Genomic DNA, 72,089 nt, shown 5'->3' with positions numbered 1-72,089 from the left:
TTTGCTAAGTTAGAAAGAAAGAAAAATTACTCTGTAGGTTGGTAAGCAATACATGTATTCAAAAACCCTGCATAAGCCCCAGGAAACCAAACAAAGCCAGGGCTGAGAAGAAACACTGTTCAGAGTTGTCTTAATTCTTCTGCTGCAGCTTCCACTCACAGCTCAAGCAACTTCTACAAATATCTCCCAGTGCAGAATTGGACAGGTAAAAACCACCAAGTTCTAGGCCAAACCCTCAGCACACTGTGAAGAGCCTGGACTGAGGAAAAAGCACCACCCCACACGTAAAGCCACAGAAGTTTCCACTCATCCATGGATAAACCCCCCAGTGGTGTGGTGGCAGCTCTTTGTGCATCACCCTAAATGCTCCCAGCAGGAAGGCTGGTCCCTTTTCTCTTTTCCCAAGTTTGCCAGTGTACCCTTTGCCATATCAGTTGCATTATTTACAGTCATCCTTCCTGCCTTCAGAGGAGCCAAGGCCACCCATTCACCCGCCCAAAGAAGAAAGGTGCTCTTAGAGCACATGATAATGTTAATAATAAATCACAGGATCATATAGGCTGAAAAAGACCTCAAAGAACATTGAGTCCAACAGCAACCCAGCACTGCTAAGTTCACCACTAAACCATGTCCCCAGATGCCTCATTTAAATCTCCAGGCAGCTCCTGCTTTTTGCGCTTATTGACAATTCATATAAGCAGTGAACTGCTTTGTCTTCTCAGTTTAAAAGTACCTGTCTTCATGGGAAAAATAAAGCCTAAGGAAATTTACTGTGAGGTCTGGATGAGAAAGATGCAGTCTGAAAAGCGGCTCACAGGAATCATGCAAATGAAAATAGGGGCTGACATCAATTGTGCAGTGGAAATCTGCTCTAAAAAAAGGCTGTAATATACAGGCATCATTGGGGCACAGGTTCAGGACATATGCTGTAGTTTATAGGATACATCACCGATCTGAAAACAGCTTTGGCCATAGGATTTAAACCTTTTTTACACTGTTGATCTTAGCATACTGAGGTTTTTTTAAATAAATACTTTACTTTTGCTATTAAAATTTTTAAAAGCAGGAAATGGACTGGAAGGACACTCCTGTCATGGCATTACTGTCAATGAGACATCAGAGAGCATGTTTCAATTTATAACAGGACTTTAACATGGGAGTGATCAGCATCAAAATGCTGTGTTGCAGGTCTGAAACTTCACCTTCTTCCTAGGTAAGACTCCTCCTCACAACTCAAAAACCCTATCCTAGGCTTCAGATGCCTGAGTTATCTTGTTGGATGTAGATTAGTGGTTCACTTTTCCTTGAAAGTAAGCCCAGTGAAAACAACATACTTCATCCAAGAGTAATCAGGTTGCCCAAAACACAAGAAACCCAAGAATAAAAACTCCTCAGTGAAAAAGAATTCAAAATATCTTTCACTTTCCATAAAAATGCCTTAACCTCTGGGCTGCAGGCAGCGGGATGATGAAGGAATCTGCCACCTCTCCTAGGAGAGCACACCACTGCACACACCACAGGTCCTGATCACCTGAAACAAAAACTAATATTTTCTCCTCCCTCTTATTTACATTAGCAAGTAGTTCATTATGTCTGTTTGTCCTTAGGATGAAAACATAACTGGAAAATTAAATGGTTCTCCAGCTCAGGTAAAAATAATGAGCAGCAGTTCCATCATGTCCAAAGTTGAGGACAAAAAGTGAGCAAGTTCAGAGAAAGAGGACAGGAAATAGGAAGGAATAAACACATGAAAGAACAGACTGCTTCTTCCTAATAAGTTGTCAGTCATGGTGTATAATTTTAAGTACAATGAAACAAATCTCAAAAATTCCAGCCCAAGACAATATGAGGCACATCTGTTTGCTTTTGCTAACTTCAATTGCATGATATAAATTCGTCACAGAAGCAGAATTAAATTTTAACTCTTTTCAGAAATAACAGTTCCAAAAAGCAGTAACAGGCTTCAAAAGAAAGCAAAGATCACTTCTGTCGGCATTAGTTTCTGGCTCCATTCTCTGAAATGCTATATGTTATCGTGCACATGTTTGTTTTTATCTGTCACTGTGGTTTATTGTTCAGGAAGTGTAGTATCAGCTGTCTCTTCCCTGCCATCAAAGCTACTTCGTTAAAGTTAATAGTGTTTGACTTCCAGAGGGTCTTTTACCAAGGTAACACAAAAAAACTTCTTCTTGTCACTATCTTTAAAGCAGTAAAGACACCAAATGGATGCAGGGTCCCTTTTACCTTTTAAGAAAGAAATCCACTGCATGAATTTGTTGAAAGCATTTAAGAATTCTGTTTGTCAATTGCCAAATTACTTGAGCTGAGAGGAATCAAAATGCTAACCACACACCATCAGATTTCAGAACATGCTTTTTTAATGAGTGCCTGCTTTAGCTGGTGAAAAAGTACTGTACAAAGGACCCCCTGCACCTGTGTGCACTGCATCTGCCCAGCACCACTCCTCAATGGCTTTAACTACTTGTGTTACTGTCATGTAACATTCAGCACGGTCCTTCCTCCAGCCCAGAGGAACACAATATGATAATCTTAACCAAAGAATATAGAGGGAATATCAATTTTGGCTTGATTTTAATGATTAGTTTAGAAGTGTGTGATATGTTGTATAACTTTCAATACTTTTCCTACACTTCCAAAAACATGTTCCTTTTATGATACCATCATTAGCTTTTTAGTCTCTTTGCATTTATCTCTCCCCTCATGTCTGTTTTCTGGATGGTACTGTAACCACACCTGATTTCAAGAATAAGGGTCACTCCAAACAACTGACATTATCTGGGGAGGAGGGGCAGACAGGAACTGGCAATACATTTCATGACTTTTAATCAGAAAGCTACTAATATTTAAAAGCTACTTATGTAAATTAAAATATTATTGCTTTAAATAAAAGCTTATTAATTTTCATGAAAGTACTTAAGGATTAAGTGTATAGATCTTAGCATAATACACCTGTTTACTATCATCAGTAAAATGCAAAGGCATGACACAGTAACAAGAAAATTGTTCCTGTACAAAAATAAATAACCCAAGTAATGTCTAAAAAGAAAATGTAGTTTCAGATACGGTCTCTCATGTTCACGAATATTTCTTAAGTCTAGCAAATGTTCATCAGCTCAAATATAAGTGGGCCCAAGCTCAAATCAACTTTACACCAAGTATGTAAAATATGCTCTAAAAATCTTGCATACCTCAATAACCTGTAGTAAAAGAAAAATTAAAAGTAAGATCTTATGCAGTATTAAGATATTTCTAATCTCCTAAAAGGTATTACAATAAAATATAATAAAAAGAGAAGGGATTCATCTAATGCTTGCAATAGTAGAATAAGTGTATTATAACCATTAGTTATCCCACACACACCCCCCTCAAACATGAGGAGGAATTTCTTGTTAGCCATTTTTACCTGAATAATCTCACTATCATCTTTTCAAGATGCATCAAGACTGTTCCTGATATCTGGGAATACATGAGGTCATTTGACTGAGGAACATGACACTAGGGTAGGTATGCACACCTTCAGAGCATTTTACCCTGCTTTTAAAAACACGGGTTTTTCTCAGTATGCTTTTCATTTTAATAAGTATGTTCATATATATGTGTGTATCACACTGCCTCATCTCTCAGAGAATCATGGCAGCTGAAGCGTACAGCACCCAAGTGCAGCAAAACAACATTTTGCTTCTGATTATCTGAGGCGCATTGACTCGATGATCCCCTCCATGTAAAATTATTCATGGCAACCAGGTTGAGAATAAACCAACCATGTATAAAGACGTGCCAAAGCAGGTACAAAGCAGCACCCTCCGGAGCATGGCCCGAGAGGGGCGGTGTGAGCAGAGCCGGAGGCAGCCAGCGCAAGAGGGAGCAGTCGGGTAACGCTACCGAGGCTGGTGACCCTCCTTGCCATGGCTCGGGAGAGCTTTTCAGAATCTCAGAGGTTCTGAAAAACCGGGACAGCTTCTCAGAGCCCTCCGACACGCCCTCAAAGGAGCACCCACCAGAAAATGGGAGCTCCCCACGCTCAGCCTCCACAGCATAGCCCTGGCCACTTCACCCAGCTGTCCCAAGCAAGGTTTGCAGCTCTTTGCCAAAAGCAAAATGAGTAGTTGCAGCTGCAGTCTGATTGCTGTTTCCCCCTTCCATCGCAATATCCAAATGTTTGTGGGAATGAGAGGACTTCTGTAGAGTTTTTTAATTTGGTAATACGGCAACACTGCAAATCAAGTGAATTACAAGACATCAGAGGGTATCATAAAGTCTCTATCTGCTCCTGCATTTTGATTCACTTCTAATGCTCTAAGTAAATACTGAGAGTCAGCTTTCTTTTACAGATTTTATTCAGTTCTGAGGAAACTGGTAGGTTGCAATGCATACTGAAATACACTGAGAGGAATGTATAAGTCATGTGAACTTAGTTGTTTTACTGACAAAAGTGATCCTTCTGCAGAATCTGGAAGATCCTCAGCCCCGGTTCGTTGCCACAGTTTGCTGTGATGTTCTTCCAGATTAGCACAGCTGTAGCACTTCCTGTGTCTGCAGTCTGGAAACCACCTTCTCCAATACCCAGGACTGTTCCCTCTCTAAGGACTCTGAAAACTTTCGTTTTCATGAAACTTTCGTTTCATATTTGCAAAACTTCAAGTTAGATACAACCACCTTCTCTCTGTGGTTAGCAATCTTTGCCACTACAGCTAAACACTGTTTCAAAAAAAGAGCTTGAAATGTAATAATCACTGTAAATAAGTAATATTTTACAAGGCACCTGAAGCAAACTGATTTAAAAACCCTAGAAACCAAAGACCAAGCAAGCAAATAGATAAGAAAGAGACAAGAAGCAGAAAAGCAAACAGAGTTCACTTCCAATCCAGAGCTTCAATCAATAACTATTTTTATATAACACATATATTTCATAAATTATCTATCCTATTATATTTAAATCTCCATAACAACTCTGAGAAAGAAAACTGCAAATTACCAGAGAGAAAAATCCTCCAGCCAGTGATTATTCCTACAAATACTTATTCCACTTCTCAGATAACTTTATAAAATAATCCACAAGCACAAAACCCCACCCAAATTCCACAGAAGCCAGTGTGACTCCCTCCAGAGAAACAATGAGAGCTTCCCTGACTTCACATGTCTCACTGCACCACAGACTACAATCTGTCCATTAGCATTTTGAAAGCCATTAAAATAGTAAATGTAGAATACACTAATTTTTTTTTAAAGGCCACACCTTTTCGATTCTTGCAATCAGTTTTACATAAGCTTTTTCGTAAATTGAAAGTATTATCACCCCAGACAAACCTTAAAACTACTACTCTGCAACACCTGCAAGCAATTTTTATCTCCAAAGGTTTGCCGAAGTTAAATTTTGCCAGCTGAAAAGACCATGATCATTATTAAAAGAAATGCAAGAAAATCCCCAAAGTGCAGCAGCATCCCATAAATCAGCCGGTTAGTTTAATTATAAAGAGTGTATTTATAGTGGAATCACTCCAAAAACATTACAGATAGGCCAATTAGTTACAGGCTTCCCTCAGAATACAGTGAACGTAAGCTGTATTCTTACTTCTGTAGGTTACATGAAGACTTTCATCTGGAAGAAAAAGTTCAGTTATTTAAATTCACGTTCTCCTATTTGTTTTTTACTTACTGCATGCTGTTGTTAACCAAAGGGAAGATTTAAGGGTTTTTAACTAAAGTATCTGCTGGAAGTTCCAAGTAAAGGCTTGACAGGGCCGAGCTTGCCAAGAACTGTGCTTCTACCATTAAGCAAGGAAATCCATCCAGCTGGTTTTTTGGTGGTTTTGATTTTTTTTTTTTTTTTTTTCAATTTTATTTTTCTGAGGGGGAAAAAAAAAAAAAAAAGACATTTTCCCCCAGAATTCATTTTCTCTTGTAAGGATTCTGTGTGCACACTGCCAGCCCTCTCCCGAGAGAGGGAGATCCCTGAGCAGCGGGGCCTGTGGTGGCAGCCATGCCTCAGCCAGGGCAGGGCCCTGGTAGCCGCGCTCCCCCTCAGGACACAGCCCAGCCCAGGCAGCGCTCCCCGCGTCACCGCCGCTTGTTCCATGGCGGTTTTGGAGAGGAAACCCAAGGTTTTGGCGAGGAAGACCCAACAAGGTTTTGTTCAGAAATACCGTGGCCTCCCACGGGTATGGGCCTGTGCCGCAGGCGGGAGGGGGAGCGCAGGCCGCACTGCCAGAGAGGCTGAGAAATGGCTGCGGGTAAGGAAAAGGTCCTGACCTGTGAATGTGTGTTTTAAGGAAAGGGGCAGGCTCTTCAGGCCTTGCATTTGACCTCCTTACCTCGGGGAAATGTTACGGCCTGAAGGACTGCCCTAGTATTTCCAGGATGATTTGTTATAAGTACGTGCATCATTAATATGATGGAGAAATAAAATGGGCGTGTTCCAAACCGTCCATGACACACCCTGTGCAGCACCGACCGCTCGATGAATCCAAATCACACAACATCCCTGATGTGCCCATGAAGAAAAAAGACACTTGTTTTATCCAGATTAGGCGGCATGAAGGTGGATACCGGGCTGTCACCTCATCCATGACTAGTTTCAGTACAAAGCAGATCTGTGGTGCATAGTTACCTGGTGTTTTCTTCCCTGTGGACTCTCTTGTATCCCACTGAAGGATTTGTACCATCTAACGAGAAAGTGGTGGGTGTATCAGAGCAAGACTGGCTCTCATGGAAGTATTATTAGCCCTGGGCAGGCTATTAAAAGGGCCTTTGGAACGTAGTCATACAAAGAGGGCTGAATTTCAAAGGTAACTCAGCACAACAGAGCTGAGCAGGAACAACTTCACATAACTGCCAAGGAGAATATGGCTGACACTCAACAATTCAAAAAAAAAAGCAGAAACATGATAAGAATAGAAAGGATGTTCATTTTCAAGCAGAAGATAAGATACGGAATAAAGTTCATTCTCAGAATAGTGCAGAGAAAGATTTTATGTCTGCATTATCCTCAAGCCAGAAGATTCCTTACCGAGTTATTTAAGTAATAGGGTGAACTGAGCCCCAGTGCTTACTGTACACAACGTGTGTTGCTGTGGGGTGTAAGTCCTGGCACGCTTACACCACTGGGGATTCTGACAGCCTTTATTCTGGAGCTCTGGTCGAATTCATTTTGTATATTCTTTACATGTCCATCTGATTTCATGTACATGGACATTACATTTATTTATGTTCTTTACCTCAGACATTCTGGTTTTAGCTCTCCTTCAAGAAGAAGCAATAGCCACAGAGAGGGTGACAACTCTGTAACCTCTTACATGCCATTGATGCTAACTTTCCTTCCCTTATTTCATTCTGTGTACATGATTTCTACCCATGCACATCTTGGCCTAGTTACTATATTAGTTAATACATGGGAGAACGAGAGCTGGGGAAGGGAGAGATGCTGGGTCAGCTCAGAGAAAGGATTCCTCATGTCTGTTAAGCATGGCACACCCTGAAAAATTAAAATTTACTGGAGAAGCAGAAAACAAATGGATTGGCAAGGCTTGTGACATAGGCAAGACAAGTCAGGGAAAAATTAATTAGGAAGGTAAAGGCAAAACTGCACATGGCTTTTAAGCCAAGAAAAAGAAAGTTAAAATAGAATAAAAGTGTACTAAGAAATTATAAAATTACATTAAGTTTCTTGTAGACCTCTCTGCAAGTAAACATTTAAACTTCCAGAGTGATCTAGGACACTCCTAATATGTAGCGTATGAGTATATGGAGTCTGTTATCAAACCAGGACAGGTATGAGTGATTTTTTTTGCTGTTAGGAAGCTAGCACTGCAATTGTAACCTGATGGAAGCATCGCAGGTTCGCATGCTGGGTCTCAGTTTCATCATCATTTCAGTTTCCTTCATGTCCCTGAGCAAATCACCTGATTCTGGAAGGTTTCTTTCTTCTTCTGTAATAGAAACCTGTTGGTAATATTTCCCATCACCCACTATTTGTCCAAGCACACAATAAACTCTTCCAAACAAGAACAGGCTCTTGCATAAAAGTGCTACAGTAATGAAAACACTGATTCCTGAGATTTTTCAGATTTCAGTAGATTCTTGGTTAATTAAGGAGGAATATCCTGGTTTGAAAGATCTGATGACATTTGAGAATGATATTAATTATTGTCTAAGGGGATACACCAGAATTTACCAGAAGTTCATTAGTAGGTATTAATATGTATGTTCATTAGGTGTGTTTTGATTAGTTATATGTGGAAAGGAACAGCAGACTTTTCCAGTGCCCTTCTGTCCTACTGTTCCTTTCATATTTTTCTCCCACTCTCAGCTTCACTTCTTTTTCCATGTTGCCTCTTAAAGTTTGAATAACTTCCCATCTGCCACATGCCAAATCTCCTTTAGATCCTTCCTTAAAACCACTTCCTTCTCATAGCCTACTTATGCTGATATTTTCACCAAGACATCTCCATTCATTCCTCATCTGAACTATTGTCCCATAAATCATATTTGTCTTGCTTAGTTTGTCAGCACTAAACATAAAGCATGTCCCGGACATTCTAGCAGTCATTCCTAGTCTGCTGCCACATGAATGATAGCGGGGTCTTCTATCAATTTCTGTACATTTCCCAGCAGGACAGAAGAGAAAAAATAATTCAAAGAACTTCCCAACAGCCCTCAAGGCTTGTCTGTATTACACAGCTGGGAACAAACATCTCTTCCTCCTGTGAACTACAACTCACAGCATTATTAGTTAACCAAAGGTTAAATGTAAGTAACAAATGTTGGTTCCTATTACATCTGACAGTTCCTTACACATGTACAAACATCTCGGCAGATACTTAAACATGTCTTTCTTCTTGGTTCTGGAAGCCAAGGTTCCAAATGACATGGCAACTGAAACTGAAGGGAAAAAAAGTAGTTGTTAGTCCTTAAAAGCCAATAGCAAATAAGAACCAGTTAAATTTTGATGAGAAAGATCTGTTAATGGTTTTCAAAATTAATTTTTCAGGTCATATTTAGTCAACCAGCTCTCTATTTCAATGGTGAAGATTAATGCTTTTTCCATGAAAGTAATGCCAAAACTTTGACTCACTGGAAATAAAACATTAGTTTAAAGAGCTACTCACTATCATTTGTTTTACAGTAAAAAATAAATTTCTTGCATTAAGATATAAACCATTTTGTCACATAACAGTATGCTGGAGAAGACATGGAAGGTGACCTGTGTACAAACAGCTCATCCACTGGGGCCAAGTTCCCAACTACTGTAACATTTGCACAGTTCACATGGAAAGAAAAGTTTCATTTGCTCAGACTGTTGACTTCGGTTAACTTCCCTTTGTAAAACAGAAATTCTAATGCATAACTTGCAGGAGCTGGGGATGACTGGCTGTCATTTTCCTTATCCACAGGATGTGGGATGCTCCCTTAATATCAGCAAATAAAATCCTGGCAAATAGCTTGAACAGGTTGTAACTACAAAGTAACAAGCACCTCTGGAAAATACCTTTACACCTTCAGTATGTATTGCTGCTATGTGAAAGACACTAACAATAGATCCTGAGATCATCTTCAGGTCTGCAAAGGCTTCATTCCCATAAGAAAGCAGCAAAATTTGGCAAATGGTGAATGGAAATGAATGGTGTCCAGCATCTTGCAGGATAAATTAATGTTTGATTAAATCAAAATTAAAATCTTGCTTGAGCCCTGAAAATCTGTAGCTAATATCTAAATGAGACAAGAAAAAATAAATATAGCAATGATTATTTGTTTAACATATAACTATATTAACTGTCAAGGTTGCGGTGTGGTAAAATCATACCAGAAATTCCTGCAAATTTTGCAAATACTTACCTTCAAATTCTCTCATATTTCCCAGAAAGTAGAGTGGACAGCAGTTGTTATTCTGACATGTTTAGATGGATGTATTTCATTTTATAGTGTATTCAACGTTTCATTTTTTGCTGTTGTTGTTTATTTGGTCGGTTTTTTTCTTTGGGGAATATATATTTGTGAATTTTGCTCTCAAAATGAATTATTTTTTCTGATGTTTACCCTCTACAAAATATTTAGACTCAACTTACTGAGACCTGAAACTAGTATTTTTGGCTATAAGAATACTCTAAAATGACAAAGTTGAGAAAGCACTGACAGATAATGCCTTTGGAAGTGGGGACAGATGTATTGCAAAGGCTGAGAAGCTGAGGAATACGCAGAATTCCCTAGTCCAAATGGGTTTAATACTCCTTGCTTTCTCTGAAATATCAATGCTTTGATGCGTGCCACATTTCATGGAATTACCATCACTGTGAATCTTGGATTTTTTAAGGCTGTTTTAGTTTTTGCTTCTGAATATGCATACTAAATATTTGGAAACACTGAATTATCTGAAGAAACTACTGGTGAAACTGTTGTTGAAGTAAAGGCAATTCAGAGCACATACAAACAGTATGAACTGTATTCCGTGATGCTGATGTTGCCAAAGTTCCTAATGCTGGTCATGATTTTGGTTCTACAACATGAAATGAAGGTTGGGATCTTTCAGAGAACAGATGAGTAGTTTCAGATAACTTTCTTTTAGAAAACGATATATCTTTAGCGTGTCTCCATTTGGCTGTTTAAAAATGGAAACATCCAAAGTTTCTAGCTACCACTAATAAGCTGTGCATGTCCAAAACCACTGTGGATTCTTATGCTAACTGCTTCTTATTCCACATCCAGGAGTGCTCAGTCTGGAAATAAGAAGTGATCTTTCTCTACTGACAGCTTTCCAAGTTCATTTGGATCTTCATATTTGAAAAAGAGACTTTTCATGCTTTTCACATTATTGCAGACAGTAGTTGTTCAGGTACATTTGTGAGAGCTCACCACCTTCATTTCAACCTCTCTGCTTCTAATTCAGGAATGTATTTCAGCAAATCCATCATTCCAAACCGTGGGCAGACTACAGACTTATTCAGCAATTTTGTGAATGGAAATATTTTCTTACAAACCATACAGCTGGAACCTACTAAATACTAACTGCCACACAGCACAAGAGAGAATTACATCTAATCTTCCCAGGGTTAGCTGTTCTAGGAAGAGCACACACATACAAAACAAAAACAAAAACAAAAACAAAAACAAAAACAAAAACAAAAACAAAAACAAAAACAAAAACAAAAAACCAAAAACAAAATATAAACAAAACCCCAGAGGAAAGATATTGTTTAGAAATAAAGATTCTAGATACAGCTGAAGGAACTATTTCCTTGAATGAGAAATTTTCCATTGCCATTTTGAAAGTCAGAGGGGACTTGAACAATTGAGTGAAAAACAGCAATTACCTAAATGCAGACTTAACAAAACTGGGAGCTAAGAAGGAATCTTAGACTGCTTCAAGGAGACAGTGAGATTCTGCAAAATCACATTTGATGTTCTAATAGCCTGAGTAGCAGTAGTGAGTGACACCGTTGTTAGGAAGCCAGCACTGCTGGACACAAGGCAGAGTTAAATCCCATCTCTGCTGTGTGTAAGGGAGAGATTTAGTCCCTGGCTCAGAGACAGGATGGTTACAATCTAGGATGATACCACTTACATTTCAGAAGCCTTTATGTTTTTACAAAAATAACTATCATCACCATCATCTGATGCCAACTCTGTAGCACATGCAGTGATTTCATTCACCTCCTGATTACAGCAAAATTTTTGAGGATCCACACTGCCATCCCTACATCCCTACTCAGAGTTTAGGAAAGCCTAAGTATTTTGTATCCACAGGATATTGTACCGAGCACATTGTTCATTCCTTGATTCAACCAAATGTCTGTTGCAATTACTCAGCATTGCCACAGGATTTCCAGTCTGCTAGTGAAGTTCAGATCTGTTACACCAGCAGCCTGTTCTGGCTTGCTACATGACACAGAAAATATTTCTTGTAACTGATTAGCAATAGATTGTTTTTATAACAGTGTGTTTCTGTACACATGCCCTCCTCCAATATCCCTTCCCTATTCCCAGGACAGAGATACCAACTCAGTAGTCACAGACTACTATATTACATCAGAGAGCCTCATTAAATCACAGCAGACACAATTATCTTTTGTATCCATCAAACCATGAAAGGTTACCTGAGTTACTAAAAAATTCCAGGCGTGTCTTCCTAATAAACAACAGTATAGTGATTAATTGCTGAAAGAATCTGGTGCTCTAAGAGTAGCTTTTATTTGGAAAGTTTAACATACTCATTCACCAGACAACTGAACTCTCCACTTCTCACTTTCTCAGGTCACCTGCAAGCACTAAAGATTTATGTGAGCAAGAAATATTGTTACTTTTTAACATGGTGATGTTTTTTTAAGCAACATATTTCAGATAGAGATTTAGGCCCACGATGCATACAAAGAAAGAGACTTTGCCTTGAGAGGATTTGGTATGAACTGGGTCACAAAGGCAATTAAAAGTCGTAAACCAGATGTATTATGTCTGCTCTATCCTTTTCCTTTGTGTCAACGGGTGAAATCGTAGCATGGTACGCCCTGGTTCATTTTGTCATTCTAAAGCTAGAAATGATGCAAATAAAAAAAAGTGGCTTTTTTTCTCCTCCTTTAGTATTGTGAAAGACAGTAATTTTATTCCACTTAATGATAAACTCTAAAGTGAAAATGCATGTGTATTTTTAAGGCTTCTGATTTTATAAAGTAGATGCCATTGTCTGTATTCATTTTGTGATTGATTTGTTTTCTTCTACATCCCCTAGTATCTATGTATAGGATGAAACATATGTAAATAAGCCACACCATTAAAACTGTTTTTCCATTCACCTGTGGAATCCCTCATAGGAATTGCTGGCTCATTTAAAGGACACACTTTAACTTTCACGAGACTGAGCTGCACTTCCAATGTGCTTTCTGCTTCCATGGAGGATCAGTTAAACACAGGGCAATAAGTAAATGATGTATGTTGTTGCTCAGCACAGAGTTACTCAAGTTAATTACACTTCTGTTGGTTTTGGCTAAAAACTAATGCTACAATGTTTACTTTAATAATTTGAAGTAAGCACTAAGCCTCTTTAAAATCACACTCCGTAGAGTGCAAAAACTGTAAACACTGCAGAACCAGGATTCCACTTGAAAACAGATTCATTATTTATTTGCCAAACTTCCAGCAGCTGGGGGAGGACAGCTCTTCTCAGTCAGGTATCTTTATATGTCACTGCTGGGAAAACTGCTTCGAAATCTTGGTGGCACTGTGCAGCTGTGCTGTGGCATCATTCCTAAATAAATGCTATCATTGAGAGCCCTTGGCGTCTTTGCTACCTAACAGAGTGGAGATCAGTACCTAGTAAGTTCATAAATCTACCTTAAATGTCCCCTTCTCTGCTCTAGTCCCAAAGAGCCACTGTGCCTGGCTGCTCGGGAGATCTCCAAAAGCTTAGGATGGTGTGGCATAGAGGTATTGCCTTTAATACTTCATTTTTCCTGTATTTTCTGTGACATAAACCCCTGCGATGGGACTGATCAAAATGGGTAAAGATTTCCATGGCTGCACCTCAAAAAGTTCACCTTCACAAACCATCTGGTTCTTCCTTCAGCTTGCTTTGCTTGGGTCATAGCTGTGCTCTGATCTTCACCTGAGGGACTTTCAGACTCAGGCTTGACACTGTTATCTGCATTTGGTGGTGGATAGGGAGGAAATGCCATATGTTGTCCCTAAATGCCTGACTTTCCACAGCCAGATAGAAATGTGCCTGTAATTTGCTTTATACTGCCAATACTTCTTTGTAAGAGGAAATTGTTGGGGCACTGGAAGTTATTTATTTTCCACTATATTTTATTAGGTTATTTCCTGTTTTTCTTCCTGTTCCTTTGCTCTGTCTAATTTGGCAGATTGATTTTCTTCTTGCACTTTCCTTCCTTTTAGCTTGTTCTCTGAGTCCTACTAACCATCCAAATTTTCTGGTCATCAGTTAAATCTTAAAAAGCAGAGCTGGCCAAGGATTTCAACATTTAAAACGTGGATAAAACTTTTCAGCTAGTGCAAACCTTTAGGCTTCCCATTAGTCTAATGTGCAAATCTATAAAGCAGCAACTTCCTCCGTGATTTTCTTCTCTTTTTTTGCATATTAATTTTTTCCTTTTAATTTATTTCCCCAAAAGTAGTGGTAGCCCCTGTTTTATCTTGTTCCCGTTCCCATTAAAGTCAGTTTGACCAAATTCTCCTAATTTCTATTTAAAGTATAAGCATGTTCCCAAAGACTCAAGCACCTCAGTAGCTTTTTTACATTTACACTGGGGCTGGTAGAGGGCAAAAGAACTGGAAAATGACAAAACATTACCCACCTGAAGAGTACTGGGTCAAAAAGGACATTTTTGGGCTCAGGTAAGCAAGCTTACCTGGCCTAAGACTTTCATTGCTGAACACATTCACCTTCCTTCTCCGTTAATACTCAGTTTTGGCCTCCAGCTCCACCTCTGCATATTTTATTGTTATGTTAAGAAGTGAAAACTGCTCATTGCATGATGAAAATTAAGCATATTTCTGTGAAGGTGAGTATTCCAGTCCACCAGCTCACAAATTTCTAATGAAATGCTTCAGGAAATGATCCCCTCTAAACTTATGTGTCCCTCTAGAGTGAGATAAGTTGAACAATGTTAGATGCATCTATACCTCGGGAATAGAGATCACTAAGTTCAACTCACAGAGAAATAGCCCCAAAGGACCTTGGGCTTATTCAGGCTAGCCAAAGGCCACAGCCAGCACTGCAAAAATTCCAATATTTGACATATTTAAGCCATTTATTTGAATTGCCAAATAGTCTTTAGGCATAATGTTACAGAGCCCTGAAGTGGAATTGCTCATCAGTTAATTTGACTCATCAGATGCATTGACACATGTTCAAGGATGGCAGAAATGTTGCACTCTTCCTGCAAATAATTTTAGTATTTCTTCCTCAGGAAAAAAAAAAAAAGGGTATTTGTATTTATTTTAACAAAAGCATTACTTTTGTCATAGGTCTTGAAACTAAACAGAGCTATTACAGCACTATTGATTCAAATGTCAATGGCTCATAAAACGGTTGAGGGGCTTACCAAAATGTTATCATTGCAAAACTCAAATGATGGAAACTCATCTATTTTAATTACATATTTAATAGTAACTCTGCACAAGCCATTGAAACCAGAGAGGGAAACTCCTAACATTGCTTTTCTAATCCATTTCTGAAATGTTATCCAAGTTTCAGCATTTGTTAACTAAGCACAAATTTGATAGTGAGGGTAAGCAATACATGCAAAAGAGATTACAGAGACAAGAATATGCTGATACTAAAGGCAGTGAAAAAATATTTTTTATGCCAAGAAAGAAAAAACTTGGGGTATGACCTGGAAATTTGAACACTTGAAGAACAAGGGTTCAGCATATTTTGTTTTTCACTTTTGGCACAATCCATTCACTCCAATTTACTGCTCATGTGTTTGGACACAGATTCAACTGTCTCCTGTATCCAAGGATAATGACCTAGGACTCCAGTGATTTAGCAAACCTCAACTCTGTGCAGCCACTCAGTCAGTGATGGGCTAATCCCTTAATGGCCATTTGTGTCTTTCCAGTGCATCCTAAGGAGTTCTGCAACACTCCGATTCTGCTGCACAGAATTATGTGCACTTCTTCCACCCTCGTTATCTTATCAGGTAGCTAATTCCCACAAATGATCATGCAGTTTCAAGTTTAAGATGAAATTGCAATTGAATCATAAATTTGTCACTCTCCTGACAGCTGCTAAGTCAGTAAAATCTTGATCAAGTGGGGATTAGTCACTGGATTGAACAATTAAGACCTGTGAGTGCATTTGGCCCTCTGTCAGAGACATGTTTATTGATAAAAAAATAGTTTATGTAGAGGTTTAAAATGTTATTAATTCTTAAGTGGGGTATAATCCTTTATCTAGTATATTGTGACACATAGCTAACTATCCCACTAACATCTTGTTCTGCTCAATTGATTATTTAAACAGAATTAATCTTTTGAAATAATAATGACTGTGAGCCTTAAATTACCAGAGCAGAGTGCAATGAGAGATGTCATTTACAAAAAAATTGTTTGCTTCCATGACTTATTTTTTAATTGTAACAGGAAATAGCCTTTCAGAGCATTTCCTAGTTTTTATTAAAATGTTGAGATACACTAGCAATATATTACCTAAACAAGAAAAATCTGTTTTCTGCAGAGAGCTGTTGTAGATGTGCATCTCTGAGCCTTGTTTTGGGAAAAAAAATTGAGGCACAATGGGATACTGGAGTGTTATTTTACACTGCTAATTACATAATGGAAACAAATAAAAGAGATAAGCACTTCCCTCAAGTTAGTGACCCCTGTCCAAAGTTTTCTGTTGTAGATACTTTTCCCATTGTGCCACGTATCCATGTTTTACCAGGATCTATTTTTGTTAGTTTATTGTAGGAAACAGTGGGTCTCTGAAGCATGACATGCAACTGTTCCATGGTGTAAATTTTTAACCTCTTATAATTTCAACTTCAAGACAGTTTCTTAACTACAGGTATCTGTGGACTGAGATTCTGGTGGCTTCTATAGCTCAGTTACGGAGTTTTCACTGTGTTGTCATCCAGAACTCAACTTGCAGAGCAGAGCACAGACTAAGAGCCTCATTTCAGGCATCCTACAAAGAGCAGCAGTTTTTGTTCATCTTTGTGCTGACTGAGACCTCTACTAGTAAATCAAAAGGAAGTGATTTAAGGTATGATTCACTAATGATACCATGAGTGTCTGCAGTCTTGCTACCTGACAGATTCAGTGCCTGCTAGGTCTGTAGTAGGTGGCCATTGACCAAGCTCTCCCAGCACCAGCAGTATCAGTTTTTCTGATTTATCTGGTGTAATGAAAAAAAAAAGCCAGCATTCCAGTATCTGTAGATAAAAATGTGATTTGCTTGCCTAGTGGAAATCTCCATGCTGTACTTGTTTCATAAGAAAATGATTCACTGGAATTGCACCAGAGAAAGGGGAAAACTGAACTTGCAGTTTCTGCAGCCCAAATGCTCTCATTCCATATTTCTGAATACAAAACTTCTTTGTTAAACAGATCTGTACCCTTCAATCTCTTTGCCTTTTTTTTTTTCCCTCAAGATACTGAAACAAAACATTCACTTTGGGGTTTGAAAGAAACATTTTGTTCAACTTGGCATAACTGTTTTCAGCATTTTATTTCTAAAAAATTTTAAAAAAGTCCCCAAAAGATTAAGTGTAAATTTTGCTTAATTCACTTGAAATTTGGGATAGATACCAGGGATTGGATGCCCATCTGAAAAATTATTTCATAACCCTAGTTAACTTAGAAATGTGCAATGTTTCAGAGTTCATAGCCATTCAACACAACAGCTATGCATTTATTCCACACCAGAAGCCAAGAGGAATTAATGTTATGGAGGAAATTAGTACTTCCTTATAGAAATAGAGTGGTAGTATTTTTCCTCACACATTTGCACTGAACAGCACCAAATGCAGTATCACATGCAAAAAGCAATCACCATAAAGTTTAGCTATATGAAGTGTTCACAGAGCTGGAAACAAAGCTTAGTTTAAAAAAACCCCAATCTTTTGTCAGTGCACAGTTACATTCTGTGACTTTAAAACACTATCCACCACTTGTTACTTCATGACTGGTGCAGACCCTAAGTAAGGTGCAGAAATTAAGCCAAGAATGGTTGAAAAAGTTCTCAAGGAACAGCTTAGTCAGGCAGGTACTTACACCTGCAGTGTAAATATCAGGTGGATTTAGTAGTGGGATTTGGTGGGAAATTTCATGTCTAAATCAACTCAAGGGTCCTAGCCATCTCTCAGACAGCACTTCTGCAGCCCATCTCACTGTAAAATCCTACACTTACAGGTCACAGTCATTTTATTTTGCCCTTGCCTGTGGCTAATAAATGCAAATTAAATTTTGCACCAGTCAGCTCAAGCAATCTGCGCAGTGTACAGAAGAGTCTCCAGTAGAAGGCAAAATTGTTTTCACTAGTTACTAGCATTTTCAGAAAAGGTCAGAATTCCAAATGCTCTGATATAAAAGGCATTAAACAATTCAATCACAATAATCGTTGATTTTAATGTATAATTGAAAAATACTTTTGGATTACTTGAATTTTTGCTATTTTTTTAGTTTTGTATATGTCTTAATCAAAACATTTAAAAGCTAAAACAACAACCCTGCATCTAAAGATGGCTCTCCACAAATAGAGCCAGGAATGCACTAAGTTATTTCCAGCAAATGGCCAAGCTAAACAATACAAATTGACAAAATACCCTCTGACTAAGAACAATGTTATATTTTTCATTATTATTCACTGCATTGCTTCTAAATTGACTTCATGGTTTGGGACAGTGTGGGTCTGAGGATTAGCTCATCCCTATCTTCTAAAATTTAATACTCCTTCCAGGCTGAGAGGGGAGGTTAAAGAAAAACAACAAACCAACAACAAAAGCAGCAAAAAACCTGTTCTAGCTTTCTCTGTCACCTTAAATTTTATTCTACTTATATATAATTTACAAATGTTACCATGTTAAAGGCAGAAACACATACCAGAGGTACTGGAATACAGCTGAACTATAAAATATATAGAATATAATCCCAGTACACAGAACTTCCTACAGTCTTGCTGTCCATGTGACAGAACACAACAGACAGCTGTCTACTCATGTGGAGTAACAAGGACACTAAATTTGGAACAAACACTGAGTTTTGAATCTAACCCAGGCATTTTTTTCCTAGGGTAAAAGTCTTATGTGTATTAATTAATGGACATGGGGCATTTCTAAGTAGGAGTCTTAACGCTGCAATTTCAGCAGAGGCTCATACTATTACAAGTGCATTACATTATACTACATTTATTAACAAGGGAGATTAATGTTTTCACTGGCTGGTCTCAAAATCAGGGTCTTTAGCATGTTTTTGTGCCCTGTAGGACCCAGTTTCAATAAATGCTCCAGTGATATTAGTAATTACACTGCGAAGTGTCTATTAAGTAAAACGTTTCAAGATGTAAACCCTTTAAAAAAAGCAGTATATGCTTTACTGAGGTTATCCCTCCAAAACTGATTGCAGTGGAACAATTTTTTATATCAATTTGGATATCTCGTCCACATAAAGCTTTTCATAATCTAAGTAGATAGAACGAAATAGTACACTGAAGGAAGGAAGGTGAAGTCTAGAGGCTCTTCACTAAGAAAAATTCACTTTCTTTATTTCTTTGATATTATTTCATGAAGCATTTTAGTTCTCTCTTAATGCACAATAAAATTTTGTTCCCTAGGCTAAATTCACCTGTGTATCTGTGGGGTTTTGTTATGGCTCCACAGCAATCATCACTGAATAGCTGAACAATATTGCAAAGGTATCTGCTGCTTCATGTTTGTCATTGTGGGTCTGGAATCTTCCCCTGTTAGCTGACTGCCTTTAATTTAGACCAAGCTCATGATAAAATATTTGGCTGGAGGACCAGTGGCTGATGTGAAGTGAGCCTGGGACTATGTTTCAGCTTCTAGTGGCTGTTTTCTCCACACATGCAGCCATGAAGCACAAAAGCCAAAGACTGGGAGGGCAGGAAAAGCAATCTGTTACCTCCCCACAGGGTGCAAGTCTGGGACTCTCCAATGTGGATCTGAAATACAGTGGTAAATGCCTGAAGTGAAAAATACCTGGCTATTGCCTAAGCTCTGTGCTGTATAGCTAAAAGCAAGGCTCTATCACTTGGGGCAGGAGTATTTCCTCATCAGTGCACTCATTCATTTCTTGCTTTTAATAGTTAATGATTTGTTAAGGAGACAATGGGAATCTCTTCAGTGTTTGATTCCGCTCTAGGGAAAACAGGGAATTTCTGAAAGACTAGAATAATATACCTGTGTGTGGCAGATGAGAACTAAAGGGTTAAAAAGCAGCCATCAGGCAGCAGAGAGTAGCAAACACACTGGACACAAACAGGTGATAAAAGGCGATAAGAGAGATGAAAAAATTAAGAAAATAAAGAACACTGTTACAAAGATTTATAGATCAGCTAAAGAAGAGCAAAATAAATGATAACAAACAGAGATAAAAAATAAATGGGGCATCAGCCATATAAACACGCAGGGAACTTCAATGCTTCTGTATAGTACTATGACACTGCTTTGTTTACACCAGCATTGACCTTTTGCTCCCAAAGAAGTTTATTAACCATCTTGGTCTTTCCTTGTGTTGCTTTACTCATCAAGAGAAAGTTGTACGGGGTTGATTCTGATGAATGACTTTTTCAGAAAGTCAAGTTATCCTTGACTAGATGCAGATGGCCTAGTAAAAAATGAATGCTGCCAGCAGACATTGTCTTTATCAGTAGTAAAAGTTCAGCAGGGACTAGACTTCCTCATCTCTGGCCAGGGAAACCCGGCCTTCTGTTTCAGCACCATATCACATATTGTCCTAATGAATTCTTGTAACACACTGCAGCCCAGATAAATATGCTTATATTAATGTTTTTTGGCAGTCTGGGGCATGGTACAGAATTGACACAAGTGTTTGGATTCTGCCTGCGGCAGACACTAGGAATTTATACAGCTCAGAAATACTGGACTGTTGTTAGGTTGTTCGTCCCGCGCGATGACCTTCAGTGTTGCAAACTGCAGCTCGCCCTTCCCAGACTGGCTGCACAGAAGGGGAGCCTGGAGCAAGGCATGCTGGAGTCCTGCAGCTCAGAGATGGGGAGGGAGCAGCTCACCCAGGGCTTCATCCACTCCACAACCATGCCAGAGCCATGTGACCTCTCCTTTCCTTGATTCTCAGTAATTTTTCCTTCTAATAACGGAAGCACTCATCCCCACAGTTCTGAGGTGATGAGCAGTGTTTAGATCACACACCCTCCAGAGCATGAAGCACCACCCTACGTCACTTCAAAGACAGCAGAGGATTTGGCCTTTGAAGAAGACCCTAGGCAACCAGATTTTTGAAATATTTTAATTGCCAATAGTTTACCCAGAGTCACAGGGATAGAATCTGTGTCTGTAACAGCAGCACAACAGCACACATGGGCTCTGAACTACATTTGGAGTCGTATCACATGAGAGCTCTCACTACTGCTTTCTGAGGGCTGTACCTTGCAGTTGCAAGTTTGGAAACTCCTCCAGCAGCCGCAGGGTCTTGGTGGCCCCACATTCCCGGGAAGACAGCTTTCCCAAGAGCCAGCAATCCCACAGGGCCAGCCCATCTTGTGTGGCTGGGAGCAACACTACCCTTCTGCTCTGGACAGGGCTCTGCTGGGCTGTGGTGGTGGCCATACAGCTGAGGAAAAATTTGCCTTTACAATGCACCTTTGCAGTGCTGTCACACCATAGCTTAACCTCAAAACCTCACTGATAGAGTTAAAAGTGTCAGAGACCTTCTGGGGAGGAAACATTAGGCAGATGTGATTACTGAACCAACAGAGCACATGAATGAAGACACACCATTTCCCAAGAAATTATGGGACAGGATTTTTCTGGGCAGTAAGGCTACTTTTTTCAGGTTTGTTTTTTTTTTTTTTTTTAATATATTTTTTTAATTTTATTTTTTATTTTGTGGTTATGTTTTTCAACATTTCATTCAAATGAATGGGAGTATTGGGGCATTACTCAGATGAGAATGAGCCATAAAAAAAACCAGTCTGAGAACAAATACAGTTGTATTTCTTCCTTGTACCTCTATACAAAGGTGTCTCAGTGCCCTGTGTTTTCTTACAATCCTTTTGCATTAGAAGGGCTTTTTTTTGATGCTGGGGTAGAACAGTTAGTTTTATATTAGATTTATCCAGCCATTCAAGTCAGGATGGCCAGCCAGGTTTTTCTGTTATTCTTCAGCCTTTTTTTGCAGATTAGGTCTTGGTTCTGCCAGAGTTCATCAGAACATACCAAGTCTATTTATCATTGAAATAAAACAGTGATGCAATTAAATTATATTTATACCTATGGGATAGATATTTAATTATCAGGAACAGGAAAGTCCGGACTGCAACAAGATTTTCTCATTCAAGATTTTCCATGCCTTTAAACATTTGTCTTTTAAAACATTATCTGTGTCATGCAACCTCTTTCCTGCTACTCCATTGCTACAGCACTTAGCAAAGCTCTGTCCATGTTACATATGTCTTCTAGGAGAATACCATCTTTAAGACCATCCTCACTACTCAAAGCCCTTTGGCGTACAAGAGCTAACTTTTTTTAGCTGCAGAAGCTGGCATTTGTGTTTGGATTACAATCCATATAGAAAACTGCACTTCGTTTATTTGATCCTCTGGCTTACTTCCACTGGCTATGCTGGTCTTGGTTCTGCCCCCACTTCATTTAACCACTTTGCTGTGCTGGTGGAACCAACACCTGCTTGTCAGCACAGAGATGGCCAAGCCAAGCACTTCAAACCAGGCTTCATCATACTGCTATGGGAAGCCACGGAAGTTCTGCCAACTTTTTTCTATGGGAATTGACCTAAGCTGTGCTGACAACATGAAAGTATGCAAAGTTCTGTACAAGCAGAGAATATAACCTCTGCATATTTTGTCTTTGCCTCATTTGAATCATATTCCAGCCAACCCTTTTCTTTCCTATGTTGCAAGCAGACTTTCATGAAAAACAAAAATAAATAAAAGGGGGGATTTTCTTCCTGGGATTTTCTTTTCTTTTTTTATCTCTTTCTGAGCTTTGCATTGGCAACTTGCAACAAGACAAGCTACTTGGGTAGGATTTCTTTAGAAAACTGCTTTTCAGCAAGTTTGTCAGGGAATCTCACTCGTGAAACCAAGGGCAGCACTTAGGATCAGTGCATTGAAAGCACACCCACTGAGATCACACCCTCTGCTGTCTGCCAGGCTCACCTTCCTCTCAAACTGCTCTGGCAGTTTCCCTGCACCCCTCACAGGATGCTGCCAGAGCCCTGGTAAGTCTCCCTTGAACACCAAGAGCTGCTCCACATCTCTGCTGAGCAGCTGGGGCTCTGAGCACTCTCTGAGGCTATTGGCCCACCACTGTCCTCTGGGTTTATCTCAACTCTACCCCCAGTTTTGTCACTGTATCCTTCAATCCCCTCTCTCCCCATAAAAGTGTCTAGCTGTCTCTTAAACTCACTTTACCATTTGCTTCTTTGACCTCGCTTGGCAACTTATCCTTGTGTTTATTATTTGAGGTGGAATAGTTCTGGCTACATTCCTGGTTTTACTCTTAATTGTCTAATTTTTAGAATGGTGTCAGTGGGGTTGGGGTTTGGGTTTGGGCTTTTTTTAGCTCATCACTCTTGTGACCAGGTCTTCTGTTTCATTAGGTTCCCTTGCGTCATCAGGACTTCCAATAACTCAAAGAATCCTAATGAATTTTTTATTGGGTCTTCCCAAATATTGCAGCTGGACTTTCTTGTCCATTAGTGCCATTTTGAACTGCATGAACTGCCTTTAATTACTTTTCTGCTAATTGGAGGGCAAGGAGGGAAATGAGAGTCTTCCCCTAAGGAAGGAAAATCTCCGGGATTTTCCCTACTTGTCCTAGGGGGAAGCTAAAACAAACAGGGCTCAAGCAGGACTGAGCAGTCGAACCTTTCCATGTCCTCTGGCAACTGATGGCCTTTTGGTGCCCACCTCATTCTGAGAGTAGGACCTGGGGCCTTCCTGGAGCCTCTCAACCTGCTCCAGAGGTTTCTCTTGGGCTTTTAGGCAAAGTGCAGGGAGCAGCTTGATTACCATACTGGATTTTCTGTCAGGTCCTATGGATGACAAAAAACAGGCTGTGCACCATAGGCTTTTCTCAGGGCCTGTCTGGGGAGTGGAAAGGAGGAAGAAACATTGGTTTAAAGAACCTACCTGCATCTGCAGGAACTGTTCCCAGCTGCTTGCAAGGTGATTTGTTGGAGCAGTGAAATGAATCCTACTGACATCCTGAAACAGATAGGCCTGGTTGGAGTGGCTTCTGAAATGAACAACTTGCTTAACCCACCATGGAAAGAGAAGGAAAGAGCTACTTCTTTACACATCCCCCTTCCCTTACAGGAATGGGTAACCAACCCAACCCTGAGGGATGGGTTTCTTCCAGTCTGAGGGATGGGTTTGGTCAGCCCGTGAAGACATGTACCACAAGCAGATCATGTGGCTACAGCCCAGGCAGATTAACTCTCATGCTTTCCTAAAGCACACACACATTTTGCTGGATCCACCTACCTGAAAAATATTTGTCCAAGTCAACTCTTGAATTGCAGCTGACACAATCAGAGAAGGAAGAGACCACATTCCCTTACCTACTCAATGTATTGTACTTCATGAAGTGGCAAGGAAAAGAAGTGTTATCTATATAATTCACATTCTCCATTCAGGGGGCTATAAATGCCATGGGACAGGAAGAGTGCACCAATCCCATTAAAACATTAACCATCAGCCAAAATAACATCAGTCACCATTTTCAGTTTAAGGACAGAGGGCAGAGGCATAAAAGATTTGTTCAATTAATTGTGGGATTGAAAATTTTCAAGAGAACTGGGGATATTTATAAGATATAATAGAGTGCAGCCCCCTCATCTCTCATATGGAGGTCAAGCTCACAGAAACTCAGCCTGCTGATCAATCTCTGCTTGTCCAGAAAAGAGGAATTGCATGCTGCAAGACCCAGCATCTGGGGGTTGCTTCTGAGAAATTCATGCAGCAAAGCACTTATATAAAAGTCGATTACTTTGCTGATAGAATCCCAAAAACAGGGAAATGAAAGGCAGAAACATGAAATGCCCCTCATAACAAACACTGCAAAATAACTGGGAATAAAAATTTTTAACATATTGTAAACATTTACCATTGTCCTCTCTGTGCTTGACAGGTTGGGGGGGGTGTAACGATCATCAAACAGCAGAGTAGCAGTAAGTCTTTCACTGAAAAAGTGGTGACAGCAAAAGCAAAAGGACATGCTCTGTCACTCATCAACCCACGCTTCATTTTTTGTAGCCATCTACTATTATTATTCGGCATGCGATTCCCCAGGCAGCAAACCATGGCTGCAGCTATTTACAGGTCACTGGAAGTCTGGCCTGTGCTGCAGTGGAGTTTTGGTTGGATTTCACAAAAGATAGTTTTATTTATGTTTGACTGATGCAGGCAAAACTGGAGGCTGATTTTTCTTTTTTTGGCTTTTAGTATAAACACTCCTGGCAGCTCTCTATTTTGGGTGCAGACTGAAAAACAGATTGTTTTGTAGTCGCTGAGAACTGCTGGGTAAAATCAGAGGACATTGTTATTACAGCTGAACTTTTCTTTCAAGAAAGCAGGAGGAGTTGCTTTGTTTTTTAATTCTGTGCAGTTTTATGTACACCATTCGCTCCAAATATTTGATGTTTGCCACACTTGTTATGAGTTTCTCCAGAGAGATGCTGTCTTTTGGCAGCAAAAGATAAAGTTGACTGATACAAATGAGTCACAGTACCCCAACAGTAATTAACAGTGATGCAATACCCAGGCGAAAAAGAGGACTTGAAGAATTAACTGTTGAGTTTTCTTGACGATGCAGCTGCACTTTAAGAGAGAAAGCTCAACCCATCATAGAACTCCATTGTGTACATTAGAGAAAAAAGCTTGGCAAGATACATTAAAGATTTTTGCTAAAGAGATACAAATATTTTGCAAGGGCAAAGGGCGCTGAGGCAGGCTGTACTTACTTCCAAAGAAAAGTAGGCAGTATGACAAAGAAACAGTAATATTTCTTTATCTTCGTTTTCACACTTCATCATCTATGAAAGACTGTCTTTTTCAACCTGCTGAACTGATTTAAGCCACCCCAACTCTAAATTAACTTTTACTTAAAAGTCAGTCCATGACATCCTAATCTAAGAAGTTATCTGTGCTTATGGTTTCAGCCCAGTTCTACAGAAGGCCAGTTCTGCTATTTATAAATGGGATTTTACTTGTTCTATAAAGTTCCTACACAAATCTCACCGGTCGAAAGAGAAGGAATAGTTGGGTAAGGAGACGAACGATTGAAGCAACTGCTTTATAGCACAATATGAAACTTGACACTGTTTTCTGCTGCCAGTATGATTCCCAAGTGAGATGGATAAATTGTGGTCAAGACCTGGACAGGTTAACTAGTGGTCATCAGTGCTGGTGGTACCTTTATATACAAAAAACAAACAAAAAAAAATACTATTGGATAGGGCATTTGAAATTTAATACCAGACATGAAACAAGACATCTGTTGGACTCTCATTTGTTTCTCTTTGAATGGGATTTAATTGAAAGCTCAGTGAAAAATGAAGGTTACATTCTTAGTGTTATCAATAGTTTGTAACAGCAACAACATCAGAACAGTGATGCTTCTAATATTTATACATTTTCTAACTGGAGATGTCTAAGAGCAATACATTATCAGATATATATATACACACAATTTCAAGCAATTAAAAGTAAATAATAAACCCCTCCTCCCAAAACCATGAAATAATATATTTCCTTACACTAATAATGTCTTTTTCACATATACTTGACAAAGAGTCTTTTTTAAGTTACTTATCTTAAGAGCAATCTGTTAATGGAGATCCTGGACCAGCCCCATTAGAAGTTCAGTTTTAAGTTTATACAGCTTGCTAGCCACATAACCAGTGTGGCTTTACATTGTAAACAAATCCCAAATGTCTACAATGATTTGAATTAGTTTTGTGTAAAGGAGATCTATGCATCTCATGATAGAATAAATTTAAACCAATACACTAAAAAGAGAGAGAGAAAAAGAGAGAGCTAATTGACAAACAAAACAGTTTTGAGGGTTCAATTATGCAATTCTTTAAAAACCAAGTTAACTTAATGGTAAGATTCTTATTTTTTGTACAGAGACGCTCTGGTTCATCTGGCTTTAGCTGCTCTAGAAAGACAACCTTTAAAGAAAGGTTTAACTTGTGAAATTCAAAAGCAGAGCTTCCAACTCTAAAAGTCTGCCCTTTGGCAGTAGGAGTCCAAAGGTTACCAGAAGTATCTCAGGTGACTGTTCCTTCGTTTTGTGAGGAAAGCTGTACTAGCATTCAGGAACCTCAGCATATGCAGGGGTGATGTAAATGTAGAGCTGACCTTCAACAGGGAGGAATCATCCTACCCACTGCAGGAATTAAAAAGGTACGGCAATTTGTACCTAGAAAAGTTCAAGTGAAAATAACACAAAAATCTGGAGACAGACATGAAACCTAAACGCAGTTTATAGAAATCTTGAAACTGTGGCAATCTTGCCTACTTTTGTACAAAACCACAAGTAAATATCTCTTGAACTTATTGAATAGGAACTTGTGTGGCTCCAAATAGAAGGCAAGGCTGAGCAGAAGAATCCTACGGTTTAGTTAACTTGTGTCAAATAGGACGCGAAGACGGCTGCAGCTCTCTGACAGAGGTGATCGAGGATGGCTGAGAAAGTTTGCAGTAGCTTATAATGTCCCATTTGGTTTTTTCACTTGTTTGAACTGTCTAAAGGGCCAACTGCAGTTTAGTCATGTTCCTCTGGTGCATGTTGTGATGACGAACTAATTCATCAGACCTGGCAAATTTTTTTTGACAGCTGGGCCACCGGCAGCTGAAAGGCTTTTCACCTGTTAACAAAACACCCTGTTATTAGCTGAGCACACAGCTCATCCGAGACACTGCTATTTGTTTTCTTTCTGCGGGGCTGTGAGGAGCTGGCAGAGCCCCTGTCAGGAGGAAAAGCATCCCAGGCTGTCCTGAGAGGGAGCGGGAGTGCCCCCAGCTCCTGCTCACACCAGCGCTCGATGCTTCCCTACCTCTTGCCTCAGCTGATGTTTAACAACAGCCTTTGCAGGTGACCTAGAACCCTTTGCAGTGCTTCATTCCTGAGGACAGGACCTTGCTGAACGCCCTGTTGCCGTGATATTGCTAATCTTAGCTCTCAAATGACCAAGCTTCAAAGTCACTCTGGCATTCACACAAGCTTCAGCTACACCTCGGGTGGTGGTGCAGAGGCACTCTTGGTCCTTTTGGAAACTGTCAGTGGCTTTTTAGACCTTGACCTCCAGTCAAGGGGAGGTTTTTCCAGCTAATTCAATGAATTTAGCGAAATTTCTTTGAAACTGGTGACTGCAAATGAGTATGGTAGAAGCAACAGAGTTCAGCACGAAGTCTGCTGAGCCATACTCAAAGTTTCCCACTATTATCTAAATAAAGTGGATCCACATCTATTGGAGATGTCAAATGCTCAGAACAGCATTCTTCTGACATTTTCATGAGCATGATATTCACTACAAATAACTCCAAGCAAAGCACATTCAAATTTAAAAAGAAATGACATCATTTTTTTAACCTGGTCCTTGATTTCCTACAGTGTGTAAGTGGAATTTCAGGCTGTGTTTCTGATGCCACAGGAATGTTGATGGAATGCTTTCATTAGTTCAGAGCAGTGCCCGGTGACTCATGCTTCTTTTTTCTTTTTTTTTTTTTTCTCCCTCAAAATAAATGTAATATTTTAAAGTATGCTCAGCTCTGAGGCTGGGCTCTTCAGTGCTGTCTACACACCTCATCCTCTCTAACACACTCCAGACATGCTGGGGTGGTACCACCTCACCCAGGCATCTTCTCTTCTTATTTACCTCACACTTTGGGCATTTCACAAACCAAAATCCAAATTCAGATAGATCAGGATTTGCATAAATGTGTATTTCTGTTTGCAAACTCCCATGTGAGGTCTTTTAGATGGGAGGGGGATGCCTCAAATCTACTTTATCCACTTAGCATGGATGCTGGCAAAAGCATGAGTTACATCTCATGAGTGCAAAAAACAGTGTGGGAAAAAATTGATCTGGTCAAAAACCACAGATTGTATAAAATAGTCTCCTCCCATCAGCATTAGCAAAACCATCCTGTGAGATGAAGCAAGATATCTGTAATATCTGTAACTCACCAGCTTCTCACAGAACTACCACAGAACAGCAGCACAGTTCCACAATTTCACCAGCAGCCCTGCTTGTCCTCTCCCAGCAAGGGGGATGCAATCTCTTTTAGCTCTGTGCTGGGCATCAATTACTTTGTACAGCTTCAAAGTTTGGAAGTTGACTTAAAATTGGGATAGAATTGCATGGAAGCCACCTGTGCTTTGCTTCCTCAAGATTTAACATGGAGCAAGTTAACTTGAGCTAGGTGCTTTGTCACAAAATTTAGGGGCTAAGAAAAAGAAGGAGAAACGGAGCTGCAAGGCAAGGTGAAGATGAAAAATCCCCACCCACCCCTTGTGCTCATTCCCCTCAGGAGCTGGCATTTCCAAAAGTGCTGCCAGGAGTGGCCCCCTAACATCCCGTGCCAGTGGCAGGCAGCAAAACCATGGCACTCTGAGTCTGTGGGGCTCAGATCTCAGGGAACCACGGGGAACCAGGACAAGGAGGTGCAAAAAAGAGAGCAAGTGCCTCACTGTAGCTAATCTGGGCTAAAAAAATTACTGGAGTCATGCAAGTCCTGAATAAGCAGATCAGTTAGCAATGAAATGTGAGGGGCAATGTAGTTTATCCCAGCTTGCCAGCCTGTTCCAACCACTTGCCATTTTGTCTCTCCCAGAACATTACCTCTTGCTGGTTAAGAAAACATCTTTCTTCATGCAAATGCACAGAGACCCAGGCCCTGCAGCTCAACAGGACCATGGGGACAACCCAGGAACACAGCCTTTGCCATTTGCAGATTGCAAGTGTAGATATGGCCATTGGGTGAAGCATTTATTTGGCCAGAGCCACAGAAAATGCCATTGTTCTCAGGTGAATCATTTCCTTTATTAAAATTTCTCTTTTATTTTTTGCAAGTCTGAAATGTGTGTTTTTATGGTCCGGAAGAGAAAAAAGAATTCTTAGCAGGGAGAAAAAGATTTTCAGGCTCCTTGTCCATCTGTACAGAGACTGAATTTAAAAGGTTAACACCAATATGGAAAACACCATGACATCCAACAACATGCCAAAGTGCTCAGTAAACAATTATTTGACAAAAACGCTGCATACATGGCAGAAGGAACAGCAAATGTCAGTACATAGGACTAATTCTAAAACTTACAACTAAAATACAGAGGTTGCTGCAGTTGCTCCTTAATGGTGTTTACATTTATGTGAGGCCAGAGTAGACTAAAATGGCCTCCTTTTTTCTTCTTTTCCCCCCTGCATGTATATGAAATACTACGGTTTCTAAAAAAAAAAAAAAAAAAAAAAGTCCCTGAATATTTGAGTAAGCTTTTACTTTAGTGTCTGTCAGGGTGAGCTTGCAAAAGGCACTGCTTTTATCTGCAGCAGAGATTACAGTACAAGCAGCAACAGCAAGGGCTTCACTGTGCTATCCTGCATTAGGCTCAACTGACACTTGGGAGAAGCATGAGTAGGCACGAATACTTTAGATTACAGACCCTTGGCTAAAGCTAGAATTAAAATTTCTATCTTGTAGGGTTTTTTCAGCAAAGGCGGTAGATCAACTTGACATTTGTGGGCTGAGACCATGATGCTCATTTCATAATAGCTGACAAAATTTATTTTGCCAAGCTGAAACTTCTTTAAATATGAAGGAAGAAAGCATAGTTTCTAAAATCACCTAAATCCCTTCATGAAAAGTGACTGTCACGCTTGTAGAAAGCAGCCACACTGAAAAATCAGCACACTGTGAAATTATTTCTGCTGTTTTGAATATTTAAATCCTGGTTAAGACACTTTCTAATCACACAATTTACAACAACATTGATTTAAAACTTAAAAAAAAAAGAAATATAAATGTGAAGAAAAGCTTACGCACTTGTTTTACCTGTATGAGTCCTGGTATGAGTCTTCAGATGATCAGATCTGGAGAACTTTCTCTGACAGGTTTTACACTGAAAGGGCTTCACACCTAAGTGACACAAAAAAAAAAAGAAAAAAAATTATTCTTATGTCCCAACACTTTTGGAAGGGTGAATGAAATCAGATATTTCTGAAGTTTCAAAAGCCTGGAATTTTTTTTTTTTTGGTTTTGGTTTTGTTTTTTTTTCTTTTTTGTTTGTTCTAGTTACTGTAACTGCTCCTCCCAGCCCTGTGCCTACACATTACAGAAAGTTAGTCATTAATGAGGCCACCACCCCTTATAACCTCCTCTTCCAGTGCCTGGGGCTGAAGCATCTGAACAGCTCCATCATAAACAAACCCCCCCACTTAAACCACTGCACCAAGGAAGATCTGCAAACACTGTTAATCCTGACCCTGTGGTTTGGCACTCTGGGTATCATGAAGGAGCAAATAGGGCTTAAGAAAAATCAAGGTGTGGAAATCTGTTTTCATGTACCCCCAATAGGTTTAACTTGCTTCACACCACTACTTTACACATGACACATATGTCTTGGGCAAATTTTACACATTGGCAAATTTTTCTTGCAGAACTGTTTAGTTTCAAAGGCAATATATTCTCTATATTGGGCACAATGTATAGAGCAAACAGTTTCATTATGAAAGTTGTTTCAAAAGAGGTGTCAGGATATAAAAGTCACCTAAACAACCACAGTAGTGCTAAAAGGCCAGTTAAAAAAACATAGTCACAACCTTCTCCTAAAATTCACTTCAAGAATTGGGTGTTATGAGCAGACAGCATCAGAAAAATAGGAAGGAGTTCAGGAGTATAATTTCAGGAACATAATTCCCATATACAGATGAACTCTAATGAGCAGGCAAGTCCTGTCCACAAACCTGTGTGTCGTCTTTGGTGCCTTTTGAGTTGGTCTGAACGAGAAAATCTTCGTTCACAGTCTTTAAAATCACACTGGTAAGGCTTTTCTCCTGGAGGGGAAGAAACAGTTTGTCAGACCATGTGGCAAAATGTGAGAGCACCTCAAGCCAAATCAGAAGAGGAAATGTCTTGCTCTGAAAGACTTCTCTGCAGTCTGAAGCAGCCTAGTGGCACACCAGGATCGATTTGTCATAAAGACACAACTCCGTTGAAAAGGCTGGCATAATTCTACTGCACTGACACTGGATCTGCTCACTCTAAGAAAATAGACTCTTAGGTTTAAGCTGCAAAAGATTTCCGGCTGAGTGAATTTTTAATTTTTTTCCTGCTGGAAAAGAATGTGAATTTATCTTGGTTTATATTTCTCTAAAAAACCCATTAAACCCTTTCCACTTGTTTCAGTAGCACATAATTCCTAGAGAGGAACAACTCGCAGCTTGAACCAAATTGGGTTTAAAGCAAAACTTTAATTAAAAGTTCCATCCACACAGGTGAAAATTTTAACCACACTAAATTAATGAGGAAAAAACTAGCAAAAAAAAAATCAACCTCAGAAAAAAGACATATTCTTCCCCAAAACACAAATTAGGTTGATTCCATAAAGTGCCATTAAATAGAATTTCTCACATAGCCACACAGCTCCCACAGGCAAAGCCATGAATTATTGCAAAGCCTCATGTAAATATAAACTCTTCCCCTCCTCCCATGCAGTTCAGCAGACATCCTCAGGGTGGAATTTCTCTGGGATGAAAAGTAAGATTCTGAGATCTTTTAGAAAAAGAAATCCCTACAAACCAATGTCTCAAATGAACATGGATTTCAATGCAAAGGACTTCACCAGCCACATAAATATGCAAAAAGAAATGCAGCAGCTGAGGATTCTGCGGAATGAGGGAAATACTGCCAGCAGGGCACAGAGGTGGTGAAATTTGGCCAAGTTAAGCCAAAAGAATCCTTATGCTGTTACAGGAGGAGCTCGATGATCTTCCAGGTCTGACTTCTAAACGAAGGTGTCTTTGCACAACACTGGAATCCTGCTGAAGCCTCAGATATCATTACATTCATTTAACCAGACACGAAGTCTGGTTCCAGTGCCACAGCACAGAGCTCTCAGCTGGAGCAGGAGTGAAACGTCTCTCACTGCAAGGCTGGGAGGATTTATCCTGGGCTTTTATCTGGGAGGGACACACGGGAGCAGCTGGGACCTGCCCTGTCTGCTGTGGGAAGCTGGGATGTAAACCACAGGTCCTGTGGGAAGGACCTACAGGAAAACACCACCTGGAGCAGGCAGCAGGTTTGATTTCCCTCTGTTTAATTTTAAAAACTTATCGCTTTGATAAAGCTCCGTTGCAGGTGTCTGCATTTTTGATTCTGCTGTGGTGAAGAAATAAATATGTTCTGGTTGGACTGGTATTCTGAGACACCAAAGCAAAGCAGTTTAGTTTAAAGCAGATGCCTTTTAATCCAGGTGACAGGGAATAAGAAGCTTATTAGGAGAGCTTTCCAAATTCATGTCGGTGCAGTTAAAATAAAGATTTTACAAAAGCCACAAAATCTGCAAGAACAGGCTAACTTCCTGTGACAGCCACCCCAAGGAGTATACTGATTCTCAAACCTAGGTGTGGACAATTTCTATGTCTGCTGTGCTTAATTTATTAGCATAAGAGATTAAAGTTGCCACAGGTGTTTGAAATAGTTCCATACACTTTGACCGCAAGGGCTCCCTGGGGGGTGCCTGCTTTTCAGAAACCACTTACATCCAAGGAATTCAGCCCTTTGGCAGATTTAAGAGGGGGAATGTCAGCAGAGCAGAATGCAGTGACAGGATGATTGTCTGTTAATTGCAATATAAACTTAGAAGATGGTTAAAGAGGTATTGGACTAAAACAGCATGGAGGATCTGATGGCATGCACATGAAAGTATTTCTTTAAGTACTTTGGAAAATAATCTTGATTAAATCAAAATCAGATTTAACCCATGTAGATATTAAAGGAATCAATCTGAAATGTTTACATAGGGATATGATAACACTGGGAAGAAAACAAAAGCAAATAAACAAAAAGAGGCAGAACATTTAGATAGAAATTCTGATTTCCCTGTCCTTCTACATCTTCTGTGGCAGATGCCAAAGCTGACTGCCACATGCCCGTGAGCTCTCATAAATTTCCTCAGAACAGGACAACAGGAGCATCCCAGATTACAAAAAGTCTGTTAGCCCCCCACTAAATTCCCACAGTGAGAGTGTCTCATTTCCCCAGGCCTATCAAAGCCTCTCCAGTAAAAGGCTAAAATCTCTTTATGTATAAAAATATCCAGTAATGTTGTCACCTTCCTGTATGAACATGCACTGACCCAAAACAAAACAGGAGGTGTAGATGGAGCTTCACCAGCCCTTCTACCTGAGACATGATTCCTTACATTACTGAAAGGGGGCACACAAAAGAAAGGCTGAGCTTAGGGCATAATGAAATAATAAAGATGAGAGAGGGTAGAGGGAATGCCATGGCTTTAATATTTAGGAAAATAAGTTTTTTTTAAAAGGTCAAGAATTGTAAAACAAGCGTGAATCTACCTTTGCACATATTGTAATAAATGTTTCTAATAAATCAAACCGATTTTGTCAAAAGTAGTTAATTCAAACTAAAGGAAGTGTGCACATTTTCTCTGGAGCAAATTCATTTGCTTGGGTGCATGAGAAAACAGAAAATTCTACTGCTGTAGCAGTTGCACAAATTATTCACAGTCATTGCTTTTAATTAAGGAGTTCTGCAAGAGTAAAAGCTGTCGCTAACAAGAACACATGAGTAAACAAGGCTGATTTTGAAACCAGAGACTGCAAGTGTGAATGAGTCTGAAGGCTGGACAATACATTCTTCACCAGTTTAAACCCCTTTTCTAAAATAAGTGTACCCACTTAATCAAACAAGTCCCATGATCACAACATTGCCTTGCAAATTCTACATATTTATGTAATGTATTTTGCTTTAGCAAACTCACACAAAACACATGTTTATTTATTTATTTACTAGGGAGACTTTATAGTTAGCATTTTCTGTCGTCTTCACACCATAGCTCAGCTGTGACATGTCATTACTATTCTGAAATTAATGTTGAATTTTAGATCCCTAAGTATTTTTATTTTATGCTGCAGAAATATCAGCCCAAAAGTATACAGCTTGACACCCTACCATAAAGGACAACCTTCCTGACCTACAGATTCTCATACTCCGTTGCAGATCATACCTGCAGCTGAGCCTCTTTAGGCTACAGAATATCCCTGACAAACAGGCAGAGGATATTGTCTCTGCAAACCTGCTCAGATTTGTGTTAGGATAAATCCAGCTTTCCCAATGAGTGGCACTGAACCCAAAGGGTCTCTGGCAAGAATGCTGATGCTTCCACCAGAAGTGAATTTTGTGGAGGTGTAGACATCAATTTGTTTCTGCAAGGGAGTGCCTGAAGCCTGCCACAGAATGCCAACTCACATTATTTGCTGCAAAGTTGAATAGTTAGATGTATTTCTGCATTTCCTTTCAGAGGCCTATCTGCTGCAGCCAAATACACCAAGATAAGAAAAAAGCCTTTTTGGCTATACATGTTTCAATAAAGGCATTGTTAAGAGCAGATAAGCAGCCTCAGAGGGTACGAAGTGTTAACATATTTTCAGCTAAGGCTATTTGAAACACTGGTAAAAACTGATTACAGAACCCAACTTTTTGTTTCAGGGCCTTGCTTGGTCTTGCAATACAGCACCTGGGAAAGAAGGATGGAAGATCTCATGAGCTAGTCCTTTGTATGTATCTATTATAGAAATAAAAACCATAATCTAGAGCCAGCAATATCCTGCAAATATACAATCTGTTGCTTTAATATATCACATATATGTAACTGCTTGTTTTCAAATCATGTACTCTTCATTTTAAAAATTACCAAAATCGTTGACCCACCACTACACTAAGATAGTCTAGGGTGGAAGAGCTCCAAACCCATGGGTGAGCCCAGAACCACCTTATAGGAAGATTAACATAATTTTTGTTTGATTAGGAGAGGTGTGACAAAAACAACCACATTATTTTTGAAGAGAACTGGTTCCAAATTTTGCTTTTGACATGCAGGAGAAACAAGTCAGGGTTAGACAAAGACACAAAGTTGCAAAGGAAATGGATCTGCATCACAAGAGTGGGTTTGACCGCCCTGGACTCCCGAAGAGCATGGCAGTGGAAAACCTTCATGGCCACTAAGTCCAGACCATCCACACATCAAGCAGCCAGGAAAATATGATAACTGGGAAGCTATCCCCTGCAGATGCTCCCACAGGTCACCAAACACTCCCAAAATCCAGGACTGCCAGACCACAGGAGGAGACAGGAAAGGAAGGGCATCATATTCTAAGCCTTTACAGCAGCTGGGAATTTGGTAAGCAGAATTCCCAGATCATAATAATAGGAAATGTCTAGTACCCATTCAGCAGGCTGAGGATGAAACCCTGCCACCTGATAAAGGGGGAAATCTCCCTTCTGATCCTAAATCTGAATGCATCAGCTAGGCAAGCTACCCAAGTAATTTTCATTCCAGCAGTACATCATGCCTTGCTTCCTCTCTTCAGCTACAACCAGCCTCAAAATCTTACACAGCAATGCTGGTATCAGCAAACACAAGCTTTGGGAAACAAGCTGGCCTTTTATGGAAAGAAACCTGCAAAGATTTGACGAATAAATAATTTTTGCTGTCAATATATCAAAATGTGTGTGCAGAAGGATCTGTGCCCACCTGTACAGAAAAGGTGTTTGAAGGGAAAAAAAACTTTTCCTCTACCCAGTTCCACTGCAGCATGAATCAGAGGATGGGCATGTAAGACCTCAAAGACAATGGGAGAAGCCTCTCTGGGGTGTTAGACAGACATGGGCATATCCCCTATGTCTTTTGGGGTTTTCTAACTCTACAAGCCTACATTATATATGATATAACCTCAAAAATCTTCTCCAGCTAAGGAAAAAACATAACATATGTAAGCTGAAGTCCTTGTGATTGATCCAGAAATAACACTGGGAAAGCCAAACAACTAAGTGGAATAAAATACAGGACCAGAACAAAGAAATTATGACTACTCAAACACTGAGTAAATCAATTTAGGAATGAAGGAAATTGTGATTTTGAGAAAAATTCAGAACTATTTAGACATAATAGAGAAAAATACTGAATTTAATGGTCTTCAAAAGATTTCCAAATGTTCTTAGTTCCAATTTATTTATTGAAAATAGAACAGCATTTCCGTAGACCTTCCTTTCTAAAGATGACCTTGCACTTACAGTCCAAAGTATCTTAAATTTTTAATTTCAGTGGCTCTGAAGACAGCTGTCCCAATATTTTCTGACTTGACCACTCATTAACTAAAAGTGCTTTGTGTGCATTTCTCACATTTTACACAATTAACTGACTGAATGGTCTCCAAAAGGAGAAGATTGCAACTGTCTTCTATGAAATGTTAGACAATCTGCTAGGTCACCCAGCATGGACTGCCTTCCTGTTCTCTTTCATCCCTTTGATCTTCCATCATATCAGTGGATAACTGAACATCCATATTTACAGATTATATCCACAGACTTCTAGGTAAGCACAGAAAGGACTATCTAAATAAAAATATGACAGGCAATAAAAAAATTAAAAACCCATAAGGAACATATCTAAAGATATATCATAATTTTACATATCCAACACCATAAATCTCCCAATAGGGGAAATAACTCTGTTTACTCTTTGGCAATGTTCAGCAGGGCTTTTGATTTCCACATTTTGAGGTCTTATTTCATGAACTCAGAGAGAATCCAGACATCAGCCTAAAAATGACTGGCTTCAGGCTCAATTCTTCATGGGAAGATCCCATAGCAGGGAACCTATTTGCCAATCCCTGCCTACAACCCCAAGCAGAAAAGGTTTACAGAACCAGAGGATGCTGAATGCCTAGGCTCCTCTTGAAGAGGAAACTTCTTAATAATTAATATTGGATGAGATCTGGAGTGAGATTCAATGGTCCCAAATGAGGGGGGGGGGAAAGAAGAAAAAAGTAGTTAAAAGGGAAAACAACTGATAGCCCTGTAATATAAAAAGAGGGAGGGAGGTGACCTGGTTGCTCTGTGTTTTTCTTAGCTAGATCCAGAGAGCCTTCAACTCAAAAGAGGGGTTGCTCAGCTGACAAAGAGAGGTTGCCCATATGACAAAGAGGTGTTGCCCAGATGACAGAGGGGTTGCCCAGATGACAGAGGGGTTGCCCAGATGACAGAGCACACGCTCACTAGTCTGATGGATTCTGGCCCTCCCTGACCTGGCAGAGCATTTCTTGCCCCTTGTGCCATCTCAATACCCCCCGATCCCGCTCTGCTGTGATTTATACCCACCAGTGTGTTTTCTGCTGTGCATCTGCAGGTGGGACAGCTTGAAGTATCTCTTGTTGCAGCCAGGGTAGGCACACATGAAGGGACGCTTCTCGTTGGTCTCGCTCGCCGACCGCACGATGGTCGGAGCCACTCCGGGCACGCGCCGGACATCCTGCAAGGACAGAGACCTGCTGAGGCCACCTGGGTGCTCTCAGCTCTGGCTTCACACCTTCAGGTCACCCAACACCTCCCCAGCACAAAGAGAGACTTGGATAGATCATACTGGAAACAGGAAGTTTTGTTGCGTTCTACGTCAACAACCTTAGCATGCCGTAATCGGTTCTTTGCAGAGCGTTGAAATTATCTGAAGGTGAAGCATGGTGAGCTCTGTTTAGTGAATTCTCTCACCAGTGCTTTTATGTGAGACTGAATGGCCCACACTCTGACCTCATGTATAACCACACAATCCTGGCAGAACCCTCGTTGCCACAGCAAACAGTTTTAAGTTTAAGAGTTTATAACAGGGTGAGATGTAAGGACATGACCCAGAGGAGTATCGTCCTTAATATTCTAAATACTTTCTTTTAAATATTTATTAAAATATTTATTATTTTAAATAATACAATATTCATTAAAATAAATATTTTAAATATGAAGTTGAAGAACAAGGATATGGCTGTCTTGGATTAACACGAACTGATTAACAAGAAAACAAAAAAACTGTCTAGGTGGAGCTGGTGAATAGTTCAGCCTTAATGCATTTTGGCCACTGTCACAATGTTCCATCAAAAGTGATCTCCTCCTTCTGGGATAATTAACTTCCTTAAACAATGTCAACCATTTACTTTTATTCACTCAACAAAAGCTGGGTCAGGAGCCTCTTTCTGAGAGCTTGCCACTGAATAATGACTTGCTAAACTACACAGAAAAGGAAAGGAGAAAAGATGCTATCTAAAACCATTGATGTATGTTGACAACACAGAAGAACACAGAAGAGACAGATACTCTGTAATGACTTTGCCATCAGTTTTAGCAAGGTATATCTTTTACAGGGGTATTTAATAATGATATGACTGTCTCAGAAAGGGAGGAAATGAACTCCCAGGAATGGTAAGTTCCTCCCAGATATTCACTAATTACCTAGTTATTAGGAAACAATCACATATTTCGTTTTAAGGAAATACATTTGAATTAGTAAAGTTTCAGAAACACCTAAAATCAAAATGTCATCTAGCACTTTCATATATGTAGTTATTAAATATAGCCCATCATAACCACAGAGGCTTCACGTGGCCAAGAGGGATTGGAGCTAGGAAACTGGATCATGTATTTTGGACCATTCTGAGAAGCTGGTAAGGAATATTGCCTTGCAGACATGCTTCAGAAGAAGAGATGATCAATTTTAAATGACTGTGTCAGAAAGAAATCTTATGTTAGAGTTCAGTGGCTTCAGTGAAGTCAGGACATGTACATAAAGCATTTCTTGACAACATGGGGAAGCTGCAAAACAAGGGTGGGTTTACAAATACCAGTGAAGGAATGAACAGCACTATAAACAGGCAGAGTTTTACTTCCCTGTGAAGAATGCCCCACCGTACTCACTTGTATGCCTCTGAAGACTCCATGAGTGTGTATTCTGTACTGGGCCCCACAGCTGTACAACATGGGAGCACTGTGGTTCTCATTTTCATATCCTGCTGTATGTCTGTAAGTAAAGAGTGGAATAATGAAAAAATTAACTATTTTTCAGTGCTCAGCTCCATGTGAGGGGTTTCTTTTCTTAAGCCAGTGGTGACGTATGCAGAGTTCACTATTACTGCCATGATATCCAAGTTCAAGAGAAATTCACCAAAGGAAACCTGCTCTGCCTTCATTCACATGGATCTGCTCCCACTGGCACAATGCACTGACTCCATACATACATCTATTAATATCCATTAGGGCATCCAGGGGAAAAGACAAAAGAAAGAAAGAAAGAAAGAAAGAAAGAAAGAAAGAAAGAAAGAAAGAAAGAAAGAAAGAAAGAAAGAAAGAAAGAAAAGAAAAGAAAGAAAGAAAGAAAGAAAGAAAGAAAGAAAGAAAGAAAGAAAGAAAGAAAGAAAGAAAGAAAGAAAGAAAGAAAGAAAGAAAGAAAGGAAAAGAAAGAAAGAAAGAAAGGAAAAGAAAGAAAGAAAGAAAGAAAGAAAGAAAGAAAGAAAGAAAGAAAGAAAGAAAGAAAGAAAGAAAGAAAGAAATTGTCATGATTTGAACTCTAATGTATTTCCACAAAGATTTTAGGTAAGAGGAAAAAATTCACATAGCAGCACAACGGTGTCATGTACACATGTTCACATTATTTATCAGTCAAACGTGGGGCTGGCTATTGCTAATATCTCTTGGAATGAGCAAAATGCCTCAAGTTTCACATTAAGTGCAGTGGATTTTTGTCAGCACCTCATGACTCAGATATTACCCGATACTACCAAGCAAGTGATGACATTTATAAGAATAGCAGTCATGTACTCATAAACAGAGATTACAAATCAGTGTCTAAATTATTTATCCCATGTATCAGCTTGCATGATGCACTATAAAGTAACCCTTTATAAAAATAAAATTTTAAAAAAACCCAGCCTATCCCTACTAGGTATAAATTTTCACAATAATTTTAAGAATTTGTAAATTTTGGTGTGTTTGGGGGTTGCCATACATTTTGTTTAATTATGTTCTTCAAAATCCTATATTCTCCTGCCCTGAATGTTGGAACATCTCCTGTTTGCAGTCTTCCTAATGTCACAATCACGTAAATGCATTTTAATTTTTGAACGAGTATGTTACATTATCACTTGTAGAAGTACACACTGGAAATGGTAAGTGCACATGTTTTACACAACACCAGAAATTAGAAAGCCCAGAACAAAACCCCAGGGCACACAGCTAGAGACAAAGATGGATATGTAGGATGTTATCCCAGCCTTTGCCAAATGCTTGCAATAGCAATTTGAAGGGGTCCCTGAGGTCCAGACTCTCATTTCACTGGTCCTTCCTTTCCCTTCACTCAAAGTTCATGTGCAGAGTAGAATTACAAGGAAGTTTTAAACCTCTTAAGTGATTTGCAGAACAGTCAGTGGAGCTGGAATGTGGGACATGTCCAAAGGGTTAGTGAGCCCGGTTGCAGAGGAGGGGAGCATGTCTGGGAGCAGCTCTCCCTGCAGAGGGTGGGCTGCACTCCTCACCACTCCACTGGCAGGCTGCTACCTGGCACAGGTGTTCTCTGAGGTCAGTTCTTCCACTGCTCTGCAGTGCTAGTTTCAAATCCTGCCTCCGCCTGCCTGTTCAAACCAAAGGCTACATCTTCTGGGAAGGTATGGTCTGCTTATTTCCGTTTTAAGGAAATTCAGTTTTAAGGTGATAATAATGAAGTAAGTTATGGAGGGGTGGCAAGAAAGGATCTCTGTTCTGTGGTAATGTCTGTAATAATAGATAAAGAAGATCCCATTGGCTGATTTTAATGGATTAATCTGTGGTGTAGGTGTGCACCACATCCAAATAAATAGGGTCACCTCTCTGCCCAGAGCCCACAGGTGTCCTTTTGCAGCCTAATTCAAGTAACAAATTTGCTATCACCATTTGAACAACACAGATTCCCCACCAGCATCAAATTTTCCTCTCTGTTTAAGGGCAGCAAGTCTGTACATTAAAAATAAAAATAAAAAAAATTTTTAAAAAATTTAAAAATTAAGAGAGGGGTCTTGAAATCCCCCAACCCAAGGTGATAACCATTAGATCACAAACTACACAGTGCAGCTTGAAACAGGAATGGAATGAGAACCACCATTGGTAAGGAGGTAGTTCTGCAGAAGAAGCTGTTGCTGACCTGTAGCACAGCAGTAAATCAAGGGTAAATGTGAACTTCAGCACTGGTCACCCTGAGTGTAACCTCCCCTTCACGCCTGTCCTAACAACCTTAAACTCTACAATAAACAACAGGCACAAAGGCAGATAAGAATTCCCAGGACAGAAACTTTGTAAGGAGAAGCAGGAATATGTAGTAAAATCTTATACCATAAAACACAGCCTGACTTTCCCTCCAAATTCTCATGGTTTTCATCTTCCAGTGATAACCTTTTTTGTAAAGACCAGTCAGTTCTGAAATAATTCCTCCCAGGAACGAGAGGCAGAAGACCCTGTCTGTGCCCTAAGGAATGGCTCCATGAGTAAGATGTATCCTCCAGATTATCTCCATCTCAGTTTTTATTGCACAGTTGGGAAGCCTTCCTCAACAGCCAGATTTTACATATTTCCTCCACTTATTTCTAGTTATACTCCACTAAAACTGCACATACAACTGCAAAGCCATGAAGATTAAAACCTGTTTTCTGAGCCACTTGACCCATAATATACTAAGTCCTTAACCAGCTCCCTAGGAGAGATGCTTTAATAACTAGGAGCCCTATTTCCCATTTTACACTGGGCTCATTTCCATCAGCATTGGCTGGTACTCAGCATGGCCATATGGCTGCTGACAGCAAAATGGATCATGAGAGATTTCTTGGTTAAAACACTATTTATTCATTATGGAGCTCTGTGGAATAATCTGACCTTTGGGAAGGATAGAAATTTACAGGTAGATATCCTTAACAGTCAGTGGGAAACTGGAACACTGAGGGAGGAGCTTTCACAAACTGTCCCTACACCACTGCTCTCTTGAAGTTCAGCCTTCCCTCTGCATCCTTAGTGACCTCATGGGGAAATCCAGTTCTTTCACTTCCAGCCTCTTTACTCCATGATTTACCCATGATTTATCCACAAAGTGTAGATCATAGTTGGCACAGTTGGCTTGTTTCATATGGCTGCAGTTTATATACTATAATAAAAGCAGGGATAGAATAACAGATACAAATCTAAATCCATTATTAAACTCAAACACCTGCTTTATTGAAGGCAAGAGACAAGGAGCAGATGCAATATGTGAGGAATACAAGTAATTGGTGAATTTATACCTGCAGTACATTAACTAAATGGAAATTTCCAGAGGGTAGGACACTCCTTAACTTTCACCTTTTCTAGTCAGGAGCTCTGTGTTCAAGTAGGCAAAGAGACAATGCCTTATAAGCTCAGCTGAATTAACCAAAGAAGAAAAAAATCCAGAAAAAAAATCCCCAGTAAGGCCCAGAGTCACACTTAGGAGAGACATTGGACTGTTCCCTCCACACGTCCTAGAAGGACTCAAAACTAAGCAAGACCAGTTGCAGCCAAGTTGCCCTGCCAGGACCCAGCACAGTTTTTTGTTTGAGCAGGGACTGAAGGATTTGGCCTCACAGTCATGGTACGCCACTGTTTGTAAATATGTAACTAACTTCAATCAGAGCTGCTCAAAGGCAGAAATTGTCTATGGATAGTTCGAGTTTGGGTTAGTTGGTAAAAAAAGAACTCAGTGTATTTTGTTCTCTGGATCTAGACAGCCAGACCTGGAAACACAGCCATAAAATGTAATTCTTGATAACTGGGAAACAAAGGCTGATACTTACAAAGAAAGAGCTCTGTGCTGTAGAGTATTTAGAAGCACTTGCATTTACCATTAGCCCAGCAAATCCTTAACACTCGCAGAGTAGCTCTTTTAAAATGATTAATCTCAGAGTTGTACAGATTGTACAGAGATTAATAAAAATGAAAGGTTTACAGATGAGAATGTGTGATGAAAAACAGAGCAGCTTTAGAGAGTTGTATCAATCTAAGTGGTTATAAAAAAAAAAACTCATAAAAGATGACATTCTAATCTGAATATTTAAAAAAATAATCAAGCTGCAATTTCTCTCTCACACCATTTTTACTTTGTAAAACTGAAATTGCCTGTCTAATGTATAAAGCAGCTACAACTTAATCTGAAGACTTAAGCTTCTTATTATTATTTCATAAACCGAAAAAGGGAAGCTTTAGGGCACACTGAGAAGAGCTAGACAATTTCAGATGAAACATGAATACACATTGATTCATGAGATTCAGACTTGGAAGAATAAAAAAAGCCAGAAAGCAAGATTACATAAAACAGGCACCACATTAAGCTTCAATTTAATTGTGTTTCACTGCAGGAACAGGAATTTTAGGGTTTAGAAACAGAGCCAAAAATGAGGCAAAGTGAGGGTGTGGGCTAGTCCCGTTGATAACAGAACATAAAGGAAGAGAAGTAGAGTTAATTCCCTCTGCTAAAATATTTACCATCCTAGCACCCTGGGAAAAATATGTATGGAGACAGAAAAAGATCCTGATTAGCTATATAGAAGATCCTGTTTCTGCCTGGTTTTTGTCTAATACTATTACAGAGGGTGGAGTATGAAGCTGCATTTTTATCTGCCCTTTCCAAGGCAAAGGAATATTTTAAAATGTGATTTCACGGATTTGAGCCCTTCTGCCATCCTCAATGGGACAATCAGCTGGCTAATGAAAGGAAGGCTCTAAATTTTCAGGGGACCTTTGTGTTTCTGACTTCAGTAGTCTTTCTTTGGTTTGGGGGTTTTTTTACCATCAACTTGAGTGGAATCAGGATTTCACCAAACCCTTCCCTTCAGAACAAGACCATCAGCTATGGGTGAGAAAGGATAAATTCCATATTGGAGGCTGGAGGTTATTGCCCATTACCAGCTCATCTCGACTGCAGAACTGTACCCAAGTTTTGCACCTCCTCATTTTACTAACAGTACCACCAAAGCTAAACAGAAAAACCTTTACAAACCATTCCTAAATAAGAAAGGTTTTCACTGCCTTGTTTTAGGTACAGTTTTAATAGTGCTCTACAGAGATCATATGCAATATTCCTTACAGTAAGCCTGAGAAAACAGCAATAAATACCAATTTCCATGGAACATGCTGAGTGTTTAACATCCAAGCAAAACCAAAAGGGGAAAACCAAAATGTTGTCTGGTTCTATGCCTGATTTTCAGATGACTGTTAGAAATATGGATCAAAGCCTCTTACTCGAGCAGCTGAAGGGAAAATTACACTGAGTCTTGCTGCTGGGAATGTAACTACACTTCTTGTCTACCATGCTGCATCACTTCCTGCTTGGTATCAGTTATTTCCATGTCACTTTTACACTTAACTCATCAGAATATAAAGGAGGGTTTTATACCCCTGAGATCTTCCTCTAGAACTGCTATGGAAGGAAGCAACATTTTTCATATTGGACAAATGAAGAAGCTACACAAAAATATGAAGGACAGAAACTGATGGCAATGGTGTCCACTAATGCGGAGCATGAATTTTGAGATGTCTGGGACCCACTGACTTTTCTGCAACAGAATAAATCTGATCCCAGCAGCTCCAAACAAAATACCACAAATGAGGAACAATCATCAGCAAACAGTCTGAGGAGATAAAATCCAGTCCCACAGTGAGATTCACTGCCTTAACAATGAAGGTTTCCTTTCAGATTCTAGAAGTTGCCAGTTTGTGAGACAGCTCACGGACAAGCCAGCCCTGCCTCTGGTCCACCCAAAGTTCAGAAGGTGACAGAGGGATGCCTGGACAAACAAGCCACACAATTAACACACACGAGCTCTCAAAGCACTCCTCTTCCCTCACATGACTTGTAAGAACAACTTGAGCTCAATCAGAGCTCTGTCAGTTTGCAGTTCTGAACCCAAGCAAAAATCTAAAGTGTAGATTCAGTCACTCGGGCTGTGTGGTAGCAGTAGTGGGTTGTCTTCTCAAGGGACAGCTCTTGACAGAGGGAAGGTCATCTTGGACCATCAGACATCCTTTTGGTTTACCAGCGAGTAGAAACCTCTAGAATTCATGGCTGCAGCCTTTTCTATCTGGTTTCTATCTATCTTTTTTCCTATCTGCTTCCCTGTTAACACCTCTCTCCCCTTCCCTTACCAGTCTGTCACGGTGCTGTACTCTGGAAGAAGACAGCATCTCAGTTCGTTTCAGAGGTCTCTCCTCACCATTTAGCAATGATGGTCAGGATCTCTGTTCCATACATTTTCCTGCCCACCTCTGCCTTTCTCTCAGGCCATGCCTTCCACAGATTCCTAATGCCTGCCTACACCCACTGAAAGCACTCAGACCAAACTCCACTGATACGTAGAAAACTCTTGCTCTCAGTTCCAATATCCAGTATTAAAATATCCATGGAGGGAAAAGCATTCAAGAAAAAGTTTCCCATGGCCTTAAAGCCACAAGCTGAAGCAGGCTCTGAGCAGATGAAATCATTCAAAAGTTCAGATGCCAGGCTCTTGCTGCTGCTGACATACAAGTTCATAAGCTTGCAGCTCAATGGGAATGATTTTCACAATGACTGGAAAAGGACACACCTTTGGCCACCTGACCAAAGTATTCTTTGCCCAATTTCAAACTTTTAATCTTGGTTGAGGAGATTCTGGAGCTGATCACTCAAATATTGGCAAGACTGTAAAGAGCTAGAACCAGAATGCTCTCAGATAAACTGCTAGGTACCTTCAGCACAGAAACTATCTGTACCTAAATTGCACTGTGAAAGTTTCATTTCAGTGCGATAAACTCATGCTGAACATGAACCCAGAAAAGCAAGCTACTGACCTGGTCTGCTGTCAAGTATAACCAGTATGACCCATGAGTTTTATATAACCATGGAGTTCTCTAACTATTTGCAGAACTTACTGGCAACATTTTCTTCCTTCTTATAATGTGCAAAAGTCTCACTGAAGCCAGGAAGAAGTGCTGGGGAAAACTGAAAGCAAGGAGCTGAACAGAGACTGTCATCGTTGGACAGAATCTAGAAGCTCCATATTTCAACAGGAAGATTGACTCCAAAATTCTTAAATTGCAACTACGAGATTGAGAAAAGCATCTGAAACACTAAACGCCTGGGAAACACTTATGAACAGTTCATATATTTTAAAGATGTAAATCTTGGGAAGAATACCTTATGTTCATGGCAACTGAGATTGGAGGTACTGTGCATTGTAACTCTCAGCCAGAAAAGACAGATAACTATTTTGGCTCATATTACCAGTGATGAGGCTATGTCTAGCACTGATTTTCCACAGATTCTACAATCTTGGCCTATACCAAAACTTTCAGCTTTGTTTTACCATAGATCATTCATCTTGATTCTTTCCCCCTTTCCATGCATCCTAGGTCACATACTTTACACTGCTAACAGTCTGACTCCTGGACAAGTAAGAAGCCATTTATTTTGTTCAGTACTCCTTTAATATTCCTATTGTGACTTTTTTTTTTCACTGAGTTCCCCAAAGAATAACCTCTTCCTTGCTTTAATAACTTGGACCTCAGTCAAGGTTGATGTGTTTCTCCATTTTGCAGGATATTTTCTTCAGAAGAGACAAAACAGTGTCTAATATTGCAATGACTGATCTTTAAAGGGTACAGTTTCAAGAGGAAATAAAAAATACTTACAAAAGAAAAGTAGGAAATAGCCTTTAAAAAGAGGGGATTGGCAGCAAAGGCAGTGAACTGTACACAGCTGTAGGATTTTTGGGATCTTCTTTAACCAGAAGAAAGCTCCTTGACAGATTTCTTCAGGCTCAATTCCCTTTTCCACTTCAATACAGATAGTTTACTGCACCAGTCCCTCTAACCTTCAAACACCATTGGTTTATGAGCTTCAGGGAGACCCATAATATTTTTTTTTCCTTTGTCGCAGTACAGCAGCGTACACAAAGTCCATCTTGAAGAAGATTTTCACACCTATGGATAACTGCATGTAAGCGCAGATCTGCGCAGGCTTTTATCAGCCTCTCCTGCTGTTCCCTCGAGACCGCACATGCTTGGACACTGAGAACATCTCAGAGTTGGCAATACCTGCCTTCGGTGGGGGAGTTTTCAGAGCCGATTATCTCCTCAGAGCAGCGAACTATCTACTCTGAGCAGAGCAGGCGATCTGCGGCTTTTGATCCGAAGGTGGCTCCGCCGCTCACGGCAGCGGCCGCGGACGGACCCAGGTGAGGATCCCGCTCCTGCCCCCGGCCCCGGGCGCGCCGGGGGATGCCCAGCCCTTCCAAAACCGGTGGAGGCACCGAGCACGGTGGGTGCGGAGATGGAGGCAGCGCTGCCCGCCCCGCAGCGGCCGCCACCCCGGCGGGGCCCCGCGGCGCCTCGGAGCCTTCCTGCCCTCCCGGCCGCAGGAAGCCCCGCGGGGGAGGCGGGCCGGAGCCTCTTCCCGGCAGGTGGGAGGGCGACAATGGCCGGGAGGAAGGAAGCCGGGAGGCGGCCGGGCCGGGACACAGGACGCAGGGCCTGGCGAAGGCAGGGAAAGGGAAGAGGGATGGTAGGAAGAGGCGACAGCTCAAGGAGGAGAGAGCGAAGCGGCCACGGTTGCTCCTCCGGGTGGGGCCCGGGCACCGGGAGTGGTCCCAGCCCTGCCCGGCCCGGCCCTGCCCGCTGCCACCGGAGCTCCCGGCGCAGCGCTCCCAGCCAGCATCCCGACCCTCCGCCCGGGCTGGGGCAAGGATCATCAAAACCACGGCAAACTACAGCCGCCCTCAGGACCGGACAGTATTTTTTTTTCGTGCAAGAGACCGTACTCAAATGATATAATCCAAGATAAAGTTAGCTCAGCAATGCAGCTTCACTAGGGCAACAGGTTAGAAGAGAACAAAGCTCCTTACCCTTTCAGCGTGGATCCCAAGTTCATTTGATTCCATGTCATGCATTCAAGCTGTGAGGTCATCTGGTATAAATTGTCGCTGTTGCGAAAGGACGTAGAATTAGAACTAAAATTGCAACTATCAAATAAAAACCAAAACATCAGCACTTTGTTTGTTATTTGTTTTAAATATATACCAGTAGAAAGTGAATTTATTTTATATAAACCCTTTTATCGATTCATTGTATTTTTTTTTAAATAAAAGGAAATAAAAGAAAAGGAAATCTGTCGCTCGAAAAGACGCTTTGAATCTGTAAGCCTGACGACTTGTAAAGAGCTGGAAATAGAAACATAAAACTTTTACGTTCCCGAAAAATAATATCCGATATTGACGCATTGAAATAAATGAAACGACTATAAGCAGCCTGGAGGGGTAACGCGAATGATTATTTGTTTTAAAAAGTCAAATCTGTTAACTGTTTTAACCAGGAGTGTGAGGGACCACGTGGGTAATGGAGTGAAACAGCTATCGTGACCCGTGATGGATGTTGCTACATAGAGGGGCTTGACAAGCAGGAGAAAAATGGAGTGGCTGAGCGATAAACGAAGCTCAGCGCTGGAGCAGGCTCTTTCCCCGCCGGTACACACGGCGGGCAGCCGGGGGAAAGAGGCAGCCGCGGCTTCCCCGGCTCCGCTCTGCGCTCCGAGCGGCAAACGCGGGAGCGCGGCCGCTGTGCGGGCGGAGGGCGCGGAGCCCCGCGGAGCCCCGGGAGCGCTCTCCCGGCAGGACCGGTCCCCAGGGGCCGCGGAGGTGTCGCGGCCAGGACAGGCTCCCCCGGGCCGGGCTCTCCCCGCAGCGCAGCTCCCGCAGCCCCGGCCCCTCGGGCGGGCGCTGTGACGGATGCCGGGGAACAGTAAACGCAAGTCTCCCCGCTGATTAATTACACCTAAATTCGCTGGATTTACGCAGTGAATTTATATAATTTTGTTATTGGGAGACGGTTTTTTTTTCTTCTTCTTCTTCTTTCGTGGCAGGTAGAAGCGACCTAAAAAAAAAAGCCAGAATCCAGTGGGAAGCTTTTGCATATAAAAACAAATTAAGTGACTTCAATCTCGAAGTATGCGTAATATCATTTGTCAGTATCACTGGACACTATTATTCATTAGTGTGTCTGAAGTGCTATTATGCTACTACAATGTCCTGCATATCAGCTCAGGAATTGTTAAACTCTCCTGCAGTTTCCCCATTTGCAATAGCAGTCCGTGCTGGTCTGTGCCAACTACGTTTTGCAATTCCACGAATTCTTCCTGTAATGCTGCTGTAATTAATTCCTTCAGGACCCTGATTTTTATTAGAAGTGCCCGCCCGATGCATTTACAGCAGGAGATTTCCCTTTAACTTTCTTTCGCTTGACAGTTCATTTATAAGAGCCTCCCCCACAATATCCACTTTTCCCCCCTCCTTTGCTTTTTCATAAAGCAATACACTTATTCATCTTGTCACAGCTCGCAGCCACTGTATTCCGTGCCGCCCTCGGGTGACAGTGCCCGAGGCCAGGCGCCCCGGGAGCAGCGCGGTGCCCGCCCGGCCGAATGCGCTCCCCGCGCTCCGGCCGCGCCCCGCTCCCGGCTCTGCAGCGCCGGCCGCGGCTTCTCAGCAGAGCCCCAGCTGGCTTCAGCCTCCGAAGGGAGACCCGAGAGGTTTTCGGGCAGGCTGGGCGTCGTGGAAAGCGATGGGAGACGGGTGGGAGCAGAACTCAGCTACTTCCACTAAACCCCGCTCTGCCCCGTTTGGCGTCACCTGAGCCCCAGGAGAGACCCTCAGCCCTCGCCCCTCGCCTTGTCCTCCTGCTGCGGAAGCCTGGAGCCAGGGGATGGGTGCAGGGAATGGGTGGAGAGAGCCCCCGCGGTTCGGCCTCTCGGCACCGGGATGCCCGAGGAGCGGCACCCGCGCCCCCTCCCACGGGCTGCAGGTGGGGTCTGTGCCATCTCTGCGGCCGGCAGCGGACAAGGGGAGAAATTTATTTTCTCTGCTGAGCCACGAAACTGCGAGGCTCTCATCTAGAAAAAGCCGGGATTGTCGGAGCTCCGGCTAACTGGGCTCTGGGAGGGAGGCAGGTGGGCACCGCAGGGCTTCGCTCCCCTCAAGCCCGGAGATAAGAGCTGCCCGGGGCCACCGGGCAGTGGCTCGGATTAAACACCTCACATGTGACAGGTGACAGAGAGCAGGACGTCCCTAACGCCATTTAGGCCTCGCCATGGTTTATTATTGACCGGTACCGTGAGATGATCTCATGGAACCAAGAGCTCCGCTCAAAATCTCGGGTTTGGATGGGGTTTGAATGAGGAGGAGGAAAGCGGGGTCTCCAGGGATATGCCTGCGCTGATTCCAATCTGAATCCTTGGCCCTTCGAGCGGCCACAAAGAAGACACTAAAAATAACTTATTTTCATTACAAAGATGCTTTTAAAGAGAAACGAGAGGAAGGGGGGGAAACATTTCTACAACGGGGATTAATGTAGGTTGGAGTGGAATAAAAGGAAGTCAACGCCGAGCAAAAATGGAACTTAAAAGGAAACCAGTAGTAGATCATATAGAGTTTGTTTTGGCCTGCACTGCAGTATTACCGAGTTCTTGACCTCTGCACAGAAAGAGCTATAATCTGAACCGAGACTCCTCCACTTTTAAAGTCTTTGCAAGTGTGACTCACAGTAAATTTTCAACATCGAGCATGTTTACTACATTAAACAGCGCGAGGTAGAAAAGTTTACATCACCATTTTTAATGGACTCACAAACGCAGGCTTTGCGATTTGCGAGGGTTTCTCATCCGTGTCCAGCTACCAACCACAGGCACGGGGCTCCTGGCAGCGCAACGGGCCGGGCCGTAAACACAGAGCAAGTGGTGGCCGGGGCAAGAGATTTAGGAGATAGTTTTGCTTCCAGCCTAAGAATTACGATCTTTCAACTATTTCTTTCTTCCCGACCTTGCCGCTGTACGGGAGGGAAGGCGAGGCTCTTGAGCCCCGAGTGCCTCCGCGCTGCAGACGGGTCGGACCCTCCTGCCCACGCCCACTCGGACCCGGCCCGGCTCTCCGTGGGTCGGGCTGGGGCCGCGCTCAGAGGCCAGCGGGGGAGCCGGGAGGGTCCCTCGCACCCAGCTGGGGAGATGGCGATGAGGTGGAAGCGAGAGCATGAGGTGGAGGTGACTCCCTCGGCATCCTCCCCCTCTGCTCTCTCCTCCCGCACCCTTCGGGTCCTGCTGGACGCGGAGGATCCGGGACGGGGGTGACGGAGGGATGGCCGTCCCTGCCAGGCGCTGCAAGGCGGAGCGGACCCGCAGCCTCGGCTGGGGTGAGTGGGCGAGGGACCACAAACCAGCGCAGAGAGGAGGCGGTGCAGCGAAACACCGGCCGGACACAGAGGCAGCACCACCGACCTCGTCTCCTCCGCCACATCCCCCGTCTCCGCTGCTAAAGGCGAACGGGAGCGCTTGCTGTCCCCAGGCAGTGCCAGGAACGACAAACCCCCCGTTCTGGGGCTGAGCACCATCCCCTCGAGCGCTCATTCTCTGAGCGCTCCGCGCAAAGAGCGCAGGGGTCTGGGCATGGTCGACAGCCCAGGCGCTCGGGCGCGGCGACCGAGCAATCACTTGACGGAATTGTCGAACTTGACCTGAGCTGTGAAAAGCAGAAGAAATCTTCAAGAAGGGGGTGTGGAATAAATACGGTCTTAAGGGAATAAAAAAAAAAAAAAAAGGGAAAAAAATCAAGATAAATATGAATGAGGACGGTGCGGTCGTTTTCAGGGCGTTGGCGATGTGGCAAGTGAGTCCCTCCCGTTTCTGCGCCGCAACGACTCATCCACTTTCCTGACCACATTTTCCAGGCGTTTTTGAACGTGTTCAGTAGGAGAGGACAAGGAGAGGCCGCCCCGAGCTCGGCCACCTGTGCGGGCCTCGCTGCGGGAGCAGGCTTCGTACAGCTGGGGCTGCCCTCGGCGTGGAACGAGCACTGCCTCGCTTACACCCCCACGCACCAGTATTGGCTCCTGAGAGGTTTAAAGGCTTAAATCCTTATCTCACCGGAGTAAGCCGTAAACCTCCCAGGGAGCAGGGCAGGATCAAGGCTGAGGTCGGGAGGAAATGGACCCCGTGGCGCAGCGCTGCCCACTCCCGCCGGGTGCGGGACCCCAAGAGCTGGGCGGGAGGTGGCCGCGTTAGGGAGGCGACCTCTGTGCTCAGCCCTGCCTCGGTGGAGGCACAGGGAAGAGAGAGCTCTCGACGCTATCAGCATTCTCCTATCGGAATCACACCTCCAGGTGCTGCCGCTTCCAGGAGCGGGGCGAGGGCGAGCCCCGGGGTCCGGGGGGGACTGGGGAAGGCGGCGGCTGCCCGCGGCCGCTCGGAGCTGCCCTCCCCAAGCCTCCTCCAAACCATATTTATAGATTTCCCTGCGCGGGGAGCAATCTCTGTCGCTTCAGCGCAGGAGTTCGCCCCGCCAATTATTCTGCAAGCTAATCTCTCTGGATAGCCTTCTTTCCTTCCTTCATTACCTCATTCCCTCCTTCCCTTGACGTCAACTCACGTTCATTAGCGAAGTGACTTCTGGAAGTGACAGAATTTTGTTGTCTCACGTCCAGTGTCGATTAATCTGAGGTGATATAAGCGGCCTACAAGAGGAGCCACTCGCGGCTTCCTTCGCAGAGCCACATTGTTTTGTGTGCGAGAGTTACTTAGCAACTCCAAGATACGGGACTGGCTCCAAGTTCACAAAAAGTTGAGGAATAAATTTTGGGAGAACTTCTTTTACTCACTAAACACGTTGTAAAACTCCAACGCCCAGCCCCCATGTCTGACCGAAAAAATAAACCAAGAAACAATCCGGGAAGCCGCGCTTGCCACGGGCCCGTCTGCTGGCAAAGAGATTGCGTTGCTTGCGGCAAAGCTCCAGACGCACCTTTCTCCCAGCAAGGAAATCCGATAGGTTTATTGCCCCGATTTCAATAAATAACCTCCCTGCAGGCCAGCTCCCATCACTCCTGGGAGCCATCGGAACAGCTCTTGGCCTGCAAAACGAAGCCCTTGGATGGAGCCGAGTTTTCATCGCCTGTACCACGCTCTGCCCATGGCTGCTGCTCACCAACCAGCACTTCCACACCTTCCCGGCCTCGGGGAAGAGCTTCGGGGATTCCTAAAGCCAGGAGCGGAGAGGAGGAGCGGGGCCCCGCAGCCCGAGGCTCAGCCGGGCTGCCCCAAGCGCTCCCCCTCTGCGGCTAAGGGCAAACCCCAAATTCATTGCACCGGAGGGCTACGGGACAGGCCCAAGGAGTGCGGGCAGCCCGGCTCCCGTTTCCCAGAGGTGGCCGGCACCTGCTGCCGTGCCCGGCTCTCCCGACACGAGCTCGCCGTGCCCGGCTCCACCGGGATGCTCTGCCGGGGCCGAGCGGAGCCGCCGTCCCCAGCAACCCCGGCTCGGGAGGGCGAGCCGGTCCGGGAAACCTCCGAGACACAGAGGGACCCGCGACGGAGGGCGCGGCACCTTTTTTTCGTTTTGTGGGGGTTTGGGGATTTTTTTTTTTTGGTTGTTGTTGTTTTCTTTGTTTTTGCTGGCTTTTTGCTTGTTTGTTTGTTGGGGAGTTGGGGTGGTTTTGCCTTAGTATGGTTTGTTTTTCGCGTGTTAATCTTCTTTTTTTTCGGGGGTTTTGTCGGGGTTTGTTTTTTGTTTGTTTGTTTTTGAGAAGGGAAAAATAAATCTGTTTCCTTGCATAAAGGAGAAGCTGTTTGAACGGTATGCGGGGGAGAGAGCACCAACCCAGCACCAACCCGCGCACAAGCAGGGCGGGCAAAGCTCTCTGCCGGCCGAGGTACCTGTTGTAGGGCGTCCGGAGGAGCAGCGCCTGGCTGCCTGTGCAGCTGTCGGTCGGCGTGTGACAACCGTACACCGGGGGAGGCACCGAGTACTGCTGGTCCCCTGCGGAGAGAGCAGCACAGAGTTAACCCACGGGGCGAGCGGCCACCCCTCCGCTTGCCCTGCGACGAGCAGGGGTCTCCAGGGCCCCGTCCTCCAGCTTTGGGCAGCTCCAGCTCTGAGCCAGATTTGCGGGGGCTCAGCGAGGCTCCCTGCGGTTTGCCACCGCCCGACAGAGCCCTCGGTGCGGGCCCCCGCGGAGGCAGGAATTACCTAGGGAGGGCTGCTGGCTGATGGGGTCCTCGTGTTTGAAGGAGTGGTTGGTGAACTGAGCGGCGGGGTGGGACGGCGTGTGGCCGTAGCTGGGGGTCCCGTCAAAGGCCACGGCGCTGTAACCTGGCGGAGAGAGCACAGCGGGGTTAGAGCAGGAGCTCCGCCGGGTCCCTGCGAGCGGCGAGGGGCTCATGGCCGCGCACCGCGGGCTCGAAATGCTCTGCGTCTGATCCCCCCGCGGGGCTGCTGCCCACGCCGAGGACAAGGACAAGGACAGGGCCAGGCTCCCCGAGCCCCTCCGGCCCCTCCGCACTCGCACATCCCTCTCTGCGGGGAGAGCCGCGCCGAGCCCGCGCCCAGGCGCGGAAAGTCGGAAGTCTCGTTCGTGTTTAAACAGAACAGATCGGCTTCGGCAATAAAAAGGATGTTTCCATTAATTGTTGCTCATATTAAAGGAGGAAGATTCCCATCTGCCCAGTGTACTCCTCTGGCGCTTCCAGTTTAGAAGTTACCCTTTAATCTTGCGCCTTTTTTTTTGTTTTGTTTTGTTTTTGTTTTATTTTGTTAAGAGCTGTTTTCTGAAGAGTCTGCAATAAAGAGGCGGAATGTTACGTGCAAAAATAAAACTCCTACTTTCAGCGAAAATTGCTCTCCAAAATAATAAACAGCCTATTTTGTTCCCTACACTGAGCAGATTCAGATGGAAAGAGACCACCTCTGCTGACCCCGGGCCAGCACGGAATCGTAAATCAGGTGCTTGGACACCAACTTTCATTAATGACTTGGAGCTGGCTAAACAACTTCAGCTAAAAAAGTAATTACAAAGTAATATTATCTCAGAGGTTTCTCGGCTCATCAGCATTTACCCCGAGAACCAAGCTCCTCCGAGAGTCGCTCTTTAAAACAAAAAAAAAAAAAAAAAATCCCAAAAGAAACAACAAAACCAAACAAAACAAAAAGCCCCAACCAAAACAAAAACCCAACAAAACAAAACAAGAAGTCCGACGCGGGCAGGGGAAAGAAACCAAATGGACTACGAGCGCTTTCTCCCTCAAACTCCTCTCCCTGAACCCGCTTATTCCAGCACGGGCATCCCTCAAGGACCCGTCTGTGTGGGGCGTGTGGCTGGGGAGTGATTTTGTCAGTCGAGAGGGAGCACTCGGGGCTGTTTTCAGGCTCCTGTCTCAGTTCGCTTTCGGTGCCGGGTGCTCGGCCCTGGGCGGGTCGAAACTTCACCAACGATCCGTAATCACAGCTAGCTTCAGAGAGAATAAAACTGAGAGGCAGCAAAGGGATTCGAATGCTGCTTCTCCGTTTTATTCTCTCTGCTGACAGACTGGATCCAGAGACATAACAGGACTTCATTGACCTGCGCGGGAGAAACGACGGGAGCCACGGCAGGAATGAAAATACTCCAGGAGACTTTAAAACCCTCACCTTCGCGGTGATTTTAAGTCGGCCCTTAGACTGCGGGGCGGAGATGGGAGTGGGACTGGCCTGCTCCCGGCCAAATGTCCCTCACATCCCCCTGACCCTAGGAGCAGAGCTCCTCTCGCGGCGCCGCGGGCAGCGTTGACAGGCCGGTACCTCACGGGCTCCCATCCCACAGCTGTTTCTCGCTCCTTATCTCCTCCCTCAGCCCTCAGGGTAGAGGCTCAACCTTCAACTCCCTTTTCCCCGTTTCCCTCTGTCTCTTTTTTAAGTTTCAGAAAACACTGACACGTTCTACGTTACTTTTGGCCCGCCACAGAGTTTCGGTGACCTTCAAAACTCAGCTCGGAGCAGGACGAGGTTTTGGCCGCATTTTCCGGTGTTGCCTGACCCAAAGCTTCAGGAATGTGATAAGAAAGTTGAGTTCTGAACCGAGCTGCCGATAGTGAGGTCTCTTTAATTAGGGCGTTATCAGAACTAGGCCTGATTAAAATGTGCTGAAAATAATTGAAAGCTGTACATCTGCTGGGGAACGGGGCCCGCTGGAGGCATCCAGTTGTTGGAGGAGCCCAGCTGGATGAAAGAAGCAGGCAAACGAGAAGAGGAAAATTGGACAGAGGTTTCAAAGCCTTAGTTTCCTACCCCCCACCCCATCCCAGATTTGGCAGAAATGTCATCACAGAGCCAAGGTAGCGTCTTTCCCACGGTCGGAGGAACCGAAAAATAAATAAATAAATAAATAAAGCAGGAGCTCAACCTTGAGGAGAGCCAAAGCAAGAACATTTTATCCATTAAAAAAAAAAAACAAACAAACAAAAAACCACGCGCAAAGACCCTTCGCTGAATTTCTCGTTGCCCATGGAGCTCTCTCTCTGCGTGTCACCGAAAATTGCTGTGGCTGAGCCTCAGGGCTGCACGGGCGGAAGGCAGCCCCGAGCCGAAGGGACCCTTCCGCTCCGCGGCGAGGCACCCGGCCCGGCGGAGCACGGGAGGGAGCCGGGACACGGCCCCTGCTCCCCGCCGCGGCGCCGTCCCCAGGCTCCTGCCGGGCCGGGATGCTCGGGGCTGTGCGGAGGGCTCGGTGCGTTCCCGGCCCGCACAGGTGCGGGTGTGTGCGGTGCCACGGGGACCCGAGCAGAGCCCAGCTCTGTGTTTTGGAGCCTTAAAGGCTCCGTTCCCCCTCAGGGTGGGCAAACCCGGACGTCAGGATGGCGCGGGGTCACATCTATTTTGTCCCCCGCAAAGTCGAATTTACCTCCCTCGCCCTTCTCTCCGCTTTCTCGTCGCTGTTTCCGCCCAGAGATCCTAAATCCCCTCCGATGTCTAAAATCCTTTCAGATATCTTTCAAAAGTGCCTGTCAGAGTCCCTGTCCCGGCGGGCTCTGGGCCTTTCCCGTCCCGCAGCTGGAGCTGGGACCCCGCGGGGCACGCAGCGGCTCCGGGGCCTCGGCGCGGCTGAGCCTCTCCCCAGCTCCAGGGACGCTGCCCATTTTCCCAGCCGGGATCGGCAGCACGGCCCAGGAGCCCCGCTCTGCGGTTTCCTACGTCGGAGCCCCCGGAGATGGGGAAGGCAGCAGCACGGTGGCACCGGGACCGCGACCCGGCACTGCCCGGGGGAGGGAGGCCCGTGAGCTGCCACGCTGCTGAACAACCCCTGGCACTGGCTGCGAGCATCGCCCGTGCCTCGGGCCACCCCTCGGCGGCCAGCACCGAGCGCGTCTCCGGCCTCGGCCTCTGCTCTAAACCCTCGTCCCGCAGCCCGAATCGCCCGGGACGGTCGGACCCAGCCGCTTTGTGACTACGCGATTACCCCCGCGGGGCACAGCAACCCCGAACTGCGGGCTGGGTGCGGGGAACACCATGCTAAAAGCAGAGAGACCCCCGGCCCCTCATCCCGCTCCGACAGGGCCCCGCACGCTTTACCGATCCCCCGACCCCGAGTTTTGGCTGCCCCATTCCCCTCGCCCAAATTGTCCTGGGGCCGAGCCGTGCGGGGCAAACCGCGGCGCCCCGCCGCTCCGGGGCCAGCCGAAGGAAGGAGAAGGAGACCCGAAAGGTCTCTTACAAGTTCTCCGCACGCTGGCCCCTTTTCCTTACTTCCTCGCGTTTGCACCCGCAAATATTTATACTGCAGGCACTGGAAGAAAGTGGATTAGATGCTGAGGCCGGTGCCACACGCGGGTGACACATTGGCCGCTCAGCCCTCGGGAGCTTCTCAGGGCGATGCGAACACCGGGGAACGGAGGGAGCTACGGCGCAGCCGGTCCTGGGCGCGGAGATGAGGACAAGCAAGAAACGACGAGTCGCGCCTGCTTGTGCATTCCAGCCCGCGGATATTCAGCCCTCCCGAGGTTAATTCGACAAGGGGCTTGAAACCACTAGTGTGCGGACAGCGCTTTTCGGTTCCAGGAGGAAGTTTGGAGGTTCACCCCCGCCACCACCCCATGACCCCCGAGACAGATACGCAGAGGGAATTGTCTCGGGCCACGGGACTCAGCTCCATTCCAGGACGTGTGCCGGCCCGAACAAACCTTTGCGAAGGCGAGAGGCTGCTCCAACCCGGGGAGGGGGCCGGGGGCTCCAGACCGCCTGGGAGAGCCTCCCGCTGCATCCGCTGCCCCACAGGAGGGATGGGGGGCGAGCAACTCGTGGCTCTTAAAGCTCCCGGGAGCGACGTGGCTGCCGCACAGGGAGGGAAGGGAGGCACGGGAGGGCTGGCTCGCCTAACCCGGCTCGGCTGCCGCGGAGAAAGACTGGGCTTCGCGTTTACATCAGACGCGGCCCTGCGGGGATGAGCGGGCGACTCCGGGGGCCGCCCCCCGAGCCCGGGACGCCCGGCAGCGCGGCCCTTACCCTGGTTTCGGATGGCTTGCTGGCTCTCCAAGCAGTTGGGCAGGTAGGGCCCATTGGGGAACATCCGAGCCTGGCCCGAGGGCGGCTGGCTGGGCGGCGGGGCGCCGAAAGGCCCGTAGCGGCAAGCCCCGGCCGTGCCCGTGAACTGGCCGGAGAAGTGGACGGTGAAGGCGCTCAGGTATTGCTCCTCGTGCGGATCCGATCCGTTCCAGCTCGGCTCCTGCTTGATGAAGGAGTGCGGTCCCAGCGAGCCGTAGGAGGCCCCCGGGGGAAAGTCCAGGACGGGCGCCCACTGCGCCGCGCTGCTCACCGGCATGGTGCAGTTGCTGTTGCCCGGCAGGGAGGGCACGGAGGGCAGCAGGGCGTTGAGGTCTCGGACGTCGGAGCCCATCTGCTCGCAGACCTTCTGCCTGCTGCCGGGCAGCCAGTCTCCCCCCGGGCCGCACTTGTTCCAAGACACCTGGCCCCTGCCCGCCAAGCCGGAGGCCGGCTCCGGCTGCAGGCACCAGGCCGGCGAGCTCAGCCCTTTGGGGGAAGTTTGCTCCGCGACGCAGCTCCCCGGATCCAGCCCTGCGGGAGCCGGCAGCAGCGACAGGGAAAGGTTGTTCTCCAGGATCGCCTCCGGGCTTGCACCCGCTCGCAGCGCAGGGCAGGGCGCGGCGTGCCTGTGTCTGTGAGTCCGCGCGTGTGCGTGTGTCTGTCTGTACGAATGTCCGCCTGTCGGGGCTGGTGGGGGGGAAGGGGGCACGGCCGCCGCACACGCCTCACCTCGGATGCCTGCTCACCCTCAACTTTGCAAAGCTCAAATAGAGGCGCTTGCAGGGGAGGAGGAGTCAGCCACGCCGATCCTCCATTCACACAACCTCCGCCGAGGGGCTGCCCACAGCTCGCTCTGCTGAACCCAGCCGGACCAGACGCGCAGGGGGGAGGGGAGACACAGAAGAGCCGGGGATGGAGGGGGAGAGGTGACTGTGGGAGAATATATCTCCCCTACACATCACTCCCACCCTTTTGGTGCAAGCGCCACTAAATCTCACCCTAACGTTTCCCCGCTTTAGGAGAGACTTGCGGGACTGTTAGAGGGATCCAGGTGGCCAGTAAGTACGTGCTGCCTGACTTCCCCCGCCAGCTCCGTGCATGTCCGTGGGGATTCCCGAGGGCGGCGAGGTCGCAGGCCCCGGGGACCGCGCCGAGAAGCCTCCGCCCTTGCAGGAACCGGGGGAAGTGACACGACCCGGGGCGGGCGGACCCCGATCCTCAAAGGGGAAAGCGTCTTTCCAGGTGCCTCTCCCGCTACGGGAGGAACCTGGGTCTCCACGAGCTCCTGCGGGGTGCGAGCTGCCTGCCCGGGGCGCCCCGGGGTACCGAGGGCTCTGCCGGCGAGGGGAGGGGTGGGCGTCCCTTGCAATGGGCCCGGGGCCGGCGTGTGCCCGGCCCTAGCCCTGTCCCTCCGACCTGCCTGTGTGAGAGGGGAAGGAAGCAGCTGGGCGGGCGGGGGAGGACGGCAGCACTGTGAGTAACCTGCTTTTGAGAGATTCACCTGGCACTGCTCCCGGGAAGGCCCGGAGTCTCTCTTTCCTCTCTAGCCTCCTGGACAGCGGGTCCTCAGAGTCCATCCCGGGGGCGGCGGCCGGAGGGCCCCCGAGGGCACCTTCCACGTTATCCCCGGACGGTCCTTTCTCCCGGGAAACACGGCAGGCTTCGGGTCGGCCCCGGCAGCGAGGGGTGCCGTGATTCTGGCTGTGCGGGAGCCCACCTGGACCGACTGCCCGGCCGGGAAGAGCCGGGACGGGCGGCAGAGCCCCGCGGGACGTGGCGGTACCTGCCGCGGGCAGGACAGGCTCTCTCTAAAGGCAAGGAAGGGAATCCTGCCGCTCTCCTGCCGAACTACTAATGAATAATCACCCGGGGGTGCGGGGTGCTGCTCCTACGAGGGCAGCTGCCGTCTCGGGGAACTGGCGGAGCGCTCGGGGTCGCAGCGGCTCCGCCGCCCTGTCCCCTGCGCGTTGTCACCGGCCGCTTTCAGAGCCGTGACACCGCCGGGGCCACCGCCCGGCGACACCCCCGCGGCTCTCAGCCCGCACCCTCACGGCGAGATCAGAGACAGAGGCGCCGTGAAATGTTCACCTGCCGCGGGACATTGCACCGCCGAGCCCCTTGTCTAGCCGGGGACATTGCACACCTCGGGATTTCCTTTCCCTCGCGGCATCAAAGGTTACCGCAAGCATCGCCAGCCTTGAAGAGATGCTTTAAGATTCAAAGTGTAAATGCTACAGCAAAAGAATTTAAAAGAGGTCGTTATTGGAATAGCCAAGTATAATTTCATTTCCTCTTAAAACCAATTAGTCACAACGGCCGGGTTTTGTTATTAGTGAAATTATTTTTTCGCAAACTATTTCAGATAATTCCCTTTTAAAATCTCTGTTTTGGCGCATACATCTATGTACTACAAATAGCCCCGCGTAACATAAATGCGAAAGATTTGTTAGTTATTTTTATTGATATTAAATATCCTCTAAGTTCACAGGACGGGTCAGTTCAGACTCCACGGCAAACTCAAGTACCCTCGGACGGCACCTGTGAAGGCAGCCCGTGCCCGTGCGGGGGGATCGCTCTGACCTGGCTGGCACCGCGGGCTCCGGCTCTACCTCCCGCTCTGGCCGCACCGGGGCTCCCGCACACCGCGGTCACTCCCGCGGGGAGCTGCGGGATCGGGAGAGGGGCTGCTGCTGGCTTTGCTCGTTTCGGTGACGGACCGACACAGGAGGTTGGTTGAACTCGGTACCTTAAGGGTTTTTCACAACCTAAGTTGTAACCTGATTTAATTTATGATCGATTGTATGATCTCCGGCTCTGCGATGGACAACATATGCCGAGGAATGGAAGTCTTTGGCCAGCCTAAACGGGATATTTAATTTCCCATGAAAATTAGAGCTCTCTAGGAACAAAATTAAAATGCGTTTCCTGCAGTGGGCTGTTTTTAGAGCTAGCATGGGGGTTTCCTCTTTTCTTGAAATAACCTAGCTTGATAAATCATCCTGAAAGGGAAAAAATGTTTTCTCAATCGCTTAGCTCTGCATTACTCCACCTGGGAGGAAGAACAGCCGAAGTCCTTCCAAACCTCCTCTCGCACTTTCCAGCAGTGAAACAAGACGACTCCTCGGCCGTTAGCACATCCTTCCTCCCCGCGGCTGCAGGCGAGGTCGGGGGGGACTCCGGAGCTGCCAGCTCAGCTCAGCTCAGCTCAGCTTAGCTTAGCCCTGTGCTGAGCCGAGCGCCGGCACCTGCTCCCTCGGGGCCGCCTCAGCCGTGCGGGGCACGGAGCGCGCCCGCCGCAACCGGGTCTGGGGCCGTCCCGGGAGAAATCCTCAGAGGGGCATCCTGAAGATGGGGAGGAAAGCCCGGACCCTTCTGTCTCGGGATGGGCTGAGGACTTTTGGGAAACGGCCAGCACCACTTTCCTCAGCTGTTCCCGTCTAGCCGGAGTCAAGGAGAGCGAGAGAAATCTCCCTCCCCGCTGCACTCCTCTAGCGCAGGCCGAGAGCGCTGGCAGCAGCTCCCCTCGGGGGCGCAGGGCATGCCGAGAGGAGCTGCTCCTTCTTGGCGGGAGGCATTTGCCCGCCTTTTCCCCAGAGATCCCAACCCCGATTCCAGAAGTTGGCAGTTCAGGGACAGCATTTCCTTTGTCGGTTTCCAGACCCAGGCGGTCCGGAACATTTTGCCCTGTCCCCCTCCAAACACGGCTCGATCCAAAACTCTGGCACCTTCATTGCCCGCCGTTCCCATAGCTATGGTAACTCCTGATAACGCTGTCTTCGATTGTGCTCGAAGGCATACTCTGCAAGGTTGAACGATGGCTGGAGGAGGGTTATTCTAGCGAAGAGTCCCGACAAAAACGGGCTCGGGAGCCTCCTTCAGCCTGAGCGCCGCTGCCGCACCTCCCCAGCCGACGTTTTCCCTCTGCCATGCTAACCAGTTAAGGGACCGGTGATTCTTACTAAACTCCTAAACGACCCCCCCCCGCAGCTCGGAGGTGGGCGAGACTGACTGAAACAGAGATAAATCCCCAAGCCTTCCCCTCCTGCTCAGGCCGCTCACAGCGCGCAGGGGGATCTGTCTCCTTTCACTCAGGGAGCTGATCGGAGTTTGATTATTTAAGTGCCAAGAGCAGCAGAAACAAAGCTGCGAAGCATCTTGCAGGGGGAAGAGGGGCAGGAACTCATCCCGGCGGGCCCAATCTCTCATCGCTCGCTGCCGAGCGCTGCGAGCCCCGCGGGAGCCGCCGGCAAGGCGGGACCAGCCTTCCCTGTGCGGGCTGACGTGGGCACTGGGACGCTTTCGAGCTGCGTAGAGGACATTTTGTTTATCCCCCGAGCGTAAAAGAGTTTTGTTTATTTTTTTTGTTTGTTTTTTAATGCACAAAGATGCGTGAGCTCTCCCCGCAGCTGAAGGGACCGAGGCGCTGCTGGGCCGGGCGCTGCGGTCCCTCCGAAGCGGGGACCCGGGTGCGGGGATGGCGAAAGCCCCCGCGGGATCCTGCGTATCTATCTCCATTCTCCCGGCTCTCCCCCCGCTCCGCCGGGGCAGCCTCCCCAGAGCCGGGCCCGGCCGGCGGGGATCGGGCCATTATTGTACCGTAAATCTTGGAAACGCTGGAACTAATTACGGAGAGGATATGTCTCAATTTGTTCCGCATTAGTGCCGCGCCGGGACGCAGGCACCGAGCACGGGAAATTGATGGGACCGGCCCGGCCCAGCTCCGCCGGGACGGCGGCCCTGACCCCGCGTTCAACCCGGGGGGCGGCCCCGCTCCGCCTCCCGCACCTGCGGGGCCCCGCGGCCGCCCTGCCCCCGGGCGGTGCCCGCGGCAGCGCCGAGGCTGCGGCCGGCAGCGAGGTACCCCGCGGGCTCCGCCAAATTTATTAGCGTGCTGCTAGGACGGGGCTCGGTATAAATCACCGGGCTGTATAGGGCCATAAAGCATCCCTGCGTATCCCGCCCTCGCCGGGTTTCTGGTGAATAGGAGTTCATGGAAAGCTGGGTATCAGTAACATCTTTCAGATCTGGAATATGTGACGTTTTTAAAGTCTTAGATGTACAATGGGATATACTTCTGGAGCAGCTAAAACTAATGCATAGAATTTTTATCGGTATTTTGTAATTACGTACAAAAGAAATTTTGGGGGAAAAAGCTCTTAGGTAATACGCTCAGTTCTTGGCATTACTGCTAATGGCTTTGAAAGTAAAAAAATTATTATTTCGGCAGGAGAAAATAAAAATAATCTAAAATGTAGTGCATTATAAATGGGTGTCTGGTAACTGAGACTTAAGGAATTAATTACTCCCAGTTCGTTGCATGCAGATCCCATTGTAAAGGCACATTGAACTCTAAATATAATAATATATAAACAGATCAGTAACAATACCTGGCATGGACACCGATTCAAAGAATTCTTTGAGCCACCTGGGATGCCATCTTTGAATATGGATAAGTGCTGGAAATGCAAACAAAACATCTATGCATTCAAAATAATTATAAAGGCTCCAGCTGCAGTGGACAAACACTGCGGTATCCTCGGTACCTCACAGGTAAGGAAAGGCACCCACGGCCTCAGGTCTCACTAACTGTAGGGTACTACAGAACAGAAGGGACAGAAGATGAATTGCCCTTTACCAGGCCATGAACATGTTTCCCTAAACACTAACCATCCATGCCTTTTATTTATCAATTTATTTCTTTAACAAACACACTTCAACAATGCAAAGCAAAGTCCAAATCTCCCTTTGTTCTTGCAAAGCCCTTTTGCAGCTCTGTGGAAAGATACCTTGTTGTCCTCAATGGGAAACAAGAGGGCTCCAGCAGCTGTCTTAGCTGAGGGTCCAAACCCCTTTTCATTGGGTTTTGTTCATTGCACGCACCTCAGAGGAATTAATCCATGTAAGCCCCCGATTAAAAGGGCTGTGGGGCAGGTGTTCTCACCGAAATCTGTGCCTAAGCATGTCAGTCCACCAGGACTCGTACCACACAGTGGGGAAGGCCAAGCACATCCTCTGCCTGAGGGTGTTTGGTGAGCGTAGAAGACAAGCCGTGGGGACAATGTGCCTGATGCCTAAAGCAGAAGAGAACCAAAAGCTCCTGGGTTCTGTTCAACACCTTCTGCTCACCGCAGAGAAATGGAAGAGGTGACAGCAGTTTTGCCAGAAAATTTGGGGACTCCCACAGTATTTGTGGAGTGCTTGGGTAAGCAAAGAAAGGCAGATGGTTGCATTTTGCAGCAGAGCTCTGTGTCAGTGATGTGACCTGTGAGGGGGTGGCAGGGCTGGAGTTGGAGAGCTGTTGCAACACGGCGAGTCCCTCCTCCCAGCCCCAGCAGCACAGCACAGCCAACACCCACGACTCTGCAGCCGGGGCAGACATTCCACTGCCCCCAGCCCCCCAGCACAGCCCTTTGGCTTCCTTAGAAACTGAGCAAACCCAGTCCTCCGTAACCACAGCTACATGAAAGGTGTGTGTGTGTGTGTGTGTGTGTGTGTGTGTGTGTATGTGTGTGTGTCTTCTTTCTCTGGACTGCACATGCTGATACGTGTGGATTGCAGCAATACACATGAGGTAGAGAAGCTCATTTTACTCATATGGATGGCTGGAAGCAACAGGCAGCAAAAATGTACCCCCAATTGAAACAAGAGTTTTCCCATTTGTTAATTCCAAGGCTTCCCACTCAATGTGGCTTTTGGTCAAACCTTGAAGGTTTACAGTCAGTGTCTCTCTCTCCCTTGTGTGGGTGTGGGATATCTGGTCTGAATATAAGTGTGAATGGCCATCTGAAAAGTTCATGGTTTCAGGGCATCAACCCAAGAGAGATCTGCTGCAAGCAGGGACAGAAGCCACAGCATCAGATGCAATTCAGATGGGCTGCAGCTGTCAGTGCTTTCTGATTTGTGACCGTCACTGTCCAGCTGCAGCCTCTGCTGCCCCTGCTGCCAGTGTCCCACTCAGCTCATGCTGAGACGAGCTATGCAGGGACAGACCGCTGGAGATGAAGCTGCTGCGGGGAGAGGTGGGGGAAGAAAAGAGAGGAGGGAGGGAACCCACGTGTTGAACTTGCTTTAGAAGTCAAATTTCTTCTTCATGAGATGCAGGACATTCCTTTCCCTTCAGATTTTATGTCCGTTTGATTGCACTAAATTCATCTGAGTCTGCTGTGACACAGGAATTAAAAGCACCGAGGGTTTGCTGTAGCTGTTGAGTCATGGGCTCAGACTGATCAAATCTACCGCTTGTTTTTCTTCCTATTACATGAAAGCAGAGTTCAATAAAGTTCAGATTGGAACTAAGACCTACTTTGTGATGTCTTGACAAACCTTTCCTGATATATTTATCACATATTAGTCAGAAAGAAAGAAGCACAAAGGAACCTTGTCAACTTGTTATTTATGCTTTTTAAATGAAATAGTGAAAGGAATGAGCAAGTAAGTGTGATTCCTTTCTCTAGATTGCAGTATCATAGATTAATAGCTCTATGAACAGATTTGCAAGTAGCACCATCATGCTAGTCAAGATATTAAAAAAGTTTATGAGCAGTTGCTAAGGAAAAACAAGATAAAGCCTACGGAAATCTGATACTGGTCAATGGTGCATTTATTCCAAACATAATATTCACTTCAAGTCCTCATAAATCCTTTGCAAATGAAACTTCCATTGTGATCACTGTTCCAGATCTAAATGATTTATTTTTTTTCCTTTGGTAGACATTAGATAGATCTCAGAATGTACAAGTAATGTACATACTGATACGGAGTTAATCATGCACCCATGAGATAATAAATATTAAATTCAAATAAGATATTTGAAAGAAGGACTATCTTCACAAGAAATTTTTTAAAAATTTATTTGTGGATGAACTTGCATGAAAGATCTCACATTTCTGTTTGATTTGTTTCAAAATTCAGGGCTTCCACAGTTCAAAACTGTGAATGTTCTCAGGACCAACGCAGACATTGGATCATGTGCAGTTTCAAAATTGAGTTCTTAGCAATATTTAGAATCACAGAATGCTTTGGGCTGGAAATGGCCACAAAGATAATCTCATTCCAAACCTCCTGGCATGGTCAGGAACACCTTCCAGTCCATGAGGTTGCTTCAAGCTCTTGGCCTTGAACTCTTCCTGGAATAGGACAGCTACAGCTTCTCTGGGCCACCTGTGCCAGGGCCTCACCAGCCTCACAGTAAAGAATTTCTTTCTAACAACCAATCTAACCCTGCCCTCTGTCAGTGTGAAGCCATTCCCCAGTGTCCTGCTTCTCCATGCCTTTGTTGAAAAGTCCCTCTCCAGCTCTCTTCTAACCCCTTTAGGGACTGGAAGGCTGCTGGAATGTCCCCCCAGAGCCTTCTCCTCTCCAGGCTGAATAACCCCAATTCTCAGCCTCTCTTCACAGTAGAGGTGCTCCAGCCCTCTGAGCATCTTTGTGGCATCCTCTGTACTCAATCCATCAGGTCTGTGCCCATTTTTTGTTGGGTGTCCCAGAGCTGGATGCAGTGCTCCAGGTGGGATCTGAGCAGAGCAGAGCAGAGCAGAGCAGAGCAGAGGGGCAGGATCCCCTCCCTTGCCCTGCTGCTCAAGGTGCTCTGGATGCAGCCCAGGGCACATTTGGCTTTCTGGGCTGTGAGTGCACATTGCTGGGTCCTGCTGAGCTTCCTGTCAACCAACACCCCCAAGCCCTTCTCCTCAGGGCTGTTCTCAATCCATTCTCAGCCCTGCCTGTGTTCCTGCTGGGCATTGCCCAGCCCAGGTGCAGGACCTGGCTCTTGGCCCTGCTGAACTGCACGAGGTTCCCCAGAGCCTCTCCAGGCTGTCAGTGTCCCTTTGGATTGCATCCCTGCCCTCCAATGTCCCCCCTGCAGCATACAGCTTGGTGTTTTTAGCCAGCTCACTAAGGGCACCCTTCATCCCACTGTCCATGTCACTGACAGAGATGTTGAACAGCACTGATCCCAGTTTAGCTCAGTTTCACCCTGAGCAGCAGCAGCCTCTGCAGTTTCTGTGTGCTTTTGAGGAAATGGGTCCTATTGCTCTGGGAAGCTGCCTGAAAACAAGGAATGTGCTTAAACGCCAAGCAGAAGAGACCCACCAGGAAAGCAGCATGTCGACCCACTTTTTTGACCTAGTGATCTGAGTCCCCAGTTTATAGAAGCCATGTGGTCTTCACTGCCTCTAGGTTTTTGAATGTTTCTTTCCTAAATGCTCAAACCCAAATGGACTCTCAGTAATAAACCCACTCTCAGAACCTATGGGCAGAAGTCAAAATAAGTTCAGCAAATCAGTTGGATATCAGCTAAAAACACTTAATTTTTCATCTGATAAACTTCTCTCAGAGGAACTACTGGAGTCAGCTTTAGCCAGACACCAGACCTATAATGAAATAATTCTATGATTGGGTAACATGAACACCCCATAATAGCTACATCTGCTTTATAATGGAATGAAAGTTCTTGAATCAGTTGGATAAGTTCGCTGGCCAAATATGGATTTCAGTGTATTTAGCACTTGCAACATGCTTTACTCCAGCACTGTGTATCAGTAATATCAATGCAGATATTGTAAAGGCTTGGGCTCAGACTTCTGAGGACATACACAAAGGCATTTGCAATTGCCACCTAATGCATCTTTCAGGGATCCTTTGGACAGCTCAATCCAACCTTGCAGTCTCCTGCCCTTAGGATCAAAGAACCAGGCTCAGCCCCACAGCCTCAGAGGAGGTAGATTTGCACACACAAGCTCAGAGGAGGTAGATTTTCTTCAAGATCTGTAATATCACTTAGATAATAATAACTAAAAGAGAAGCCAGAGGCCAGCCAGCACTCAAGAGATGCTCTGGGCTGCCCAGCAAACGCAAGGAATCCAAGGAACCTCAAACACAATTAAAAGATGGAAGCACTATCCACTGCTGGATGCCATGTTATTAGGTGACTAAGAGCTGTGCATTGTGAGACTGAACAGTCTTGTACAACTTTTCCCAAATCACAGAAATCCCGTGGGAAACCTCAGTAATCAAACAAGATCTCGCGGTCAGGAAGCTTTTTTTCATCCAGCCAATTTTACTTCCCCTTCATCATTCCATCTATTACTCATTACATCCTCCTGCCAAACTCCACATAATTCTTCTGTGTCTCTCTCATGCTTCTATGTTTCAGTTACATATAGACCACTATATTCTTTCATCCAAGCTTTTCCTACCCCTTATTCAGGCTGTACATATTTAGTCCTTCCCATTTTTCCTGCTACGCTCCTAACAGCACCTCTGCTAAATAGAAGCAAATTGAACATATATTCGACAAACAATTATATTTGGCAGTCTCTAAATGTAGAGACAAGCAAGCCAATCATTAAATCACCTTGAACAACTGAGTGAGAGTTCAAAGCCATAAAACTGTCAAATCAGGACAAGGAACTTTGGATGACACTGAAAGATCAACTTCACAGGAAGCCCTCAAGTAAAGATATATTAAAAAAAAAGCCCAAGTTTGCTTTATGGTCCTTGTCTCAAGGAATATGTTGTTAGGTACATATCTGCAGTGGTTTTTATGTACAAAATATTTAAAAAGTGTTCTGCCACAGTGACATCAGGCAGATACTGGTAAGTGCATACTACCCTTACAGTTCTACAATACATTCTTGAGCTACAAAATAATAGTTCCAAGATGTATGCTGCAGTTCATGTAAAGGCAGCTTTTTACACAATTAAAACACTTACTGTTGAGCAATTCGTGTTTCAGATGTTAGAACATCACTGTGTTACAGAGTTACAATAATTTGCTCCTGTCATCATATCCTGCTCAAAGATGCAGCTTCCACAGCCTTTCCCTTCTAGAAACTGCTAGAATGTGGGTTTCATCCATAAACAAGGCAAGATCATTCCACAGACCAGAGCATTTTGCAAATCATACTTCATCTACATAACTTAAAATTTTATAAGCTTAGCTTGAAAGACTTCAAGTTCAGTCACCTGAAGACGATGAATATAGTAGTTTATGTCTTTGAAACCTGGGAGCACTATATATTTGGAATTTGGTTTACATCCAGTTAGCAAGTACAGGTGTCTAGATACCCATTTATGATCTTTATGATGAGACATGGATAATGGGGTGTGTTTGTGTAAGGTCCTTTTGGGGTTACTGAAAGTTTCACCATGCCCAGGAGAAGGGTGATGGCTGCAGAAATAAGATAGCTCCTATGTGATCTGTGGGAGCTCCCAACCTCTGAGCAAGAAACACCTTTCAAAACAAAAAGGGCAACTGGAAGATTTAAAGGATCATGAACACCCAACAGGAGAAGGCATGCCAGTCAAGCACCTGCATCCTCCTGCCAAGCCTGGACCTCTGTGGAGCGTAAATGGCACAAAACATGCACTTCCCAAGCCAAGCACAAATATTTTTACTGGAATTACATTTTTGCAGGAAGGTTTCTGTCTTTCCATAAAGCTACTCTTTCCCTCTTTCCTCAGCTTCTGTGCTTGTTCTCTTGCCCACAAATGCATTCCAGTCACAAGAAAGAAGGATGCACACCATTCTCGTCTTCCCCAGGTAACTGAAAGGATCTACACAGCACAGAACATTTGCTGATCGTTTTTATTCCAAAGACACAAGGTGCTCTGATTCCCTGGCATATATTTACCAGGAAAAAAGGGGTGAAGAGAGCCTTGCCATCCTTGCCATGGGCTGCTGCAGCACATGGGTCCGCCTCACCTCCTGCAGGACTCCTGGCTGCTCTCTGACTTCTACTGTGAACTGGGGTCAAGTTCTCTCCTGACTGTGGCCAGGAAAAAAAAAATAGATGGTACAAGGTATGCAAGGTATCAGGCCCATGACTGCTGACAAATCTCTAAGTACTTCTGTGGATTATGTTGGAAGCATTTTCCTGGAGATACTGTTCGTGTTTATAAAGTCTTCTGGGGTGAGCATTGCTCAATGGAAAAGCAGTGCAGAAATTTAACAAAAGCTATGCTGCAAAAGGCAAAAAAGTAATTCTCCCACAGGAACTGAAAGGCATTTCATACATGTCCAATGAGACATTAAAAATAATTATGTGGAAGAGTAATAGCTCCCTTGGTTGTTTTAATATATTTTTGTCTACAAACAAGAAACGTTCTCTAAACTGCTGCCTTGGCTTGGCTTGAAAGGTCTCTCAAACAAAAGCCCTTCGAGTGACCCTTAGATTATTAAAGCTCAGTAACAATGAATGTGGATCTCAGTTCAAACAAAGACTGTAAAACTAAAAAGACAGCAGTTTTGGTCTTGGAAATGAGTGTGCCTCACTAAAATGGAAACACATAGAACGTATTTTTGATCAATAGTCATCTCTCCGTGGAACAAACTCAAAACCTTTTGTCTAAAGATTTGAACACTGGGTTTCTCTTACACAGCAACTGCAAATAGTCTCACTTCTAGTGCAAATGGAAAGGTTGGATTCCATGTCTGAATTTAAACTTCCCAGAACTCATTCAGAGAGTACTTCAGATCAGCAAGGGATTTTTCTTTTTATTCTATTCCTAATGATTTTTTCCTCCAAAACTTGCTGAAATGTCATTAGCACCATCAGAAACATCTGTGGTGGAAAAAACAAATGCCAGCATTGCCAAATTGCAAAGCTTGAACACTCTGATCTGTGTCTCCCATGAGAAAGATACAGAGGTTGAGATGTTCAATGACAGACATTAATGTCAAATGCTAAAGCAGGAAAAGCAAACATAGGAGTGGGGAGAGATATATGGACCCCACAGAATATCTTGTTTTGAAAGTCATATGTCATTTAAATGGCCTTTATAACTGAAAAAGTTAATTAAAAATGTATTTTTTTTGTAGTTTGCTGGCAGAACATGCATGGCTGCCAGTTGATAGAATCAGTTTTGCCCTTATCAGCTGGAGGCACAAGGTTTATGTATCCCCTTCATTGCTGTGAGCACCAGTGCAC

At 44.6% G+C, this 72,089-nt stretch overlaps 1 protein-coding gene across 8 annotated transcripts; it reads right to left on the bottom strand.

The window, feature by feature from the left end:
• Nucleotides 1–26,094: 26,094 nt before the first annotated feature.
• WT1 (WT1 transcription factor) lies at nt 26,095–59,512 on the bottom strand. 8 transcript variants are annotated; one of them, XM_062494405.1, is made up of 9 exons: nt 59,122–59,512; nt 54,838–54,960; nt 54,525–54,627; nt 48,679–48,756; nt 39,692–39,794; nt 38,111–38,261; nt 31,675–31,764; nt 30,755–30,847; nt 26,095–26,120 (listed from the first exon to the last, which is right to left on the bottom strand). In XM_062494405.1, the coding sequence occupies exons 1-9, from the start codon at nt 59,510–59,512 to the stop codon at nt 26,095–26,097; spliced, it is 1,158 nt and encodes a 385-aa protein (XP_062350389.1). The 8 variants fall into 8 exon arrangements, with proteins under 8 accessions (XP_062350389.1, XP_062350390.1, XP_062350387.1 ...); XM_062494406.1 differs by having other exon boundaries at nt 30,764–30,847; XM_062494403.1 differs by lacking the exon at nt 26,095–26,120 and adding an exon at nt 27,458–27,579.
• Between the last annotated feature and the right edge of the window lie 12,577 nt (nt 59,513–72,089).

Source organism: Cinclus cinclus, chromosome 6 (genome assembly GCF_963662255.1).
Source record: "Cinclus cinclus chromosome 6, bCinCin1.1, whole genome shotgun sequence".
Lineage (NCBI taxonomy): Eukaryota > Metazoa > Chordata > Aves > Passeriformes > Cinclidae > Cinclus > Cinclus cinclus.
The sequence above is the reverse complement of the archived record's forward strand: the minus strand, read 5'-3'. Positions and strand labels throughout refer to the sequence as shown.

Bases quoted from the DNA above. Each gene is read 5' to 3' on its own strand.
- WT1 (XM_062494403.1), bottom strand. From the start codon at position 59,512: ATGGGCTCCGACGTCCGAGACCTCAACGCCCTGCTGCCCTCCGTGCCC. The intron at 54,961-59,121 runs GTAAGGGCCGCG...TCTCTCCGCCAG, and splicing joins GCAAGCCATCCGAAACCAGG to GTTACAGCGCCGTGGCCTTT. The intron at 38,262-39,691 runs GTGAGTACGGTG...CTGTCCTTGCAG, and splicing joins GAGTCTTCAGAGGCATACAA to GATGTCCGGCGCGTGCCCGG.